The 58778-nt window shown below is 35.7% G+C and overlaps 3 protein-coding genes and 1 pseudogene across 3 annotated transcripts; 1 reads left to right on the forward strand and 3 right to left on the reverse strand.

The window, feature by feature from the left end:
• The first annotated feature begins 2677 nt into the window (after positions 1-2677).
• Positions 2678-7500, forward strand: LOC114398606 (annotated as a pseudogene).
• A 10350-nt stretch (positions 7501-17850) lies between these two features.
• Positions 17851-18207, reverse strand: LOC114398608 (protein TsetseEP-like). Its single transcript, XM_028360785.1, has one exon. It carries the CDS (start codon positions 18205-18207, stop codon positions 17851-17853), a length of 357 nt encoding a protein of 118 aa, XP_028216586.1.
• Positions 18208-20846: 2639 nt separating this feature from the next.
• On the reverse strand, positions 20847-21446 carry LOC114398609. The gene has a single exon (XM_028360786.1). It carries the CDS (start codon positions 21444-21446, stop codon positions 20847-20849), a length of 600 nt encoding a protein of 199 aa, XP_028216587.1.
• A 16816-nt stretch (positions 21447-38262) lies between these two features.
• LOC114400291 (heterogeneous nuclear ribonucleoprotein A3-like) lies at positions 38263-42561 on the reverse strand. Its single transcript, XM_028362665.1, has 6 exons — positions 42295-42561; positions 42126-42166; positions 41862-42025; positions 41634-41739; positions 40913-41082; positions 38263-39121 (listed from the first exon to the last, which is right to left on the reverse strand). The coding sequence occupies exons 1-6, from the start codon at positions 42423-42425 to the stop codon at positions 38609-38611; spliced, it is 1125 nt and encodes a 374-aa protein (XP_028218466.1). The 5' UTR covers positions 42426-42561; the 3' UTR covers positions 38263-38608.
• Between the last annotated feature and the right edge of the window lie 16217 nt (positions 42562-58778).

The raw sequence follows: 58778 nt of genomic DNA on the forward strand, positions 1-58778 counted from the left end.
ATATTGTGTTTTATTTTTATATTCTACTTAATTTATTTTTAATGATTTTGTAGGAAGACCTTCAACATTTGAAGAATCTTGAAATAAATTCTTACAGAATGTCCATTTCATGGAGTAGACTTTACCTATTAAATGAATTTTTGCATTAATATTAATTACAATCATGCTAATATATGTTATTTTTAATTATTTATATTTTTTCTGATGGGATATGAATAAAAAAATATATCAATAATTAAAAATAATATTGAATTCAAGGACGGTGCTTACATAGCAACGTCTTTGAAAGTCAGCATTCAAAGACGGTGCTTACCTCAACAACATCTTTGAAAGTGGACATTCAAAGACGTTGCTATGGTAAGCACCGTCTTTGAATGTCAGCTTACTAAGACGGTGATTACTTATGTCAGCAACGTCTTGGAATACCTACATTCAAAGACGGTGCTGAGATAAACACCGTCTTTGAAAGTTGCTTACTTTTTAAGACGGTGCTTTCAAACACGTCGTTGTAATTTGTAACCTTCAACGACATTACATTCTAAGACGGGCAAAAAAATTCGTTGTATCTCACTTTGGACCGTCGTTGAAGCCCTTTTTTATAGTAGTGAATGTTAAAAAAAATCACAATCCTATAGATAGTGATGACAACTAAGTGGTTGAGGGGATGACTAAATTAGTAGAATGAGACAATCATAGAAGATCGAACACCAAATATTTTATTTTTAAAGTAAAGCATTTTTGTTTAAGTTTCATTTTGAAGATGTGTTCGGAAGATGCTCACAATTACAAAAAAAAAAATTGCATCTACTTTTCATACTTTGAAAGTACTACAAATTAGCCACCCATTTCTTACAATCAAAAGTGAATCTTTTATCTAATCCTAACCAAATATGTTGATTGTAAATTGGATATAGACTCGCTTTGCACTGGTGAAGTTACATATTTTTAGTCCACCCATACTGCACAATACTGAAAGATCAAAGTTCAAGGGGAAAATCAATTAGTCTGAATATGAAAATCAAAGACAAGGAAGTGTATGCAACAGAAATCTCTACTGCTTTCAACCTTGATTATTTTCCTTGATCCTAATGAAAATGAAGGATTAATGATCTTCACAAAACTATTCAAAGGAAAAGCTGTAGGACTAGGAATTTACAGGCTGTGAAAATATGGTTTAGTTCTATAATGCTTTTGAGGATGATTTGTATGAGTACATGGTTATGGAGTTACTTTTGTCTTTTTTTTTTACATTGTTTTGTTGTAATCAAGATTTTGAGCATCACTTTCCTGCAATATACTCTAGAGATATATCTTTTGGGAGCTAATTCATCAAATCATTTGTGTTGTGTTTTTGCTATTATTCCTCTTTTTATAAATATGTTATTATAATATTATCATAGTGAAATACATTACAATTTAACTTATTAGGTTATCTAAGGGTGGATAACTACTAGATCCGATATTGGACAAGTTCCAATTGATCTTGAATGTGAGAACTGCAAATACTGAAAGAGGTCAGTATTGCTATTTTAACATGATTATGGAAGAGGCTCCAAATTTACCTGCATCTGTCAATATTGCTCGTCATATTGTAGAGTGTTCCAATCTGTTTCAAGTAGTATAATGATGCATATGGTTCTTTCTAGCAATTGCTAAGGATGGCAATGGAAACACGGAGCCATCAATTATATCAACAGATATATTTTTTTAAACATGAATGATATTATATTAAATATTTTGGCACACAGTATCTTTAGGACTTGGAACATAAATAACATGTAAATCTATCTCGCTTTGTTTTGAAATTTGTTTCTTTCTTAATTAAAACAATAAAGACAAGAATTTAATACATGCTCCTATAAACTAATTATCTCAAAACATAAATTTAAAACATCGTGAATTGTTTAATTGAAATTACTCACTGTATTTTATTAACTTAATACCCTTTTAGTTTAGTATTAGAGTTGGATTAAAAAAAATAATTAAAAGTAGTTATATGGGTTTCTGATAAAAGTATTAGAGTGGCTCATTTTCCTTTCACCTCACCGTAGTTTCAGCATTTTTTATTTATTTGTGTTACTTGATATTTTTTTTTGTGACTAGTTATGAATTATTATTATTATTATTATTATTATTATTATTATTATTACTATTATTATTATTATTATTATTATTATTATTATTATTATTATTATTATTATTATTATTATTTTTCTGCTTTAAGTAGACCTGGACAGAGGTTGCCATGGAAGAAGAAATTGAATACATTCATCCCATACTAAAGAGAGGTGTTGAAAGGAAGAATCAGCTAGGCAAGGTGTAAAAATACACGTTCTACAAAAATAGAGGAAGTGAAACCAAAAAAGACGTACTAAAAAAATTATTTTTTATGACGCAGCTTCTACAACAGTTCCAATAGACCCGCCTTAGAAAGTATGCCGGTGGCATTTTTTGTAAATATGATTTAAAATAAAGGCAGTTTTTTTAACCCATCCTTGAATGTAGTGTTCTACGACAGGTTCTTTATATAGGCCCGTCTTTGTTTTTTAAAACATTAGGCCAATTATCCACGCGCTCCCCAAACCTCTGAACCCTTTTCTCTATTTCAGTCTCCCTTTCTCTCTCCAAAGCTCTAAACCCTAAGCACCTCCCAACCTCTAGAGCCAGTAAACAAACAATGGCGACGTCGCTCTCTATTTTTTCATCTATCTGTCAACACTCTCTTCATTGCCAAAGCGCTTCCATTATCTTGCCCCTCCTTTTCTCTCTCTCCCTCTCCCCAAATCCCTACTTTCTCTCTCCACGCGCCACTGCACCTTCACCGTCCACGCCGAATCCCAAAATGGGGTCAACCTCGTTTCTACCCACTACGACTTCAACCTCTTCACCATCGGCGCAGACAGCGACGGGGTCCGAGCCGCTCGCTTGGCCACCAACTATGGCGCTTCTGTCGCCATCTGCGAGTTTCCTTTCTCCACTATCTCCTCTGAAACCACTGGAGGTGTCGATGGAACGTGAGTTTCTGATTTCTCCTGTTTTTTCATTTTCGCTTCTATTGAACTAGGGTTTGTCAATGTGGAGGCCAGTGAAAGAGTGTTTCGTGTTTCCGAAGACTAGTTCGTAAGGTTCGGGCTAACCAAGCTTTCTTCAGTTTTCCTTGTCAGTTATAACTTTTTATTTAAAGAAATATTGATTAGGATTTGTGAAATAGGTTCGAGTTGCCGATCCAACTTTTTTAGGTTACTTCATTGGTAAAGGTGTTGCTGCTGCTGCAAAAGTTGTCCTCAAGGTAACAGATCAATTAAGTAATTCATATTGAGGTAATCATTATATATAATTTCTGAATTTGAGAGGTCAAGTTATTTATTGCTTATGTTTACCATCTCTGATGCAATCCTACCCCGCAAGGGCATTGGATAGAAAACCCCAAGTAGAATGGGCCAAAGATGCAAGAGAAGGCCCTAGGGTTCTTATGAGCCTTAGGGTAGATTTCGGGCCCATGGGCTAAGTACGAGCCCACTTATCTTTGTAAATATTAGATTAAGGTTTCATTATTTTTGGGCCTTGTATTTAGGGCTCCATAATGTAGGTAGGGTATCCTAGAAATATAGGATTTTTCAGCCCTTGTATTTTAGGGCACCTAGACTAGTTTTTGTATTAGGGGTAGTTTTGTAATTTCACATGCACTAAGTGGATATTTGATGTGTGTGGTTGGAAATAAATTTAATTGAATTGGTAGAAGCTCAATCCAATTAAATTTTAGAGGGGGAGGTGAGCATTTGCTTACTACACCCCATTGCCACATCATATAGTCACACTTTATGCATGTCCTTCATGCTTTTCATGCCTCATGACACCTAAGCACACTTAGTGGAGAATCTTGGAATTGATCTTGGATTAGTGGGCTGAACCATAACTAAAATTCACTAATCATAATTAGTGAAATTTTGGCTCCAAAGTTTGGCTCCACAAATTCAATTTCAAATTCAAGTGAAATTTGAATTTCCCTCCAATTTTGTGTGACATTTAGGCTATAAATAGAGGTCATGTGTGTGCATTTTTTTTGGAACTTTGATCATTTGAATATTAAACTTCAGATTTCAAAGTTCATTTAGAGCACAAAATTTCGTGCTCTTCTCTCCCTCTCCCTTCATTCATCTCCGTCTTCCTCCAAGCTCTTATCCATGGCCTCATATGGTGGTGAGCTTCTTCTAGACTCATCTTCTCCTTGAAGTGGCGTCTCCTCTCTCTCTTCCTTCTCAATTCTGCTGCCATTTATCTTCCAAGAAGCAAAGGAATCCATTGATGAAGAAGATCCTAGGCCTACAAGCTCCAATGGAGCTTGCATCAATCTCTGTGCGAAGAAATAAAACCAATATGTTTAAGAAATGATAGCCTAGGAAAATAGTGGAGGCATGCATTAAATATATATACCTATGGTATTGTTCAACTCTAATATGTTTAGAGTTCTCTATCTCGTTGTGATGTTGGTAATATTCAGAATCAGTAATTTATGAAAATTGCACGAGACAAATGATAAGTAGTTTTTTTATAAAAATAATATTTCAATTAATTTTGTTTGCATATTAAATTTTGTCATTATATGATAGGCACATCCACAAGAAAAGGTTGGTGTGTTTGTAAGACGAGGTAAAGGTGGTTCTCTTAACGTAGTGGAATATAGTGAGTTGGAGCAGTCACTAGCTTCTGCAGTCAATCAAGCAACTGGCCATCTTCATTTTTTGTTGGAGTAATGTTAGTCTATTCTTATTTGTTTATTGCAGAACTAATTGGCTTCCCATAGAATAGATGTAGGGAATATATCTTCTTGCTCCCTTGTTTCTTTAACTTATAATAATTTATAACATCATAATCCAATGAGAAATAACAACCTTCTGAAACAGAGATTTCCTTCATGTTAATTTGGATAGGAGTAATTATATGTCCTGGTAGAAAAATTACAAGTTTATAACATATGTCAACAAAATTATCAGAAAAATAATATAGTATAGCTATTGTTGTTGCAGAGCTATTAGAATATCACTTTATGCTATGATCTTTGTAATCATTAATAATCCCGAGCATGTCAAGAACTTGTTTCCTATTCTGTAATATAGGGACCGAATCACGCTGCAGTCCCTGCCTGCGCCATTGGTTCACATTCTATTGGTGATGCAGATGTTATGGTAAATGGAGGCACAGGGTCCAACATTGATGCATTATCAATTGCAGGATTCCGCAGGTAAATTATGACCAATGATGCCTTGCATCCTTTTTCCATCTGATATTTTATATATGATACTGGAGAGTTGTAGGTCTTGATCTTTGACCATAAAATATAATTCAAGCCCACAGGAAGCATCACGGCCATTTGATAGTGGTCGAGATGGGTTTGTGTGAGTATAATAACGTTGTAGATTTGTTTCTCATTATAATAATGTGTTTGTTATCTGACCACAAATTATTGGTTTTCATGGTTTGTTTGTCTTGCTGCTTACATCAAAGTTATACTTTTACTCAGGATAGGTGAAGGTTCTAGAGTCTTGGTCTTGGAGGTTGGTTGTTAAGAAATTTATTGTGTATCTATCATCTATCCCTACAATTCCTCTTGACCTACTTTATTTATAATAGTTGATCTTTGTCATTTATTTGTTTCTCCTATCTTTTAGGAATTTGAGCATGCAAAAAACCGAGGAGCCAAAATCTATGCAGAGGTCCGTGGCTATGGGATGCCAGGTAGTTTGTCTAATTGCAGGATATGTAGGGATATGTAGGATTTTCTTCTAGCCTTAGTTTATATTTGGTTGACTTATTTCATGTGGATTTTGACTAGGTGATGCGTATCATATTACTCAACCTCCTAGTGATGGGAGAGGAGCCATTTTGGCCATGACTCGTGCTTTAAGACAGGTGTCCTATATCTTCCTGTATTATTATTTTTGAAGTGGACCTTTGGGCAAGTGAAGTGGACCTTTATTGATTCCAGCAATTTAAGCTTGAATTGGGTGGGGAGAACAGTCATTAACTGTAGCAATTTTTTCAAGGTGCTATTGGTCATCTCCTAGGCGCTGCTGGAGCTGTTGAAGCAATTTTTGCAGTTTTGGCAATACGGCATGTAAGCAGTTTTTATTTATTTATTTTGCCCACTTGCATCAACTTATAGGGAAGCATTTTTGCACATAATACAGTAGCTTTTGTGCTTAATCTAAGAGCCAAGCCCTGTATGCTTAATATAATAAAATGGTTTCTGTGATGCTTGTTGTAACAGGGTATTGCTCCATTAACTCTTAATTTAACTAAGCCAAATCCTATGTTCGGTGATGGTTTCATGCCATTGTCTGCTTTAGAAGAAATGCCAATTAGAGTTGCTATGTCACAAAGTGTGCTTAATGTAATAAGATATTTACCATATTCTCTAAGAAAAGTAAAAAAAAAAATACGTCTTATTATCAAGACTCTTGAGATTAATTATGATATTTATTTTGTACATATTATAAAGATATATTATTTCTAATTGTTTATTAAAACTAATTTCTTTTAGAAAATACAAAAGCATTTAAAGACAAAATTTTCATCTCTACCATTTTTTTCTATTAATGAGAGAGTTAGAATTCAAATATTTAACTTCTTGCTTAAAGGACCTAACTCTAACGTTATTTGAATCAACTAGTTGTTGGGATTAATATTAAGATTATGATTATTTTTTTATTTTTTTATACCTAGAAGGTATCTAAGATTTTTATTTGGCATGTAACCAATTTCTCTCACTCCTGATCATTTTGAAGTAAAATAGCACTACCCTGGAGTTAAATATTAACAAAACTGGTTACTATTATTTAATTTTACTAATCATATTTTAAAAATAATTTTTTTAAAGTGTATTACTTAAGCACATTTTTTTAAGTACTAATGTTAGATGTTAATTTGTACAGGTCACGAAAAATATGTATCCAGTTTAGCTTTTAGCTATGATGGACATTGTTTGGAATCGGGAGGCTTAGATGGAATTATTAAAGTGAAATTTGGAAGGTAAAAAATTTGAAGGACCTGCAGGGGGCATTGAGGTGAGATTGTTAGTGAAAACAAGGTGTTATTTTTGTTGCTTTTAGTAAAAGAAATATCAACTAGAAATGAAAAAAAATAAACAAAACACACCCACCCTTCCTTTTCTTGGTTTTTTCTGTTTTTATTAGTTACTAAGTTAGATGCCATGAAATCTTTCAGTGGCTTAGGTGGCATCCAAGAGGACACATACTTAGTTTTCTTGGTTTCTTTGGTCTATTTTGATGTAAATCCTCCAGTATATTTCTAACTACTAATTTTCTGAAGTTCACTTTTTACGATTCAGATTGAGTTGAATTATTGAAAGTAAAATCGGAAATTGGTTGCTTCTCATGAGACTAAATAATTGTTTTCGTAGTTTAATGCTACTATCTTCTATGCGAGTAATATGAGCGATTTTATTTTCTGCAGGGGAAAATAAAGCAGACAATGGACTAGGCCTTTTGGGATGGTCGTATGTAAAATGAAGCAGGAGAAAAAAGGTCTTGCATCATATTCTTCTAATGACATATATAAGGAATATGTGTTGTACATAACTACATATATGTATACATGTACAAATTGTTATTTAATTATAAGTTTTTTTTGTATCGAACTTCTAGCTACTAAAACAAGGTAGCTTCTTGTACTTATTCATTAACTATTTTGATAGCTGAAATTTGACCCGAGTTTATAAATTAAGTCTCATATGAGACATTAGCTAGGTACATCATATTTGCATTATGTGACTAGCTAAATTTTGCGAAAATAATAAAAAAAAACCACCATTCTACATCAGTTGACTGATAACCGATATAGAAACCCCACATTCTACATCAGTTTTGACTCTAGAAACGATGTAGAAATCCCACATTCTACATTGGTTGCAGCTTCAGAAACGATGTAGAAACTCCACATTCTGCATCGGTTGCGAATTCAAAAATGATGTGTAGAAGCAAGCTTCATGATGAATCGATTACCAGTGATAGTTTCTGAACAAATCAAAAGATGTAACTCTTCAAATAGTTTTGGACTTTTTCAAATTGGTTTTAAGGTTTTCTAAAAGTCATAACTCTTCTAATGGTTCTCTTGACCAGACATGAAGAGTCTATAAAAGCAAGGCTTTGTTTTGCATTTCAATTATCTTGAACAACCTTTACAATACAATCCTTTACAACTTTTGAATTTCTTTGAACTTCTTCTTCTTCCTTGTGTCAAAAGCTTTCCAAAGTTTTCTGGTTTTCCAAACCTTGAAAACTTGTGCTATTCATCCTTTTCATTCTCTTCTCCCTTTGCCAAAAAGAATTTGCCAAGGACTAACCGCCTGAATTCTTTTTGTGTCTCTCTTCTCCCTTTTCCAAAAGAACAAAGGACTAACTGCCAGAATTCTTTTGTGTCACCCTTCTCCCTTGTCAAAGAATTCAAAACGACACAGTCTGAGAATTCTTTTGATTCTTCCCTTTCCCATATACAAAAGATTTCAAAGTACTAACCGCCGGAGAATTCTTTTGTATCCCTATTCACAAAGTTTCAAAGGTTTAACCGCCTGGGATCTTTGTCTTAACACATTGGAGGGTACATCCTTTGTGGTACAAGTAGAGGGTACATCTACTCGGGTTTGACTGAGAACAAGAGAGGGTACATCTCTTGTGGATCAGTTCTAGTGAAGGGTACATCCACTAGGTTGTTCAAAGAGAACAAGGGAGGGTACATCCCTTGTGGATCTTTGCTTGTAAAAGGATTTCTACAAGGTTGAAAAGAAATCTCAAGGACCGCAGGTCGCATGGGGATTGGATGTAGGCACGGGTTGTTGCCGAACTAGTATAAAAACTCTTGTGTGTTTGTCTCCTTCTTCCCTACTCTTTTAATTTCCGTTGTGCATTTTAATTTCCGTTTTTACTTTTGGTTAAGTTTCTCTTCTACTCCTTATTCACATAACAACATAGTAAAAGCCTTAGAAGAGTAAATTTTTTAATTAGTAAAGATTTAGGAATAATTAATTCAACCCCCCCCCCCCTTCTTAATTATTCTGAGACCACTTGATCCAACATGATGTAGAAACCCCACATTCTACATCGGTTGTACCTTTAGAACCGATGTAGAAACCTCATAGTCTAAGACGGGTTTGGCATCATGCTCGTCTTCGTATCCATGCCCTTTTAAGACAGTCATTCAACCGATGTTGTAGGGCCTAAGGTTTTCAAAGACTCCGGCTACAACCATGCGTCGTAACCGATGTAGAAAGCCTCTCAAAACCGATGTAGAAGGCCTATTTTGTAGTAGTGCACGCATAAACCATTTTCTATCTAAAAACCATCTGCATAATTTGCAGCTCATACATCAATCCGATCGTCATACTTCAACTGGCCGACCTAATTGTTCGGTCATCTATAGGCTGGCGAGAGGGTGTTGCTAATAACTAATGGGACTTAATAATATCATTGACAGCTTTCCATTTTTTAGAAAATAAAAATATGTAGCCTAAAGAACTGAATAATCAAACACAACAAACTACAAACTTGCTTTGATGCTAGAAATATTAGTCCTAGACTACAAGTCTTCGGTGACATGCTTCTATCTTCCATAAGGATGATATCGACCAGTTCCTGCACCACCGTATCCCCCTCTAGTCCCATAAAATGAGCCTCCATCAAGGCCTCCATATCAAAGAAAAAGCAAAAGTTCAAAGAAAAAAAATGTACAATCAAAGAAAAAGAAAAAAAATGCAATAAAAGTGTGTTGTGGTTCATTTTCATTCATGCAAGTTCTTTTTGTTTTTGTTGTTCTCCACTTTGTTTCTTTGTTTCTACCCCTCTTTTTTGCTTGTTGGCTTACTCTCCATTACCCCTCTTTTCTCTTAGTTTTAGCCTAAATATCCTTCTCATATCCACCTTTACCTAAGTCATACAATACAAACCAATAAAAGCCCTTTTGATCTTTTGATACATGTGTAGTTCAAGTTGAATGAATTAGAGTCTTGTCAAAATTTGGATGTGCTAGTTACATTTTGTGCTTAAGTGTAAACACAAACCCATACACATTTGGTGAGGTTGAGTTTTGTTCTTTGAGAGATTTCTATCACCATGGTAATTATTGCTTATTTTCGGATTTTGTACTTAATTACTTGACCTATCTGCCTCATGCAGGACTTATAGGATGCTATAGAACTCCAAATAGAGCATATGAGTAATCCCTTGAAAGATAAGTAGAAGAGCTACAATTTTCTCGTAAATAATCTTGGGCCACTTCTATGCTTTTTTAGGGTCAGTTTAGGAGTGGAAGTCAAAGCCTTTGCACTTGGATTTTGGGCTGCGAAATTGGGCATTTGCATTGTGTAATTACCTTGATTAGAGAGATTAGTTGTGCCTAATCAAGGCCCATCCTTTCCTTCTGATTAGTCACAATATATATTGGTGTAGTTAGTTAGTTGGATAGTTAGAATCATTTTGTACAAAGCAAAATTTAGAAACTTCTTGTACAAGTTTTATGATCAAACTCTTCTCTCTTTTTCTCTCAATTGTTCTTCATCTTTCTTTCTTTCTTCAACTTTGTTCTTTCCTTTTCTTGATCAAATTTCATTGTTCTTCAAATGGTGATCAGTATGAAAGGCTAAACAACTAATCAGTCTAAGGATCCAGTCCAAACAATGTGGAATTTGAGTTCTGGTTAAGTATTTCAAATTTTGTGAGAATGTTCATCTTCTTCAATTCTTTTTTCGATTTTCATGCTCTTGAATGTATTTAGGATTGGAAACAAATTAGGTTGTTGATTAATTTCCTAATTTGAATCAAGTCATAGATTGATTGGATGATATTTCAATTTGTTTTGTGATCTCAATGAATTTAGGGATTAATTTGATTGAGTTACCTATAATGACATTGACTACACTTTTACAATATGATCATCATTTGTAGCAAACTGTGATAATTCAAATTGCTTGGATTTGGTGAATTGGATTGATGCTCTTGAATCTATTACGCAATATGATCATCATCTGTAGCAAACTCTGTTAATTTCTGCATTTTTGTTTGTGTTTCTGAATTTTCGTCTATCGTCTTCAAACTGTTTGTTAAAATCTCCTGCTATTTATAAGTGGCTTAAAGTCAGAACCAAAATGAATTGTATCTCTGAGTCAACCTAGGTTATTCTTATACTACAAAATTTATCCTAATTTTATTTGTTTTGAAATGATTCGGCAATCGTTATATCTCAGTACCTCCTTAAGCTGAGGAATAGATGTCTTCCATTCCTAGCTTGTTAAGTACATCATCAAATTTGGAGCTACTCAGTCCCATAGTCAACATATCAACTACTTCCAATTTTTCCTTGATAAGGTGTCTATCAATTTCAATATATATGTTTTCTCTTTCATTCTGTATAGGTTTATGAGCAATATTGATTGTTGACTTGTTGTCACAATAGAGCTTCATGGGACCTTCTAATTCAAATTCAAGTCATTTAGAATAATCTTTAGCCATGGAAGTTCATACGATCCTTAGGAAAATGACAAGAATTATGATTATGTAGATGATCTAGCCACTTTATTTTGTTTATTACTCTTTCATGTGACCAATTTTCTCCTCCTAGAAAATTACAATACCCGAATGTTGACCTCCTAAGTCCTATCAACCAAGTGTCTGCATGTTAGTCGGTCAATACGACTAACTTTTGTGTAAAAACAACTATTGTAAATTGTATATGACTCCTCCCATTTATTGTTCTTTTTGTAATATTGTAATTACTTTTTGATAATTTAGGTAATAGGTACCTTGTATCCTAGTTCTGTGTATTTAATGATCATTCCACTTCAATTTTAGGTAAAATAGGAAAGATTGGTGAAGTGTAGATTTCATGAACTCGATAAGCCACTTATCTTCTGGCTAAGCGCATCATCCACTAAGCGCCTCACCTGATGGCTAAGCGCATGCACAATTCTGGAAGAAGGATGAGTTGTATAGAGGCGCTGAGCGAAGTGTGACTGGTACTAAGCCAGAAGTCACTTACATGCGCTAAGCAAGCTCATCTTCCGCTAAGCGCACGTCCACCAACAAGAGTGCCTATTTAAGCTGAAATCATGATTTCTGAAGGGGTTGTTGAGTTTTTTAGGAGTTTTGGTTGTGGAGCAACTGAGAGAGAGCTGAGCTTGAAGAGGAAGCCGTCTTGTGGAACTTTAGATGAGATTTTGAGAGATTGTGATGTTTCTAGAGGTGGAAGAAACATCCCCACTACTTCTATTTCTTCTATCTTTCATATTCTCTTCTCATTGTTGTAAAGGAAGCTTCCCTGCTATGGAGAGCTAAATCCTCAGTTGGTTCTTCCTATGGGTACTTTCATATCTATCTAATGATGTTTTATGTGTTCACTGTGCTATCAATACTTAATTCTAGTGTGCCTTTGCCCTGATCATGCACTTGCATGCTTAGTTAGGATCACTCAACATTGGGAAATGGTTTGATCCTTAGAACTTGATAGGACGGGGCTAACTTATCATATTTTCATGAGACATCAGGGTACGGTAACTTATTTTTTGTTATGTTATGTCTTAATGCGGTTCTAGTTAAGTTTAGTCCAACAAGAGGAATCTGAGGACGATGCTTGATTAGGATTAGGCTAAACATGCACAAGACATCGGGGTTTAGTAGTCCAGGAGACAACATAGAGCACATGAACATTGTTAGATAGAGAACATCCTTAATAAAATCAGTCATCCAGTAGGAAGACCAATATGTTCTTTATTTGTCTTCACACACCACTACTCATGTGATTTACTTTTGACTAGTTTAGTTGCATACTTGTCCATACCACGCACAAAACTTTCATCCAAAGGCACTTATTTATTGAACCACAGCTTTACCAAGTAAAACAAGTTCTCCGAGAGTTTGATACTCGGTATTCACTTATCGTTTTATACTACTTGCACGATCCGGTGCACTTGCCGACCGTCGAACACTGCACAGGTTGCATTTGTATAGGTTTCAAGACTCAATTATTCGCTCTTCCTAATTACGATTCCCTTTCTAGACTTATGTTTGTTTCTTGTTGTGGTTGAATCTTTATGTCACATTACCTAAAGTTTTGTTTACTTTCTCTTCATTGTATAAATGATTTACTTAGTTTCTAGTTAAAATTTTTAGAAATAATATGAATACATTTTTTCTCTTTATGGCATGGTAAAATTGGTCAGACATCTCATTAAGGACACTTAATGTTACTTACAATTGAAAAGTAGGGAAAACTGAAATGAAGTAACCAGATGTTTCATTTAGACCTTATCAAAATGAGAACATACAATGGGTTCTTATCATATGATTTTGCTAGTTGATGAAGCCTTTACTGAATGATATAACATAATCCACGGAGATAGATGATCTTCGTTAACCATGCATTTTTTCTCTTCAGCTAAACTTCCTACATTGGAAATTGCGGCAATGTAGGAATCAAATTAAATTTAAAATTAAAAGTAAGAAATATATAAACTTAAATACTTAATGCTCATTAAGTATGCATTGGATACACTTAATGTTTCTTTTTTTAATTACATGCACACAGGCATGCATATCTATAAACTTAGATCTCACTGTCCATGATCTTGTGTTACTCATTCACTTTTGTATATCATTGATGCCTGAATGGAATTATGTTACTTTTGGTTTTTTTATTTAGTTATCCTAAAGAAAGGGAACTACTTTTGGATATGGATATAATAGAGTTATGAGCAAACCAAAATCGCAATCGCTAGATTCATCAAATGATACTCAAGTCTCTGAAGGTAACAAATTGACATAATGAAGATTGTCCCTACATATACAAAATGGAAGGTTAAAGAAAATAGAGAAGAGAAAATTGTATAGTAGCACAATCGATGTTCCATCATTGTATACATTGTACATAAATATATTTGCATCAAAATTTTGATTAATCATCGTTGGTGTCCCTGTTGTATGTGCCATTGATTGTGTTCCCTATTCTTTGCATACTAGACTAGACACTGAGTACCTATTTTGTCCCACTAGAGACCAAAGTGACATGTTGAGTAGGTATTAGGTTAGGGTAGCTAAGTACCCATTCGGACCCACACAAGGTAATAATTGCAGTTACTAGTAATCGTGAGGTTAGGCCATTTAATCTTGCTTAGAGGATAAATTACCTAGATGGTAATCAGTACACACAAGCTCAAGGTTTAGGGCCCAATAAGGTTGATATAAAAAGGGTAGGAACCCCCAGATAAAAACCACTATTTATTGAATGAACATTTATTATCAATATTTATTACTCTAGGTCGAATTCTTACTTGAGCATTAGAGTACCTATTGTAGGTACCCCTCCTTTGGATCACACCAGTCAAATGAAGTAAAAAAGAAAGAGGAAAAACAAGGACCCTTAAACACAAAGAGTAATGCTCAATCGGTTATATTGTGACATAAACATTTTTGCCGCCCATTGTGAGGTTGTGTAATATAGTCCCCTGACCCCAAGAATTATGGCAATTACACGATATGGAACAAACACAACAGCAATTGAACAACCAGGGAATCGATAGCATGGAGAAGCACACATGGAGGACTAGACCGACTTATCCTTAATGGTAAAAGGAGTCCATAGGTACAAGTATCAGATATGCACCGACACCACCCCGAAGAAGTCATGGCTCTTCAATAGGGGAATACATAAATACAAGAATGTAATTAGTCCTAGCGACGTAAAAATGAAATGCCCATTGGGGCAACGATAGAGTCAATAGCCTTTGAGATGCGAAAGGCCACCAATGTTAGTGTTCGGTAGAACACATACCCCCAATTCTTTAACACATTAGGGAAGCAGTTGCAGCAGTGCAAGAATCCTTTCATCCCTGGCATCATGGAGGCTACCCTTCTTTCCAATTGGAAGAGTTTGGCTATAAAAAAGTATGATGGTACAAGCGACCCAGATGAGTGTTGACCCTCTTCCACAGTTCCTTTTTCCGAAATTTGTAATTACTCTTTTTACACGGAAGTGGTTTACCGGAAAGTGCACCGGGTCACCAAGTAAATAATTAAAATGGAATGATCTGAGTATCGAACACAGGGAACTTGTTCATTTAGCAAAGTCGTGTTCAATAATCAGCCATTTTGTAAATAGAAATTAATAAGTGTGATTTGAAATAAAAGTGTATTCTATCCTAATGAAAACAATAAACACGAGCAAGTACGTGTGAAAAACAAATTATCTAAAAGCGTTGGGTCTTCCTACTGAACAAGTTGATGCAATTAAAGATGTTTCTCTAATTAAGGATGTTCCTGTGTTCTATGACAAAGGCTCAAGTACTAAACCTTGATGTCTTGCAAGTTTAGACTAATTTAAACTAAACTTTGTTCTCAGATCCCTCCTGTTGAACTCAGCTTATTTAAAAAGCATTATAATAACAACATAATAAAAACTAAAACCCTACACCCTATCCCTAGAAATGCAGTTATCTAGCCCTGCTCTATCAAGTTCTAAGGCAATAGTACATTTTCCAATGCTAAAGTTCCTAACAGCACACACCAATGGGTGATTAGACCAAAAACATGAACAATCAAGCACCGATAGAAGCAATGAACACATAAAATACACTTAATTAGATATGAAAAAGGTTTTACATCAACTTTTCAATAGAAATCCCCAATTGAGGGTTTTAGCTTTCCATGGCAAGGAAGCTCCTTTTACAATAAAGAAAGGGAATCAAGAGAAATTGCTTGCTTACACAGGAGGGGGGATGTCTCCTCCACCTCTTAGCACCTCACAATCACTCAAAAGCTCCCTAATCTCTCTAAAAGTTGCGAACTTGGCTCCTTGCTCTGCTTCTTCGTTCTCTACAGTCCACACTCAGAGGCTCTCTGTGGTCTCTTTCCAAAAGCTCTCTCTAATATGTGCAAATCAGGCTTAAAAAGGGCTCAAAAACCTAGACATTGCGCTTAGCATAAGTAAGTGAATTTGAGCTTAGCGCCAATCTCACGCTGAGCCTGGAAAGCAATAGACGACTTGCTTAGCAAGCTGATATCGCGCTAAGCATGAGCTTGCACTGGAAATGCCCTTCCAGATTCCCTTGACTCGCTAAGTGCTCTTGTGTTGGGCTTAGCCGCTGATACACGCTCAGCGCACAGAGCTCGCTTAGCGTGACATCCACTTTGGCACTACTTCAAATTTGCTCCTTTTTGCCTGAAACCGAAGAGAATTTAACATTAATCCCATATAAAGAGGCTTCTAATGAACATAGATCAAAGTAAAGCAAAATTTATGTACAATCCTAGAAAAGAACTATAAATTGGGGAAAATATACATATTTTGTAAAATTTTTCTGTACAAAAGTTAGTCCTATAAAACGACTAACAAACTCCCCCAAATTTACAGTTTTGATTGTCCTGAAGCAAAGAAAAAACAGTTTACTTGTCTTCAAGTGGCAAAATCTACAGTGGTTATTCAAACACAATGTTTGTTCCAAAGAATTCAATCACATGAAATGAATGTCATTCAATGCTTCAACCAACAGCTTGTCACAAATCATGCAGCTTTTCAAACATATGAACATATTTATTAGGACTCACAACTGAATTAAGCTAGTAAGAATGACAGATATCAAGGAAGGATCATTAACCAAAGCCTCACAGTCATTGTTTCACTCAAGCACAAGTGTTTAGGCTTATTCAACAATCAACAACTAACACAAGTCTCAACCTTTGCACTTCATCTCATACCATATAGTCAAGAACACACAAACTTGAATCCGAAGGACTTTTACTAGGCTTGTAACAAGGTTGGGCTACAAACAAATCATGGCTTTTCTAGGATGCAAAACTTAAGTTCTAGGAAAGCATTTATCTATAGATTAACCTCTTTCTTTTTGTTTCAACCTTATTACTTGCCTTTTTTTCGCACTTAGCTTTCTTTTTCTTGAATAGCAACACACAACTTTTATTTTATAATTACAAATATTTATTTTAATTATTATTATTATTATTATTATTATTATTATTATTATTATTATTATTATTATTATTATTATTATTATTATTATTATTATTATTAAAAACACATTATTGATTGTGTGTGCTTCTCTTTCATACCATTTCAATCTTTCACCCAGTAACTCCCCCAAATTTGGGACAAATTTAACTTGAACCAAGATTCTTTCTATGAATGACGCTCTCTTACAACCTAAGACAAGGTAGCAGGAGATGAATTGTATAGGCTCAAGGTTCAATCAATCAAACAATACTTTCAGCTCAAACTGGGTGCAAAGGATTAATTCATTGTACACATGGTAAGCTTTTTGGCTAAGTGGCTACTTTCAATCAAAACATGGCCTTCATCATCCTCAATTTCATGCATTCATTCCATACTTCAAAGATTCATGCAAAAATCATTACTCAATGTTATTGTTCTCTCACAATTAAAGATCACACTCTCATCGGGTTACGATTAACACATTCCTTCACAATCAATCTGACAAACCGACTAGCATTTTTAGTCATAATCCTAATTTCATGTTCTTTCTCTTCTAATGACTGCATGCTCATTCAAGGCATATGATCTACGCATTCCAATTCACTCACATCATACAATTGATCCATTCAAACCAATCAACAAACACTGATTTCCAAAATCAAACATCAACCACTGAATAAAATAAGTGCAATGTTCAATCAAGCTTTTATACAAGCTACCAAACTATAACTATAAACTGAAATTTAAAAGCTGAATTGAAAATTAAAAACTGAAACATAAACATAAAATATACTAACGACAGAATAATAATAAAACTATTCAAAATGCAAGAAAATAAAGATCCTGTCAATCATCCTGTGAATGATCCTCTGCATGCTTGTTCAAATCCAACACCGGTGCAGATGATGGGTCCTGAGAAGTAGATTGGTTAGGCACTAGTGCTGGTGCAGATGGCTCAGGCTCAGAGGAAGGAGATGGAGATGGCTCTGCTTGAGGGAAGGGCTCTGGTGATGCCACATCCTCCTGAGCAATAATTGTGTCAGCCTCAAAAGTAAATGGCTCAGGTGGAGTGGGCTCTAGAATGATAGTGTCATCCTCCTCCTCTGGTTGCGGCTCCTGGGCTGCATAGGCCTCACCTCCTCCTGAAGGAGAAGGTTGGACTCCTGGCCAAGCCACCGACAAAAGAAACTCCTTAACACTCATCACAGGCCTCTGCTGGACTGAGTTCTACAGACTCTGCATAATCAGGATCTGACCCTAATGCAAACTCTGCAACATGGACAATAAATGCTGTGAGCTAGGAGTGGCAGGCCCTGGGAGAACTGGAGCTGGGGCTGAAGGTGGGAGAGTAGACACAGATGCAGATGGAGCTGATGTGGAAGGAGTTGAAGAGGGAGGAGTAGAAGAAGATGGTACCTCGGATCTCCTAGCCCTGGATTTCTAGGTTCCCCAAAAAGTGACCGAAGGGTCATCTAGGTTCCAACAGTTCTTTTTAACATATGCCAAATTAATGGTTGGGCTCAAGCTCTCGAAAGTCAAAGAGTCAGAGGTGACTCCCCGGGCCTTGCCTAGGGCAGTGATGAGGGCAGGAAAACCTAGCCTCGGGGAGTCATGCTGAGTAATAAGAGAAATCTAACTCGAGATGAGGTACCCGAGGTTCATGTCCATCTTCTAAATAATGCCATAAATTAACCTTGCCCGGTCTAAAGTGATGTCTGAAGTGTGAGAGGTAGGGGCCAAGTTAGAAAAGGAAAGTACACTCCAGGTTTGGGCTAGCGTAGTCAAATTCTTTCTCAAAATCTTCAAAGGCAGCCTGTCTGCATTCAATTCAAATCCCCTTTTAGGGATACATAAGCGGGCTGCCAGCTCTTGCAGATCTGGCCTCAACTGAGCAAACCTGGAGTAGGTTGGCAAGCTCTCCCCTTCCTCTATGACCACCGATGTTCGGAAGAAAGTGTTAAGGGCATCAGAATCAAATTTTATTAGATGCCCCCTAACCCTTACCTGCTTGGGTGATTTGTCTTCGGGGTCATAGAGATTTGCATAGAACTCCTTGACAATTGCTACATCTATGCTCCCATCTGCAAAGTTTATAAGTTCCTTATGCCAGTTTCTCCTTTCTAGCTCCCTTCTGAATTCAACTAACTCAGTGACATACAGCTTTACATTTCTCTCCAGAAGGATCTTCCAGCCGAGTATATTTTCTGTGAAGCGGTCCCAGGCCTCTTGGGATGAAAATTTAGATCTGTCGTATTTGGCCTGGGGTACCAAAGCTTTTGCCTTCCTCTTTCCTGAAGCCATTTGAAAAACAAAAGAGACAAAAGACAAGATTAGACAAGAATTATTCCAAAAGAAAAGCAGAAAATAAAACTAGAAATAAGATTGGGCGCTTAGCGCAGGAGATGTGCTTAGCGTGCCTTAAGAAAATTTACTCATGGGCTAAGCGCGATAGCCACGTGCTTAGCGCAAGAACACAGAAAATCTTTTTTTTTCTGTAGAATAGGCCTAGCGAGCAGGCTCGCTAAGCCCAATTCCACAATTTTTCAAAACAGAGGGATTAGCGCTTAGCACGACAAGCCGGGCTTAGCGCCACCACTCAAAAAGAAAGCACAGGCTTAGCGAGCTTGCTCGCTAAGCCCAATTCTAGAAATTTAAAAACAGAGAAGATGAATGCGCTTAGCGCGACAACTGGGCTTAGCGCATTCATCTGGAAATCACAAATCTTCAACAGGAGCGATGAACTTGCTTAGCGCAGCATGGCGCTTAACTCGTTCATCATGATTTCCAGAAAAACCAGGGGTTCTCACCCCATCTCACAAGCCCCTAGTGGTCAAACCCTAATCAAAACATGCACATTGACTACATTACAAACCTAAAGCTATTCTTACTAACAACTAACCTAACACTAAACATAAACAAAGATTCTACCTAACAATCACTAAGTCCACTATCCTAAAGTTTGAAACTTGAAAAGGAAATAAATCAAGTAAGGCTTACTTGGATTGAGGTACAGATAGCATAAAGAAGCAAAAATGTGGGAATGCAGGGAACTTTATGCACAAAATAGTGCAGAAGCAGGCCACAATGCACAAAAGTGTGTGTGGGAAAATGCTCTTTAGTGTAAAATAGTAACTGCCTAGGCAGTTCCCATTTTATTTTAGTAGTTTCGTGTTGTGCACTTAGCGCATAGCCACGCTTAGTGTAACAATACGACGTTTAGGTTTTAAGGCCTAAGTGCTTAGCATGACTTCTCGCGCTAAACCCAATTCACAAATTTCAAATTCCAGAGAGGTTTTTAGGCTTAGCGCGAGGACACACGCTTAGCGCTTCCTACAGCTTGGATTGTTCCTACAATATGCGCTTAGCCACCAATGGTGGGCTTAGCGCATAAACATGCTTCTTAATCCAAAGATTTCCAAAACAGAGAGGGAATTGCGCTTAGCGCATCACCTCGCTAAGCCTAATTCAAGAAATTCAGATTCCAGAGAGGTAATTGAGCTTAGTGTAGTGAAGCGCACTTAGCGCTACCATCTAGCCACTAGTCAGGGGTCCAAGTGCTTAGTGCAAGCAACAGCTCACTTAGCGTGTGATGACTTGGCACTTAGCGCAAGTGTTGTGCTTAGCAAGTGAACAACTGAAAATTTTTCTAAGTTCTTTTTCTATTCACCTCTTCACCGAAGCTTATGAACTCCCTTTTTCAATACTAAACATGTTGAATATCACCCAATCACAAGCAATCAAACTAGACTAAATGCAAGAAAAAAAAAACAAAATTAAAAAGGGTTGGGTTGCCTCCTAGTAAGCGCTCGTTTAACGTCATTAGCTTGACGAAAAATTCTTTGTTATCCTGGATCAATCTTGGTTCTCTCCTTCAGAACCTTCTCATCAAACTCCTTCACCTGTAAGCAGACATTTTGGTTCGATAAATGTTTTTCTTCATCAAACAAGTCAAAGCTGATTTTCTGATTATCAATGCCTAACTCCAGCTTTTTCTTTCCCATGTCTACTACACAACTTGCAATCAACATGAAGGGGCGCCCTAAGATTAAGGGAATCTCAGAGTCCTCTTCTATGTCCATCACTACAAAGTCAATTGGGAAATTGAAATGTTTGATTCGAACCAAAACATCTTCAATAACACCGTAGGGTCTGGTTATGGAGCGATCAGCTAGCTGTAAAGTCATTCTCGTGGGCATTATTTCCAACTCCCCCAACCTTCTACACATGGAGAGTGGCATCAAGTTGATACTAGCTCCTAGGTCAATGAGAGTTTTTCCCACCGAGACTTCACCAATTGAACAAGGAATAGGGTCTTTATGTTTTGGTGGAAGGATCTTCTGAATGATTGCACTACCGTTACCCTCCACTACTATATTCTCATTGTGAATGTATTTGTTCTTCCTTGTCAACATATCCTTCAGAAATTTAGAGTAGAGCGACATTTGTTGTAGAGCTTCACCAAAAGGCATAGTAATTTCCAGTTTTCTGAAAATATCAAGGAATCTCGCCAGATGGCGTTCCTTGTCTTTCTTGGAAGGTACCAAAGGGTATGGCACCTCTTTTCCCTCATCAGAAGTTGCTTCCTTTCTTTTCTCTCTTGCTAACTCACTCTTACTCTTTTTCTTCTCTTCTTTTCTCTCTTTTTCTTTTTCATTTTTCTCATTTTTTTTCTTTTTCTTTTTCTTTTTCCTTCTCTTCTTTTTCATTTATTTATTTTCCACTCAAAATTATTGGTGTCTCGCTCCTCTATTCATACTCCTCTTCTTCTTCTTCCTCTATAAGTTCACAAAAGGGTTGCACTAGTTCAGGTGCTGGTTCAATTACCAGCTGTTGTTTGTCATCCTCCACCATTGTCTCCTTCTTCTTTTCCTCCTCCATGGTTACCTTCCTTCCTCGGGTCATCACAGCCTTGCATTCTTCTTTTGGATTCTGCTCAGTGTTAGCTCCAAAAGTACTAGAAGATTTTTTTGCAAGCTATTTGCCTAGCTGCCCTACCTGGACCTCTAGATTTTTTATGGCTGACTCTGTGCTCTTATGATTGGTCAATGACACCTGCATAAACTAAGCAAGATTTTCTTCCAGCTTTGTTGTTCTCTCAAATAAGCTAGGCCCTTGTTGTTGTGGCCTGTTAGGTAGCCCACCTTGGTCTTTATTGAACTGATTACCAAGGTGAGTTCTCCATTGATTTTGCTACTGCTAAGGTTGGCCATGTTGAAATCCAGAAAATCCACCTACATTAAAATTTTGTCTAGGCTGGTTTCCCATGTAATTAACTTCATGAGATGTTTCTTCAGTGGGAATACACGAGCCTGACCCATGAGCTCCACCACAAAGTGTGCAACCTATAACCTGCAAAACAGATGAAGGTAAAGGTTGACTAGCATGCAATTGAGTTGGCAACTTACTTAGTGTTTCAGTTAAAGCTTCAAGTTGCTTGGACAACAACTTATTTTGGGCCAGCAAGGCATCTTGAGATGAAATCTCCAATAAACTCTTATTGGTAGGAATATGAACTCTATCATGCAAAATTGTGTGGTCACTGGAAGCCATATTTTCAATTAAGTCCATGGCTTCTTCAGGTGTCTTCAACTTAATTTTTCCTCCTGCAGAAGCATCGAGTAACTACTTTGACTGCGGCCATAACCCATCAATGAAGATGTTCAGCTTTATAGGCTCTGAAAAACCATGAGTGGGAGTTTTCCGCAGCAAGCTACAAAATCTTTCTAATGCCTCACTCAAAGATTCATCGGGAAACTGATGGAATGAAGAAATTATAGCTTTTCGCTATGCAGTTTTAGACTATAGGAAATATTTTTTTAGAAACTTCTCAACAACTTCATCCTAAGTCTTTAAACCGTTGCCCTTGAATGAATGCAACCATCTCTTGGCCTCCCCAAATAAAGAAAATGAAAACAGGCTGAGCCTAATAGCATCTTCAGGTACACCAGCAAGCTTGACAGTATTACAAATCTCAATATACGTTGCCAAGTGTGAGTATGGATCTTCATTTGGTAAACCATGAAACAAATTGCTTTGTATTAGCTGTATCATTGAAGGTGGGTAAGTTAAGTTTTGTGCCTGAACCTCCGGTCGCGCAACACTTGAGAAATATTGCGACACTGAAGTACTTGAGTAATCTTCCAAGGTCACTCGTCGAGGTTGCTTTTCAGCCATGACTTTGGCTTCAAATTCTACTGTTTGAGATTCCTTGGATATAGGTGAATTAGAACATGATGACTTAGAAAAGTGAGTCTCTTCAAAGATTGATGCTACTGTTCTGTCATGCAAAAGCTTTCTTTTCCTTTTTGCGTTGTTTCTTCTAAAGGTGGCTTCAATTTCTAAATCCAATGGAACCAATTCACCTGCAGAAGATCTATGTATGCAAACACTAACAGGAACAACAATTAACCAATTCATGAAGAAAATAAATTCTGAACTAAACAAATATTAAAAAAACAAAAATTAATAAATCAAAGAATAATGAATTAATGCCTTCAAACTAAACTAAACTTTCCAAATGGAAAAAGTTTCCCCAACAACGACGCCAAAATACTTTGTTGACCCTCTTCCATAGTTCCTTTTTCCAAAATTTGTAATTACTCTTTTTTATGTGGAAGTGGTTTACCGGAAAGTGCACCGGGTCGCCAAGTAAATAATTAAAATGGAATGATCCGAGTATCGAATACAGGGAACTTGTTCATTTAGCAAAGTTGTGTTCAATAATCAAGCATTTTGTAAAAAAAAATAATGAGTGTGAATTGAAATAAAAGTGTATTCTATCCTAATGAAAACAATAAACGCGAGCAAGTAAGTGTGAAAAACAGATTATCTAAAAGCGTTGGGTCTTCCTACTGAACAAGTTGATGCAGTTAAAGATGTTTCTCTAATTAAGGATGTTCTTTTGTTCTATGCCGAAGGCTCAATTACTAAACCTCGATGTCTCGCAAGTTTAGACTAATTTAAACTAAACTTCGTTCTCATATCCCTCCTGTTGAACTCAGCTTAATTTAAACAACATTATAATCACAACATAATAAAAACTAAAACTCTGCACCTTATCCCTAGCAATACAGTTATCTAGCCCTGCTCTATCAAGTTCTAAGGAAACAATACATTTCCCGTGCTAAAGTTCCTAACAGCACACACCAATGGGTGATCAGACCAAAAGCATGCAACAATCAAGCACTCATAGAAGCAATGAACGCATAAAACACACTTAATTAGATATGAAAAAAGGTTTTACATCAACTGTTCAATAGAAATCCCCAACTAAGGGTTTTAGCTTTCCATGGCAAGGAAGCTCCTTTTACAATAAAGAAAGGGAATCAAGAGAAATTGCTTGCTTACACAGGAGGGGGGATGTCTCCTCCACCTCTTGGCACCTCATAATCACTCAAAAGCTCCCTAATCTCTCTAAAAGTTGAGAACTTGTCTCCTTGCTATGCTTCTTCGTTCTCTACAGTCCACACTCAGAGGCTCTCTGTGGTCTCTTTCCAAAAGCTCTCTCTAATCAGTGAAAATTAGGCTTAAAAAGGGTTCAAAAACCTAGACATCACGCTTAGCACGAGTAAGTGAATTTGAGCTTAGCGCCAATCTCGCGCTGAGCCTGGAAAGCGACAGACAACTTGCTTAGCGAGCTGATATCATGCTAAGCGCAAGCTTGCGTAGCAAATGCCCTTCCAGATTCCCTTGACTCGCTAAGCGCTCTTGTGCTGGGCTTAGCCGCTGATACGCGCTAAGCACACAGAGCTCGCTCTGCGCAATATCCACTTTGGCATTACTTCAAATTTGCTCCTTTTTGCCTGAAATTGAAGAGAATTTAACATTAATTCCATATAAAGAGGCTTCTAATGAACAAAGATCAAAGCAAAGAAAAATTTTTGTACAATCCTAGAAACGAACTATAAATTGGGGAAAATATACATATTTCGTAAAAGTTTTATGTACAAAAGTTAGTCCTATAAGACGACTAACAATGAGCACCTTCACGTTTACATTACTTAACTCAGACTGTACACTACTAACGATGTTGTTTTATGCTGGGTTTTCCCAACATCCTTGAAAGGTTAAGCCTTACACTGGTTCACCTAATTGCCCCCTAATACTATAGACTCCTTTGATACACTGGCATCTTGGTTTGGAACCCAGTTTGCAACTGACCAGCCCCATCATTTGATGTTGATAACTTTGATCAACATATGACAGGAGAAGAAAGAACCACTTCAGAATTTCATGGAATGTTTCAAAAATATAGCTTTGGATATCCCAAACCTAGACCCAATAGTTGTCATGCACCACTTGATAACGACACAAATAGCCTATGCAAGAAGTCTACTTTTGATATGGAAAAGTTGTAGGACAGAGAACCGAGTACAAGCAGATGGAAGAATTAGCATAATACAGGAACCAAGTTGAGTTGAAGCTATGTTAACCAAGAAGGAGGTCGACAAGCCCAACTTTAACAAGACTAGGGAGGAGGGATGGAGAGATAAATCGCCCTGAGAACCTCAATACACCCCTCTCAGCGCAAGCAAATCAAATATCTTGGATTAAGCCCCGACTACTAAAATCCTAGCCATGCTAAAAAAAGCCAACCTTATTACGCCCCCCTTAGCACAAACAAATCAAATATCTTGGATCAAGCCTTGGCTACTTAAATCCTAACCATGCCAAAAAGAGCCAACACTCCCCCTAAGGCCGATTTTTGCCAATGTTTTCAGTATCACTGCAATCTAGGACATTCAACCAAGGATTGTATCCTTCTGAAGGACAAAATGAAGGATTTCATCAAGCTAGGACACTTGAAGGATTTTATCCAAAAGCCTCAATCTTATTGACTTAACAATAGTTATAGGCAAGACCAAGACAAAGGAAGAGATAGAGATTGCAATCACCAGTCTCAGACTGAGAGTGAAAGAAGTCGAAGCCGGTCTAGGGAGAGGAAGGAACAATCCTTTAATCAACCAAGATGTGTCATCAACACCATTGTAGGAAGATTCGTCGGAGGAAGGGCAATGACCTCGGACTGAAAAAGGCACCTATGGTAGGTTTGGTTACTAAACATGATTTTCCCACACCACCTTTACTTTGGTTGACTTCAAAGCAATAGACCTGGTTGTGATAAGCATAGAAATCACCAATCGTATAGTGAGAAAGACACTTATTGACCAAAGGAGTTCAACTAACATCTTATCCTAAAACACTTTTAAGCAGTTGGGTATATTAGAGTTAGAGCTCATTCCCCATGACGACCCACTATTCGGCTTCGTCGAAGAAAGAGTGGGAACCAAGGGATGTGTATGACTATACAATAGAAAGGTTTGAAAATTTGATATGTGGTAGTGCATGCCCACATCTCCGACAGCATACTTCTTGGTCCCCCGTCTCTAAATGCTCTGGGTGCCATAATGTCCAACCCCCACTTGGCCATGAAGTTCCCTTCAGAGAACATTTAGAAAATTCTATAGCAAGTCTCAAGCTTGGCCCTTAACGAAAGATGAGCCGAATTGAGCCATTCACTATATAGAGATTGGGGCAGAAGCCAAAGGATTCAATGAGTTAGATCTAGACCCGAGAAACAATGACAACAACGGGGTTAAACCAATTCAAGAAATATTTACTTTTCAACTCAACATTAAAACAGGTTACTAAATTTGGCAACCAACTCTTAATGGAAGATAAGAACAACTTACAACAATTTATTTCAGCACATGCCGACCTATTTGCATGGTCCATGACTAACATGCCAGGCATAGATCTAGCTTTCCATTGCCATAAATTATCCATATGCTGAGACACCAAACCCATTGCTCAGAGGAAGAGAAAGATGAGGGAAGAAAGGTGTTAGGCAGTGCAACAAGAGGTTTCCAAACTAATGGTGGGCCAATTTATTAGAAAGGTAGATGATGTGTCATTATTTTCTCCTATTTCTTAACCTTTTTGTCACCAATTTAATTACTAACTAACTCTAATTGTCAAATTTATTATTCAGTTTTATCAATTGGGCCCACTTGACTAATTTGGTGTTTTTAATTCAATTTCAGGATAATTATAAGCAATTGGGCTAAGCCAGATTGGACTTGAAGAGAGCAGACAATTTTATTAGATTTCGTCTAATTTCATTTTATTGCATTCAGTTTTTATTTTGTTTTAGGCCGAAATAATGTAATCAAGCCCAGTGACTTTGAGTGACCCTTATAAATAACACAACCTTGGGATTCATGAGGGACTATTCTATTATTCATGAGAGAATACCTAACCTGAGTGCATGGAGTTTTAGGGTTTTACGTTTTTAGCTTTGTATTACTGTTCACGTGAATGCATTTTAACATTTTTTGCTTCTAATTGCAATTTCGTTTTTGTTCCTTCTTCTGCCTTTTGCTTCATTTACATTTTCTGCCTTTAGTTTCATTTACGTTTTTTGCTTTCGTTGAATTTATGGAAGGCTAAATTTCTAGTGTTGTTTCCTTCTGAGGATGAAGCATAACTCTCTTTGAGGTTTTGTTTTTAATGTTGTTCTCTTATCGGTTTTCCCTTCACCAATTAACCCACATTTGTTGCTGTTAATCTATGCACGCTTTGTGTTCGATTAATTGCCTTTGTGCTTAAGTTACGTTCGTGCTTAATGAACAAGGGATTAATTGGTGTATGTGTTTCTAAGAGTCACATCTTTTCAAATGGTTTTTACATGGCCACCAAAGGTCTATTTATATGTGACTTGCAACACGAATTTTCTTAGAGTTTTTTCATAACAAAAAGTCTTATTCTCTCAAAGAGCAAAAACATTTCATCCTTTTAAGAATTCCTTGGCCAATACACTTGCAATTCAATAAGGAATTAATTGAGTGCTCCGATTGTACAATCTATCTCATTCAAGAGAGATTTATTCTTCTCTTCTTTCTAAATTCTCAAAGGGGATTGAGAGACCGAGGGTCTCTTGTTGTAAAGAAATCTGAACACAAAGGAAGGATTGTCCTTGTGTGTTCAAAACTTGTAAAAGGATTTTACAAGATAGTGGAACTCTCAAGCTGGTTGCTTGGGGACTAGATGTAGGCACAAGGGTGTGGTCGAACCAGTATAAATCTGAGTTTGCACTTTCTCTTCCCTTAAACTCATTTATTTATTATTGCTTTATATTTATATTCAGATTGTTCTATTTGAATCATTATTTAAGAGTTCATTTTTAAGGGAACTTGCAACTTGCATTGAAATTGAAATAGAATTTTAATTGGGGAAATAGTTTGCAATATCTTAATTCAACCCCCCTTCTTAAGATATCTGAGGCCACTTGTCTAACACTTCACACACACACACAAAAAAAGACAAGTTCAAGGGTTGTCATTCCCCCTTTCACCCCCGAGGGGCCTCGTCCACATCCTCCTCAGTCGAATTAGTCATTTGGGTTTCACCAAGAGGGGTAGTTGGCTGCCCCCCATTTGGTCCCGCTTCATCCAAAATGTCATCAATCAAGATCAAGTCTCTATCTTAGACATCTTTGTTTATGTCGAAAATGGATTCATTTGGGACCTCACAGTCAAAGAGTAATTGTTAGAGGCAGTGATTGAACCCACACTCATAAGCTTCATAAACATCGTTATATGCTTTCTGCTCAGCCCCAATCCTCTCCTCCTTTTCAGCATTCCTCTCCCTCTCGGCGGTGGCCAAAGTAGCTTCCAACCATTCCACTTCCTCCTTATTAAGCTTGTTCGAAGCCTCAACATCCAACGCCCTTTTCTCCAACACCTTCATCTCGCCCTCAAGATCCAAATGCACCCCTTCAAGTTTGAATTGTCTTTTACCAAAGTAATATTGGCTTTTAAAGCCGAGTCAAAAGAGCTTCCAGCCTTCTCCAAGTCGGCCTTCAACTTGTCAATATTTAAGGATCCTTAAAAGTGTTAAGCAATCGCCATCGAATAGAAAACCCATAAATTCACCCAGTTGGCCGCATCATCATTCTTGTCAACATGTGGCGGCCATGATCTGAAATGAAGCTCAGGTCAACAAGCCTATTCGAGGCAAACTCATTGACAAAGAATCCTTTATTTGGCAAGGACAAGAGGGATGACAAAAGATTGGCTGATAGGGAAGCACAACCGTCACCAGGAGCCACCGGTCCATAAACCAAATACATAACGAATTGGTTCAGGTGTCGTAAATTCTAACATGAAACCCTTCTTGGTTATCGTAGACTGAAAAAGGCTTGGGAGGCATGTATACTAGACTAGACACCAAGTACCTATTTGGCCCCACTAGAGACCAAAGTGACATGTCGAAAAGGTATTAGGCCAGGGTAGCCGAGTACCCATTCAGACCAACATGAGGCAATAATCGTAGTTACTTAATTGTTAGGTTAGGCCACTTAATCCTACTTAGAGGATGGATTACCTAGATGGTAATCAATAAATACAAGCCGAAGGTCCATAGCCCAATAAGGTTGGTATAAAAAGGGTAGGAACACAAGTCCAAGGTCCAAAGAGAGAATGATTAATAGATGATCATTTAGAGGATGGATTAATAGAATGATTATTTAAAGCTACTAGATGAGAACGCATAAAAAAAAAGCTATTACATGAGAGAGAGAATCAGGTAAAAGAAAAATCAGTTTATCGAGATTATTCAATCTAACATAGATGATCAACATTTTATATATATACTAATAAAATTTATAACATAGATTATCAACATTAAATATCAATACTAATGAAATAGAAATATTCGTTTTCGTTTACACATTTTTTTAACTGTTTAATTTATCCTTTAATTGATTCTGAAAATGATGTATAGATTATAAATAATTATTAAAAGTATTAACTATGCGGTCACGATTGTTATTTATATCTCTTAACATAGGTAGATAAGACACAAATACATGTTTTAGACTAGTAAGTAATAATATATAATAAACTAGACATATACCTAGGTGTTGTGTGGGTTTATAAATAATTAAAGAAATATTTACATGAATTATTTGTTTGATAAACTAAGTTTAAAAATATAATTGTCAATGATATTTTGCATGATTTTCTGTTAAAGGAGATAAAAAAAATTGTATAAATAAAGATATTTTTTATTTATTAATATATTTATAAGGAAATATTCTAAAATTGAAGGTTGATCACTTGACTGAAGTTGGTTAACGTGAAGATAAAAGTAAGCATTATGTATTATAAGAGCAATATAATAATAAAGTGAAATTGACATAATAAAGTAGCCAAAGAATTATATTTAATGAAAGAAAAATAGTTAATCATTATGGTAAAAAAACATAAAAATGATGCAAATAAAACATAAAAAATTGTTCATTTAAATACAATTTTTGTATTTATTTCCTTTCGCTGGTGACCTGTTGTTGAATTTTTGTATTTATTCGCCTTTCTCCTTAATGGACTTTCTGAGATTGAATAAACTTCATTTGATGATAAAGATGCATCTTTTGACTTATTGGATGTTTCTACCTTTGAGCTTTTACTTATGACAGATTGTTTTTTCACATTTTTCTTTAATGGACTTTCTTCTTCTTTTGATGGTGAAGATGTATCTTTTGAGTTCTTGGATAGTTGTAGCTTTGGACTTTGACTTGTAATCGTTTATTTATTTGTCTTTTTCTTAATGTACTTTGTTGGCTTTGACTCATAATTAGTTATTCACCTGACTCATCTTATGATATTTGTTGTGTTGAAGTGGACTCATTTTTTTAATAAAAATATTAATTAGTGGATGAAACTATTAATAATCTTTACCAGAAGTAAAAAATGAAAATAAATTATAAATATGGTTACCTGTTTAATTTCTTTGAGGAGAGGATCATGCTGAATGATATTTTTTGGTATAAAAGTCCTTGTGATGGTATAGGTTTGAAATTCTTCCTTCAAGTTGTCAGCTATGAGCATGATCTCAAAAATAAAAGTGTGTCTCCAAAGGGAATACAATATTGGGGGTTGTCAAGGAGTTCAAATGTTGTTACACTATCATCATAGACTTTCAATTGTATCTTAAACCTAAAAAAGATTTTAAAAATTTTAATATTTATTTGATTATGTTATAAAAAATAATTCATTATATACAAAACATTAAACCTTGTTGTTGGGTATTTGGATGACTGTTTGCATTCTCTATAAGTATATTAATTTTTCTCTTTTGTAACTTTCTTTTAGCATTTCTGACATGCAACATATTCCAACCAAACGTATCGTCAATCTCATTGATTATTGCATGAACTGTGAACACATTATCCTATTATTTAATATATGCCAAAACTAAGAAAAAAAAATAAAGTATTATTGAATATTATGCATATGGAGGTCATGGTAGGTTAGCATACATGTTATTCTCATACCCATTTCATACACAATCTTGCAAAGATCTTCTATTTTTTTACATTTTCTTGTCAATTCAATAGAACTTGGAGAAGATAGTTCTTTTATTTGATGTTGTTCCATTCGTTTCTACAAAATAGTTATTTAGAATAAAATTTAAATTTTTTAACTACATCAATCAAAGAATTAGAATAAACTAACAATTTGGTTTGTTGAATGTTACAAAATGTGTATAATAAAAGAAAAGAAAAGAAAAAGAAGAAAGTTCATTTTATCCTATCTTGAACTTTGCAAAATCAAGATTGTCTAGTTTGATATAGATCCTTGTACTTGAAGTTGAGTTGATTGAAAACTCGTCTGAAAAAAATTATTAAAATATAATCGTTAGTAAATTAAAATTATTATAGTAAATAAAATATAAAAAAATTATTGTAAGCAAAAAGTATGATATAGACTTAATTGAATTAAATTTATTTATTTATTTATTAAATGAATTGAATTGAAAATAATACTTAAGATAGTAAAGAAATATCTCAAATAAATAAATAAATAAATATGCTAATACAAAAATAAAAGGAGGAAATTATGAATGAATTTTTATTTAAATGTTATTTAAAGATTATATATATATATATATATATATATATATATATATATATATATATATATAACTTAATATAAAAATTAAACTTTAAAAAATAATTTCAATTTCCATTGTGGAATGATATATATGACAATCGTGTAATGTAAATATTAAGTACAATTTAACCATCAATTTATCTAGTTATCCACACTTGTACTTGAAGTTAAGTTGATTGAAAACTCATCTGAAAAAAATTATTAAAATATAATTGTTAGTACATTAAAATTATTATAGTAAATAAAATATAAGCAAATTATTGTAAGCAAAAAGTATGATACAGACATAATAGAATTAAAATTATTTATTTATTAAATAAGTTGAATTGAAAACAATACTTAAGATAGTAGAGAAATATCTCAAATAAATAAATAAATATCAAATTAAAAAAACATGCTAATATAAAAATAAAGCGATAGGAAATTATGGATCAATTTTTATTTAAATGTTATTTAGAGATTATATATATATATATATATATATACACTTAATATAAAAATTAAATTTAGAAAAATAATTTCAATTTCCATTGTGAAATGACATATGAGAATCACTTAATGTAAATATTAAGTAGAATTTAATCATCCATTTATCTAGTTATGCTTATATTTTTGGTTGAATTATATATATATATATATATATATATATATATATATATATATATATATATATATATATATATATATATATATAAAGAAAAAAAAAGAGATAGAGTAGTAACATAAAAAAAGTAAATTTTGTTGAGGATTTTAAACGTGTGAAAGTAATCAAACCTCTGAATTTCTTAACCATGGTAGAAGTGATTGTAACTATCTTTGAGCCTTTTTCTTAGACATTGTTGTGAGTAACATTGAAGAAGGAAGAAGAGAAAGAGAAGTGTTAGACACAAAAGGAAAATATTTTCTTTTCTCCAAATCATCATTGTTGATGTGACTGCTTAATAGTGAGGAGCTCGACTTTTATATATTATCCTTTGAATGTTCTTTTGACAGGTTTATATGAATAATTTGTTGAGACAATTCTTAAATTATGTATGGTATATAAGTTTCCCTCTTGTAAAATATTATTAAATTTTGAAATCATGTTCTCCAGTATTGCTACATGAAGTGGAATTTCCTATAGCAATATATTTAAAAGTGCAAATCGAATTAAAATTAAAAATATTAAATAAATTTAATCAATATAAAATCTTCTTAAAGTAATTTAATGTAATTTTTTTGCATTTTATGATATGTAATATTGGAGATAGTAAATAAAATTATATTTGTAATAATTAAAGTTAATGTGAAATATATTTTTTACAAACTAATGTGAAAAATAAATAAATTTCAACTTTGTTTAACCAACATAATTTTTTTAGAGATTAGTTTGAAAACTAATTTTAGATCATGAACTTTGTTGATGGGAAATATTTATTTATATTTATATTTATAGAGTAGAAAATATATTAGAATTTAGAAATTACTAATCTGAAAAAATTGAACGATATATAAAATGTAAAAAAAAATGGTTATAGAATATAATATAGAATATTGAAGAATGAGGATCGTGAACATGAGAAACAGTTGGAGGTTCGTGAGATTAAATTGAAATATTTTGATATAGATTTTGTTATATTGTGAGTAACATTGAAGAAATGAGAAGGAAAAGAAAAGTGATAGACATAAAAGGAGAATGTTCTCTTTTCTCCAAATTATCATCAATTTTGTTGTACAACTTTATAGTAAAGAGCTCAGCTTTTATATATTATAAATAGCTATTAGCTCTTTTTACACCACACCTCATGCATACGCTCACAAACACTTGAGGTTAAATCTACAAAATAGGTATCTAGTAAGAAATGAATTTACCAGAAAAATGTTGACAACCGATCACAATTACTGTTTGTTTTGAGATAACTTTATTTTTTATTTACTTTGAGTGAAATGTAACCCACTACTATCACTTGATTTTGTGATGACTTTGTGTCATAAATTTTTGAACTATCTAACAATTTCTATTTCATTAATATTTGTGTCATAAATATTTGTTACGTAAAGATATTTGTCTTGTGCATTGCAATACTAAAATACTTTCTTTTATGGGAATATGTTTTCTATTTCATTAGGTGGAATAAAAAAAATTCAATTTATAAATGAATGTTTACAATTCTTTATTTTTTGTCTTGTACATATTGCAATACTAAAATACTTTTTTTTATGGGAATATGTTTTCTATTTCATTAGGTAGAATAAAAACATTTTAAATTTATAAATGAATGTTTATAATTCTTTATTTTCTTGATAAAAAAAAGTTGTGAAAATTTATTTCTAGATTAATATAATGATTATTTAAAGCTACTAGATGAGAATGAATCAAAAAAAGCTATTACATGAGAGAGAGAGAGAGAGAGAGAGAGAGAGAGAGAGAGAGAGAGAGAGAGAGAGAGAGAGAGAGAGAGAGAGGATGCAAGAGAAAAATCAGTTTAGGAGATGATCAACATTATACATACATATATATATATATATATATATATATATATATATATATATATATATATATATATATATATATATATATATATACCAATAAAAAATCATTTTCATTTACACATTTTTAAACTGTTTAATTTATCCTTTAATTGATTTTGAAAATGATGTCTAGATTATAATTAATTATTAAAAGTATTAACTCTACAATTATGATTGTTATTTATATATCTTAACATAGATAGATAAGACACAAATACATGTTTTAAACTATTAAGTAATAATATATAATAAATACCGGTTCTTTTTACACCACATCTCATACATACGCTCACAAACACTTGAGATTAAATCTACAAAATAGTTATCTAGTAGGAAATGAATTTACCAAAACAATGTTGACGACTGATCACAATTACTATTTTTTTTGAGATAATTTTATTTTTTATTTATTTTGAGTAAAATGTAACCCACTACTATCACTTGATTTTGTGATGAGTTTGTGTCATAAATTTTTGAACTATCTAACAATTTCTTGAATTCAATATATAATCCTATACCTATTTTAATTTATGAAAAATACAATAGTTATTAATTTATTCTTAAGCATAAGTTTGGTTTGCAATATTAGAAAAATAATAAATCAAGAAACTAAAGGTGTAATGTTGCCCATCTTTAAGTTGTTGACATAAATAAATGAATAAATGCAACAGAAGGTGAAACTTAATTTTTTGAAGTTAATATAAGTTATACTTTTTTTTTTGAGTAATATAGACCTATAGAAGAAGTATATCATTTTCATATAATATTTTTCAATTTACAAATTTATATTAAAAGTTAACTTAATTTTGTATAAAAAGCAATTCAATAAATCATCAATGGTTAAATTATTTCAGTTTAATTAGAATACACCATACAACTTTGTTATCTAATTAAAAATATCATCATATCTAGTAATTTTAGTTGATTTTTATAATAATTAGCTTATAGTCATATTAATTGTGAATAATTTAATTAATTGTTAGGGGGAAAAATCATCCTACTAATACATGAAAACTAAACTAACCATTTTACCGTCAAATATATACAGAACTATTTTAATAAATAAAATATATTTTTATTTTAAAAATATTTAATAGAACTAAATTGATAATTAGTAAACGATAAAGTTAAAATAATATATATATATATCTAATTTCAACACATTTAAGTAATAGATCATATTTTACATCATCTTCTTCTCCCAAATTGAGTATTCGATTTTTATGTTAATATATCTATATCGATTGTTTTTATTCAATAACATAATCTTTCCTTTTTCAAATTTCTAACTAAATTGCTCGGTGAAGATCTTCTTTTCTTCGTAATCAGTTCGTGTGGCGCCATATTTGATTGGTTAAACCCAAAAGGGCCGTTAGACAAAGGAGGAAAATAGCTTACGCGCCAAATCCAATTTCCTGAAATAATCAGGATCAGAGATCAGAGCAGAGTGAAGTACCTTTATAAACGAAACAAGAGAGACCCTGAATGGTGGAAAGAAACTAAGAAAGAATCAGAGTTCCATTAAAGAAAGAAGAGAAAGGACTTTGTGAGTATTAAGTTGAAAGAAAGAATGGGAGAGAACAACAACAACGAGTTTCACGGTTTCGGTGGCAACACTACCTCTCAAGGTGGTTATGATGGCTTCGACGAGCCACTGTATTGGAAGTACCCAGCGCTACAAGATCTGGAGTGGGAAGGCACCCTCATTTGCCTTCCTCCCAAGTTAACGTCTCTGTCAAATAACTTTGCCCCTAAGGTTCTTCCCCTATCGATGTTTCCGCCATCGGAGACCACCACCACTCCGGTTCCTCATATGTTGCCGCCGATGGAGGACACCACCTACGTTCAACCGAACCTCCAAGATCAATTGTCAGCGTTACAGAACATCAATAGTGGGAACAACACTCTTGATTACCGTCAGACACAGTTTCTTAATAGGGCACCGAACCAGGTTGCTCCCATGTGGTCAGGCTCATAAAGCAATCACTCGTTGTCACTGAAGGGCAGTTCTTCGAAGTCCAATGAGTGCAGGAGATGGAGTGAAGAAGAACACAGGTACTGTCTGTGTCTCTTAAAATTATTTTGTTTCTTGAATATTTCACTTTTCTCAAATATTTATACCAATTAGTTTTCTTATGACAGGTTGTTTCTGCTTGGGCTTCAGAAATATGGAAAGGGAGATTGGAAAAACATTTCAAGAATCATCAAAACAAGAAACCCAACTCAAGTTGCTTCTCATGCCCAAAAGTATTTCCTTCGTCAGGCCTCAAGTAATAAAGGCAAAAGAAGAAGCATTCATGGCATGGTCCTACCAGATAATGGTCCTGTCCCTCACAACATTTACCAGCAGAATGGAGTTTCTTTTCCAAATCTTGACGGCCCTATCACTCACCACATTGATCATCAGAATGGAATTCCTTTTCAAAATCTTACAATGCAGGAATTATATTAAATTCATCTGGCAGTCCCTCACTACATTAATCAGCAAAATTGGGTTCTTAGACCAATGCGATAAATATATCAAAAGTACCGCAAGAGATCACATTGATGATCGTTCATTGACAACGTTGGAAGCCCGTCTTAGAAACTTTTTTGTCTTTGAAGGTTGTATAGCATGCTTAGTTTACTCTAGGAAATTGTCAAATTGTTAAAAAGATTATGTATGAACTTTTGTTTTCTATTTGGATAGATAGAAGAATATTGTTATCAGCTTATAATTCGTGGAGTATCTCCTTTTGGTTAAGAAATAATTAAGACTTTCGTTTTAATTGCTCGTGTGTGCTTGAAATACGATGTGTCTAGTGAAAGTTGTTATATTCTATAGATGTGATAAATAATGTATGATTAATAGTATATATATATATATATATGAAATATTTAAGAGAAAAGTGTTAAAAAAAATCATAATCCTGTAGATAGTGATGGCAACTAAGTGGCTGAAAGGATGACTAAATTGGTAGAATGAGACAATCATAGAAGATCCTTAGGTCAGCTGGCTTGCTTATGTTAGACTAATATACTGAAACCAATTCAGTGGGTTCTCTGAACCCATGGCATTTCCTTAAGTGATTATGTTGTTGTAAATATTTTGTATTTGATTTCTTTAGTACTCTACCTTTGTCCAAGCGCTTTTAATTTCTGATTAGAGTGTCTTTATGAATTGAAACATAAATGACTTGAAACATAAATAACATGAATGATATTATATTAAATATTTTGGCACACAGTATCTTTAGGACTTGAAACATAAATGACTTGAAACATAAATAACATGTAAATCTATCTCGCTTTGTTTTGAAATTTGTTTGTTTCTTAATTGAAACAACAAAGACAAGAATTTAACACATGCTCTTATAAACTAATTATCTCAAAAACACAAATTTAAAACTTCATGAATTGTTTAATTGAAATTACTCACTGTATTTAATTAATTTAATACCCTCTTAGTTTAGTATTAGAGTTGGATAAAAAAAATAATTAAAAGTAGTTATCTGGGTTTCTGACATGAGTGGCTCATTTTCCTTCCACCTCATCGTAGTTTCAGCATTTTTTTATATATGTGTTACTTGATATTTTTTTTTTGTGACTAGTTATGAATTATTATTTTTATTTTTTTTTATTTTTCTGCTTTTGGTAGACCTGGACAGAGGTTGCCATGGAAGAGGAAATTGAATACATTCATCCCATACTAAAGAGAGGTGTTTAAAGGAAGAATCGGCTAGGCAAGGTGTAAAAATACACGTTCTACAAAAACAGAGGAAGTGAAACCAAAAAAGACGCATAAACCATTTTCTATCTAAAAAGTCTGAAGTGTATCAGAATTAAATAAACAAAGAGCAGTAGTGACAAAGGTAGCCATTAACAAAACTAAGAATACAACCATCTGCACAATTTGCAGCTCATACATCAATCCGATAGTCATACTTCAACTGGCCGAGCTAAAAAATTGTTCGGTCATCTATAGGCTGGCGAGAGGGTGCTGCTAATAACTAATGGGACTTAACAATATCATTAACAGTTTTCCATTTTTTAGAAAATAAAAATATGTAGCCTAAAGAACTGAATAACCAAACAAACTACAAACTTGCTTTGATGCTAGAAATATTAGTCCTAGACTATAAGTCTTCGATGACATGCTTCTATCTTCCATAAGGATGGTATCGACCAGTTCCTGCACCTGCGTATCCCCCTCTAGTCCCATAAAATGAGCCTCCAGCAGGCCCCCCATATCCACCGCCTAAGCTGGCATCATAGCTGCTTCCATAGGCACTACCAGAGGAACCACCACCAACACCACCATATGCCCCATAACCGTCACTAGGTCCACCATACCCACCAAGATCATAGCCTCTGCCATAGCCTCCACCATATCGACCAGCATACCCAAGTGAAGGATCACCTCTATATGGCCCCATGGCACTGGCATATCCTCCATACCCACCAAATTCACTTCCAAAGCCACCATAAGCACCTGCACTTCCCCTACCACCATAGGCACCACCTGACCTATAGCCACCCATACCAAAATTACCACCAAACCCATCATAACCATCTCCATATCCGCCACCATATGAAGACCGGGAGTCATTATAGCGCTTGGATGATGGAGCTGGTGGATTTGGCTTCTTTGGTTCTGCCTTCTTGATTTCCACCTACAAAGGAAAGATAACCACACTCCTTAAACGGTAAGTCATTTAATGAAAATAAATAAATAAATGAATGAAAGTGAAACAATTCAAGTGTCTTGAATCTTTCACATGATAGAAAATTGGAAATATATTCTGTTTAATGTTAAAATGATTGTGAATTTATGATTCATAACAAGCATATACTTTATATCATACACAACTGTAGATCAAACAGTAAGACCTAAAAACATGCCTCCTTGATGTTGTAACTTGTAAGATGAAGCTATGTGCATCAAGAACCTCCTAGATGTTCTAAGATCAAGCTACAAGACTAATTGAATTAACACAAGCAACAAGGGTGTCAAGTCTGGAAAAATCAACACAATGCCCTCATACCCTTCTTTCTGAAGTAGTTTACTACATAACTTGGAAGAAACAAATTACGGTAGCCTTAAGAACAAAAGGCAATTCTCACTCGTTCAATCCAAACAATAAATGCTGGGTCTAACTACTAAGCAATGTTTTCAATCTCAAATAGCGGCGTGTAGCAGCGGGAACCAAAAACATTATAACAGGATAGGCACTATTTTGAAATTTTACTTAAATGCAAGTTTACTAGATAGGAATTATCAACTATCAACTATCATCTTCTAAATCCAAGTCTTCCTTTTCATTTTCACTACTATTACAGTTGTAGATTTCATTTTTTGAAATCAAAATCTCAAACATATAATTTTTAGAAATCAAAACCTTAAAACATAACAACCCAAAAAAGCTCTAATGTCTCCTATCTCTATTCAGGATTTCACAACTACAGTTGCTCCCCTAGGGCAGCCAGATAGTGGGCAGGGGTCACTCTGCACCGCTACTCCACTATAGCGGCACTATAGCCTGCTATATAAAACCCTGCTCCTAAGTATTGAAAATCATTCCAGATAGGAAATGCATTAGACCAAGAAATAATGGATACTTAAATTTGACCCAGCAGGTTCCGGATTTGGTATTTTCCGAGGACCCAGCAGATTTTAGCTGTGATATAACCTAACTTGGTCTAAACTCATTAGTTACATCAACACATGAATTCTAGGACATGTTGCAAATCTCTTGCATTATAAAAATGTAATTTTTCTCATCAAGCAAAAGTCCATGTTACATTTGAAACCCTTTGAAGTTTCACTTTTTTTATTTTTTGGATTTCACCAAGGGCATCCCCAACTGATAGTCACAGACTAATTTCTTTCAAGGCATAAGGATCACCAATGTGGGTTTTGAATCCCTAAAAAAGTCTTCTCCGTACACAAAGGCTAGGAATTGAACCCCTAACAACATGCTTAAGAAATCCAGCTATCTACCAAGTACCAACTACGTTGGACCTAGTTGGCACTTTTTAGTTTTAGTGTTTTACTTTTATATAAATAAGAACAAGGCAAATAAGTCATCATCCATGGACTTGAGCATTAAAGTTATTGCCTAGCCCATGCTCATCCCGACACAGACAATATTCACCACCAAAACATTGCAGCCAGTGGATTGTTTTCAATAGAAAAATCAGATATCACAACAATTTGACTTGTAACAGTTACATAGCTTAAGTTAATGATGGTTCATAAGCTTAAGCAAGCACAAATTTTAAGAAGGGAAATTCAGGGTGTCCATAAAACAATAAATCACTCCAACTGATAGCTTGTCCTTTTAACCTGAACTTAAACCCCAAGATTTAGAAATTAGCTATAACATCAAATTGTATTTGTTCCCCTCTACCCTAATCCTTTATCTGCTAGAGGTAGTTTAATTTTTGGATAAATAATGACTCACCTGAGCTCCAGCAAACTCAATTTTGTTCCCCACAGATAAGAGATCATCAACAGCTTCTTCAGAGTCATAAGTGATAAAGCCAAATCCACGTGAACGATTAGTAGAGTGGTCCCGCATTATTTGGTGATCTTTGACTTCTCCATAGCGTGTAAAGAAGTCCCTAAATTCATCTGCACAAGTGAATCTCCAATTAAAATAGTAAAATCTGCAAAGGATCTATTTTCTGTAACTCTTTTATGGTTAGCTAGTTACTTTCCAAGTCAATAATTGCTTTTCTAGAAAGCAACCATGTAAGTCCATCATTCAAACCAGGTTAGTTAACTACACAACCAGCTCACACATGACATACCATAAACATCCATGCAAAAAGGCACAGAAACCTCATAAAGGATTTCCTTGTGTACAATGTAAGAACAAAACCTCCAACAAAAAGTTAAAACAATACACATAAAAATGAACTTTAGAATTTGAAACATAGATACATTCTAAAAAGAATTTCAACAAACTAGACATGTTTTCAAGGCATCTATTTATTGATGTATAAAGAATTATATGATAACACCACTTCTCAATATTTAACATATTTATTATTTTTATTAATATATATATATATATATGCCCATTGTTCACGCTCAAATTTTAAATTTTATAACACTAAGGTGTCTACAACATCAACACCTCACAGTCAACAGGTGAAAAATTAGCTCAATTGAAACACTACCTTCAGTAACAGTCGAAGGAATTCCACCCACAAAAATCTTCTTCGTTCGGAAGTCCTTTGAGTTCGAGCCAGCAGCCCCCCTCGGTATCGTCCGCTTAATCTCCACCTACAAACAAAACCATTCAATGCATCAGATTTCATTTCCCTTTCGTTCTGTTCCCTCCTTTAAGTCTTTAACAATCAATACTCAAAAAGATTCAAAATTCAAACGCAAGTGTCAATTATCACCTGCTTGCCATTGATAATGTGAGTGTCCTCAATCACTGTATCAACCACGGAGGGATCAGCGTAAGTTATGAAGCCGAAACCACGCGGCTGGCCGGTCTTCCGGTCCTTCATGATGACGGAATCCGTTATCTCACCGTATTTACCAAAGTGCTTGATGAATTGCGCTACACAAAATTATAAAAAAAAAATAGTTAATTACACGAATGCTCATTGGTAAACCCGAAAAGAAAACAAACCAACGCAATACAAATAGAAAACACTCACCAATCGTCGTTTCTCTCGCTAAACCCCCTATGAATATCTTTCTGCAATCAATGGGTCCAGGGTAATTAGATAGAACCAAATCTAAGAAATTTCGAGGATACAATCAAGAAAAAGTACAAGAAAAAGAAAAGGATAAAGTTGAATGGTTTGTACGGAGCTAGTTACCGACCCAGGACTGGCGCCGTCCCCGGTGAGGGGTTGGGGCTTGCCGTCTTCATCGTCGTCGCGGTGGGAAAAGGATCTAACGACGTCGTTGGCGTCTCCGTCGACCGCGTGGTGATTGCTGGGCGGTGAGTCCATCACTCTTTAGCAACAACTCGAAAAGCAGATAGGGGAACGGATTTCGCAAGATACAGAGAGAGAGAGAGAACGCGGACAGGTTAGTAATGTATGTAACCCTAGAGTTTTATTTTACTTAGGGTTTTTAGGTTCTTATCTGTAAAATAAAAAAAAGGTTCTTATATATAAATCATGTTTTTATCAGTATATGTACATCAAATTAAACTAGTAGATAAACGTTTGAGTCCGTGTAAGATTATTATACGCGATAAAGTTCTCCTTTTAAGTACAGTTTGCATGTCTAATACTCAAACTTGAAACCTCTGGTTGAATTAAAAATAATTTTATGTCGATGAATTCACATGTTTGATGGTCAAATTCATCATTTACGTAGTAAATTAATTTTTTTGAAAAAAAGTATTAGTAATACATTTAATTTAATACTGCTAATTTAATATTTATATAAATAATTTGACTCCACAATACATGGCAATTTTCTAATTTAACTGGAAATGTATTAAATTATAATTAATAAAATATATCCTAAAAATAAAATTTTAAATAAATATTAATATTAATAATATTTAAGAAATAATATATATATATATATATATATATATATATATATATATATATATATATAAAACTAGTATGTTGACCTGTCACTTGTATAAATTAATAATTACTTATATTTTATCTGAACATATAAAATAAATATTAAAAAATTGTAATCTTTCTGAGTTTTTTTTATGTAATATAATTTCTATATTAAAATAGATATCAATGTATAGAAGAAAAAATAATAATAATTATGTATAAAAAAGTGATTTTAAACATTTTCTTTATTAATTTTTAAATTTTATATAAAAAGTCACATGAGTAAATTACACAGATATCCCTAAAGGTTTATTTTAATTACACCTAATCTCTTCATTTTTCAACATTGCTTTTAGCCCTTTCTTAGAAACGACATTATATTTTTGTTTAAAAAAATGTACAACAACAACAACAACAACACCTTATCCCACTAGGTGGGGTCGGCTACATGGATCAACTTCCGCCATAATGTTCTATCAAGTACCATACTTCTATCCAAATCATTAAGTTCGAGATCATTTTTGATAACCTCTCTTATAGTCTTTTTGGGTCTTCCTCTGCCTCGAATTGTTTGTCTTCTCTCCATCTGGTCTACTCTCCTCACTACAGAGTCTACCGGTCTTCTCTCTACATGCCCAAACCACCTAAGTCTATTTTCCACCATCTTCTCTACAATAGGCGCTACTCCAACCCTCTCTCTAATAGCTTCGTTTCTAATTTTATCCTGTTGAGTCTTACCACACATCCACCGCAACATCCTCATCTCCGCTACACCTACTTTATTCTCATGTTGGCTCTTGACCGCCCAACATTCTGTTCCGTACAAAATCGCCGGTCTTACCGCAGTCCGATAAAACTTTTCCTTTAGCTTGATCGGTACCTTTGCATCACATAACACCCCCGATGCTTTTCTCCATTTCATCCATCCTGCTTGAATGCGATGATTCACATCCCCTTCAATTTCCCCATCATCCTGTATTACAGACCCAAGATATTTAAACCGTGTGACTTGAGGGATAATATGGTCTCCTATTTTCACCTCTGAGTTAGAAACCCTCCTTCTTTTGTTGAACTTACATTCCATATACTCCGATTTGCTTCTGCTTAGGCGAAAGCCATGTGTTTCTAGAGTTCGTCTCCAAGTTTCCAACCTCTCATTCAACTCCTCCCTCGACTCTCCAAGGAGGACTATGTCATCTGCAAAAAGCATGCATCTCGGCGCTATCTCTTGGATTTGTTCCGTGAGGACATCCAGAATTAAGGTAAAAAGGTAGGGGCTAAGGGTTGACCCTTGATGTAAACCAATTGTGATGGGAAAATCGTCTGACTCTCCACCCTGTGTCCTAACACTAGTCGATACCCTATCATACATATCTTGGATAGCTCGAATATATGCAACCCTAACCCCTTTCTTCTCTAGAGCTTTCCACAAAATCTCTCTAGGCACTCTATCATACGCTTTCTCCAAGTCAATAAAAATCAAGTGCAAGTCTTGTTGGGCCATGCGATATTGTTCTCCCTTTTGCCTTTTATTCTTTATTCCTTGTACGAGAAACTTCCCTTGATACCTTCCTTCATTTCTCCATCCTTCTTTTCATTCTTTAACCCTCACACTTTGCAAAGTGCATCCACCTCCTCGGTACCACTCAAACATCGTCATTTTCTTCCCCACTGGCATTATAAGAGGCAAACAACCAACAACCAAAACCAACTATACTACTCAGACTCGACAAGCCTTCGTATTTGATGGTCGGATGAGTAGTCTACTCGAAATCTAGAGAATCTAGTATATGTAATTAAGGAAAGAGAAAAACTTTATCTTCTACTAGAAAGATAGAGATATCCCCTCTGAAAGTTATCTATTATTAGAGGAAACATAAGATAAAATCATGTATTTCCTTATTTACATTATCTTACAAAGGAAATTGATATTTTATCATCTAATTTAACCTCTATAAAAGGGGATCATCAAGGTTCAGGTGAACCGACTCTTAATCCAACCTATATTTTGATACCTGCTCTTACCTCTGCTCCACTAACTTGAGCGTCAAGTGCCTTTGTAGTTACACCCCACCATTATTTGTGGAGAAGCTCACGAAGGAGCATCACCGTGACGAGGTTTACCAAATTTGATAAGAACATTTGGTGTCCACCATGGTGCCAAAGGAAAACTTCCCCTTTGACCACTACATAATCAATGACAATGAATAGCGACAAAATCAATGTCGTCAACCAATCAAAATGACCATAGGGACAAACCCTCATTGAATTAGAGATGCCTGCCACGAGTGACCTTGAAAATGGGAACTCGGTGAATGTGGCAAATCTCTTGTGTCAAGAGCCTGATAAGCATACATTGATAATCACCCTGGAAAGAGAGATGAAAATCCTAAAGCAAAGTAATGCTCAAGAGATGGACAAACTCAAAAAGGAGAACACCACTCTTTGGGAACAATACTTGAAACTTCAAGAAGACCAAAGCGCGAATTCGGTCTCAACAATTGTAACCCACCAGACTCATCCAACCAAGATTGATGAGGCTAATATGACGTGGCAAGAAGGAAAGCCCTCTATCACGCAGTTCAGAGAGCTACAAATGCTGACACTTGGCTATATTCCATTGTTGATGGGATTATGGAGGCATAGCTCTTGCCTGGATAGAAGACATTGACCATCGATTGTTAGGATGGGCTCTCAAGCCCGAACGAGCATGTGAACGCATTCGTCATGCAGATAAGCCTGTTTACAAATGACAACAAGATTATGTGTCGAGTATTGCCAATCACATGGAAAGGTGTAGTGCTTCATTGGTATACTGGCTTGCCAAGAAACTCTATTGACTCATTCACGACTCTCAAGCATGTTTTGGAGCACAATACGTGACAAATAAACCACACCACTTAACAATGGTGTCACTTGCTAACATTTGACAAGACGAGGATGAATCTTTAAGAGACTTCATGGAAAGGTTCTCATTGATCTCAGTCTGAATTCAAGACTAGTGGCTTTGAAGTAGCACTCACCTCAATGATAATGGCTTTGAAGTCTAGTCCTTTCTCGGATAGCCTGTGCAAGCAATCACCTACAACACTGGACAAGCTGAGAGCAAGGATTGTTGGGTTCATCCATATGGAAGAGATGACCAAATTCAAAGAGAAAGTGCATGGAGAATCATCAAGGAAACCAACAAAACGAGAGGCTAAGACCAAGAGCAGTCATAACAAAGGAAAGTCAAGAGTAGATAGACCACCTCAATCCAAGTTTAGCCAGTACACTACACTAATGGAGAGTTGAAGTCGATTGCTAGAGCAACCTCACAGTGTAGAGATAATTCAGTTGTCGTCTAAAAAGTGACCTCCACTAGGAGTAGCCAAGTCCAAATATTGTCGTTATCACTGAGTCATTGATCAAAACACTAAAGAATGCATTAACCTCAAGGAAAAAATAGAAAAATTGATTTAGAAGGGGTAGCTGCAGAGATTCATTAAGGATAAGGAACCTTCATGAGAGCAAGAAAGGGAATGCAATAGAGCCGAGAGTGCAACTAGACTCAAGAGACAACAAAATCATTGTGCTAGAGTGAGACTTTCCCACTCAAAACTTGGCTACGAGGTGTGATTAACATAATGGAAGGAGGGTTTGCAGGAGGTGGAAGCCCAAACTTAACATGAAAGTGTTATATTTGTAGCCTTAAGCTTATGAACTCGATCGGGACAAAAAAAAACCATCATAAAGAGCCTATCCCTATCACTTGCACAAATAAGAATTTTGAGGGGATAGAGTTGTTTCACAATGATCCTATGGTGGTCAAACTAGAGCTTGCTAAGTTTTAGTGTGCAAAGTTTTGATTGTCTAAGGAAGCTTGACTGATATTATCTATTGATCCACCTTCAAACAATTGAACATTCTAGAAAGCCAAATTCAGCCATTCTTGGAACAACTCAGAGGCTTTTTGTGAGAGACAACTAACACAATGGGACACATAAACTTGCTAACCACTTTTGGAGACAAGAAGGGGTAAAAATCCATCAATGTTAGGTACCTCCTAGTCAATGCTCTTACTTCTTACAATATTTTGATTGGTCTACCTGCACTTAATGAATTGGGGTTTGTTATTTTAACTCTCCATCTAGGAATGAAATTCCAAAGTACGAGTGGCAAGATCATCATTGTAAAAGTCGACCAGGAGATGACACGAGAATGCTATGCCAATAGTCTTAAGATATCCAAGGGAAAGAAGGTTACAAAGCCTAAGATACACCTAATAGCATGCACTTCTCTCACCAACAATCTAGGAGAAGTAGAGCTTAACCCTAGAGAAGCAAAATCGAGAGTAGAGCCCACTGAAGAGGTGAAACCTTTCTAGCTCAGTAAAGAACCATCTTAGTGCACCAAGCTAGGATGTCAGATAAGTAAAGAAGTAGAAGAATCCACAACCCAAATGCTAACCAAGAATGTCGACCTCTTTGCATGGTCAACATCAAACATGCGTAGAATCAACCCCAAGTTTCATTGCCATAGGCTAGCCATCTGTCCTGGGGCTAGACCGATTTCTCATAGAAAGAGAAAACTTGACCCTAAAAAAGGAAAACAAATGATGAAGAAACAAAGAAACTCCTAAATGAGGGATTCATCAGAGAAGTGCAATACACCACATGGCTAGTCAATGTGGTAATGGTAAAGAAGCCTAATAGGAAATGAAGGATGTACACCGACTACACAAATCTAAACAAAGCCTATCTTAAAGACTTGTACCTGCTTCTAAGTATTGACTGCCTAGTTGATGGAGCATTCGGATTTCCTATCCTCAACTTTTTGGATGCATATTTTGGGTATAACCAGATCCTGATGTTCAGGCAGGATGAGGAGAAGGCTGGATTCATGATGGATACGATAAACTATTGTTACTCGATTATGTCATTCGGTCTCAAGTATGTCAGAGTAAAATATCAAAGATTGATGGATAAGATATTTGCAATACCCTAAATTCTTACCGAGTTGAAATTTTTAGGGTGTTACAATATTCATTGAGCAACTTGGATGAAACTTAGAAGTCAATGTTGATGATATGGTGGTCAAAAGCATAAGCACCAACTCTCATGCAACATAGTTAGTAGAGATCTTTGCTGAAATAAGAAAGCACAACATGAGGCTAAACCCTAAGAAATGCATATTCGCCAAATAGGAAGGAAAATTCCTTGGATTCATGCTTTCCCATGGAGGAATTTTGGCCAACCCCAAGAAGTGTGCGACAGATGAGAAGCCCGAACACTTTGAAAGAGGTCTAAAGACTCAAAGGCCGATTAGTAGCATTATCCAATTTTTTTGTCGAGAGAAGTTGACATGGCCAAGCAAACCTTTTCTTCAAGCTGTTAAAGAAACAAGAGGGAACAAAGTGGAATGAAGAATGTGAGGCTAACTTTTAAAAGCTTAAAGAGTTTCTTGCTTCACCACCTATCCTCACAAGACCACAACTTGGAAAGGATCTAATTCTATACTTGGCGATATCAGAACACACCTTAAGTTCAATAATCATGGTAGAGGAAGGCAAGAATCAAACACATGGTTACTACGTCAGTTGAGTCCTAAAGGATGCAGAGACTCAATATTAAATGATTGAGAAGTTAGCCTTAACTCTAGTGACTTCTACTAGAAGACTAAGGTTGTATTTCCAAAGTCATCAGGTAGTGGTTTTAACTGATCATCCTATTTGAACAATAGTGAAGAAAACAAAACTCACAGTTGAATGATAGCTTGGTCAATCGGCTAGGAAGGCTCAATGCATGGCACATTTCATAGCCAAAAATTAACAACCACTACAGAGGTAGAATCGCTATGGTGGAAGTTGTATTTAGATGGATCGTCAAACACAAAAGGCAGTGGCACAAAAGTCTCGTAGGAAGCCCGAATGGAGTAATCCTAGAGCAATCCCATAGGTTCGAGTTTGAAACAACAAACAATCAGGTCGAGTATGAAGTCTTCCTAGTTGAGATGAGGTTAGCAAAAGAAGTGGGGGCTAAACACTTGAAGTGTTGGAGTGACTCCAACTCGTCATTGGATAACTGAATGGAGACTTTTAGACTAAGAACCCCTATATAACAAGGTACTTTCATTTAGATACCCAACTTAAAGATACATTCACCAAGTTTAAGCTCAGGCATGTTGTAAGAGAAAAAAAAAAGAGAATCGACTTGCTATCAAAACTTGCCAACACAAAGAAGAAATGGCAACTAATTTTTTTTGGAGATATAAAGTGAGTTGGATGGTTAAGGGAGAAAGAAAGGGGGGGGGGAGTCACAGGTTTGATCCCCTTTACTAACAAAACTGACATTATACCAACTAACATTTGTCAATAAAAAAAGAATAAAGGGCAACACAAAATGGCCATCTAGGAAATGATCTCAGAGCCAAGTCTTGACAAGATGGTGCTAAGTGTGACTTCCATCAATCGAGAATAGATGACTGGGATTTAGGAATTCCTAGAGAAAGGCTCACTTCCAAAAGACACATTAGCAACAAGAAGCTCAAAATAAATTTTTGTTACTATGTTATTGAGGAAGGAGAATTATAGAATAGGCTTTACAACCCCTCTATTGAAGTGTTTAACTCTAGAGCAGGTCGAGTACGTGTTGAATGAGATGCATAGAGGAATATGCAGAATGCACTTAGGATCACAATCCATGGCTTCCTGAGTACAATGAGTCGGATACTACTTGTCAACTATCAAAAGAGATTGCGAGAAATATGTGAAGAAATGTCAAGAATGCCAAAAATTTGGCAACATATCTCACTTACCAGCTGAGGAGTTGCTCATCATAGTGGCTCCATTGCCCTTTGCCACTTGGGAATAGACATACTTGGACCTTTATGTAAGACCTATAATTTTTCTAATTTGTGAAAAAGTGATTGAATAATTAAAAAGATCAAATTTAATTTAATTTCAATGCTAAAATTTTAATTAAGAATTTATGCTTATGTTTTGTGTATATTCTATGAAAATTTTTGTAGAAATTTGACCTATCTGCTACTCGCTATGTACTAGTACACTATGAAGTAGCTTACATATAAAGTTGAAGAATGAAAACTTGCTTATAATTAGTTAAATTTAATTATAATTAGATTTAAGTGATGTTAAAGTGATTTTCTCACCTTGTATTTCAAAGTGAAGTATTGAAGGTCATTTGATTGAGTTTGAGAACCTAGACTATTGACTATGTGACACTTAACTGAGACTTTTTGATCATCCACAAAGACACATGAGAGGATTAATATTCATTCTAAGACTTATTTCAAGTAAGGTAATTCCATCTGAATAAGAAATAGCTAAACCTAAGATTTTTGACAAAACTTGACGAGATTTCTTAGTGTATTCTTTACTAGTATACAAAACTTTTTATTTTCCCTAGATAGGATGGGTTGACAAAATTCTTTCTTTTCCATGTTGGGAAAGATTTGAGAAATTCTATTCAGATAGGGAAGTTTAGATGATAGAAGGAGAAGAAATATCTCACAAATTGTTAATTTTATTGCGAATAACAAAATTTACAATGAAGGGGTTCAAAGCACTCTCAAGCTCATTGTTCTAGAAGACAAAGCTCCTTATAAAGGAGACAACAACTAACTATCTAATAGAAAAAGGATACAACAGAAAACCAAAAAATAGTTACAATTTCAACACAACCTATGTTAATGAACCACCATACTAGGCACTCCCTTCTACGTGATTGGACGCTCCACCTGATTATAGAAGATTGGAGGACCAATACAAAAGATAGGAGTAATGGACCAGACGACCAACACTTTCGTCTACCCTATCTCTATATCCATTGTCCAATAATTAATAATCTCTACATTGGTTCAATAAAATTTCCGAATTACATGTAACTCAATTTATTTCCAGCAATCTATGTTAAGTAGATGTAGACTATGCATGAACTTGCTTCATGGAATAGGCTTCATGAACATATCATCTGAATTCTCCCTCATATCAAATTTAAGGACTTTAAACCTCTTCTCAAAATGAATGAACTGGTATATGATGTCATTGTGCTTAATCCTCTCATGATAGACTTGAACCTTGGCTAAATAAACTGTACTCAAATTGTCACAAAAAAATGATAGCCTTTTCTTATTGAAACCCAAGTTGCTAATCATACCCTTCAACCAAATTCCTTCCTTTGTTGTTTATGCTAGAGTCATGTACTCTTCCTCTGTAGTGGATAAAGCAACTATGGGCTGAAGTGTTGCCTTCCAACTAACTAGAGAGTTACCAATCATGAATGCGTACCTAGTCACAAATCTCCTTGCTTTTAAATCTGTAACATAGTTAGAATCTGAGTAACTAGGAAAAGCATAAGATGTGTCTCTATGGTAGATGTCACATGTACCCTTAAGGTACTTGAATATACATTGCACAACATGCCGATGTTACTTTCCAGAATTACCCATATACCTACTCACAACAATGACTGCTTGTGCTAGGTCCGGTCTAGTGCATGTAACACCCTGAAATTTCAATAACCAAAAATAGATGTTTAATGTAATTCTTGCATTGTTTGAATAATTTAAATGAATTGAGGTGTTGTGTGAATTATCTATGTGTGATTGTTTGGTGTGAATGTTAGGTTATGTGGAGTTTCTTTTACCTGTGTTAGATGTGAGAGGTAAAGTTTGACCCAAAAACCGGTTTTGGTAAAACCATGATCCCAGACTCGTTAACCGTTGGATCGCCTTCAAACTTGAACTGTAGGTTTGTGACTCAGCTATGCATACTTTGACTGTTGGGATTTGCTAAATGACAACTTTGGACAACTCGCTTAGTGAGACAAGCCCACTAAGTGCAATTCCCAACCCGAGAGGAAAATTCGCTTAGCGAGACAAGCACACTAAGTGCAATTCCAACCCGAGGAGGTAATTCACTCTGTGTGAGAGGTCACACTCAGTGTAAAAAGTGTAATTTCGCTTAGCGGGACAAGCTCACTAAGCGAGATCTGTAAATTATAAATACATCCATCAATGTAAAATACGCATTTTCACCTTTCTCTCTTTAAACTTCCGCCCAAAAACCCTAACATCTCCTCCTCCAACACCTATGACCATTGGTGGCCGCGACGAGCCACCATTGCTTGGAACTGAACCACTGCATGAAGAGGAATGCTTTAATCTGAGTGGAATCTTCAAAATTCACCTTAAGGATTTGGTAAAGAATGAAGCTCTGAACCCTTTCTTTCATAGTTTCTTCAAGGTAACCTTGATTTCTATACCATCTCCTAGTTAGTTTGAGCATCTCTTAGTATCTCTTGTGATTTGGGCACCGCAATAGGATGTTTTTACACTTCCTTTGAAAAACCTTTGAAAATGAAACATTGTAAAAGTTTCCTTTTTATAAAATTAATGTTGTTATCACATCCTTCGCTGAACCCCGATCACCTTGGCTTGATCAGAATTTCAAAATGACATCTCTTTGATGTAGAAACCAAAAACACCATTTTAGTCCCTTTTAAAACTGAATGAATATTTGACCCCTTAATGTTGATATTAACCTTGTCCTTGAAACCTATAATAAATTGTCTTTGATTTGGTATATAGAGTTCTGCGTTTGGAGAGATATTGATAGGTAATGGGAGTTTATTTTTAGTTTATAGCTTTTGATACCGTAGTTGGGGTCAGGGAACCCAACTAAGGAGATGTATGTCTGTCCCTGTGCATGCTGGTTTTAAAGAAAAATTGAGTTTTTGACTAATGGGATATGATATATAGTTATTAATGAATGTTGAGTGTAAGAGTTAATGACTAATTTGTTGAGTGTATGTTGAACTGATGGATTATTGAGAATGATTATGGTTATTTTTATTGTTTTCTACTAATTATTGCATCTTTTGCTTGTTGATTTTTTTATATAATTAACTCACCCTTGCAATTTTGTACTGTATGGTTGGACCTGTGATGATCGTGAACATTCGTTTGTGGGAGCAGATAAATAGTAGTAGATGATGTGGAGGAAGATTCTTTTGTTGGAGTTGCTAGCCGACGTGATGATATTGGAATTATTTTAGGAGAGAGTTATGTTTTGTTATCAACTCCTCTGTAGTTGGTTCGATAATTCTTTTTGATTTGGGCATGTAAATCTCAGGCTTAGATACATGTATAAACTAAATTACTTTCTATCATGTGGATGATGTATAATGGTTTAATACATATATATGTATTTATTTAAGTATTTGTGCGGTGTTGGTGAATGTATATCGCAAAAAAAAAAAAATTTAATCCCATTTTTCATAATCAAATTAATGGAGTTTCCACTTAAAAACTCAAATGCTGGGTTTTAGAGTTAGCGATATCATAGTGACAAGCTCCTCAAAGTTAATTTTATCAGAAAAGTCAGGTACTCTACTTGGCTCGCAAACGTTGTCATGGTAAAAAAAACCAACGACAAATGACAAATCTACATCAATTACCCTGATCTCAATAGGGCGTGTCCCAAGGATGCATATCCTTAACCCAACAATGACAGGCTAGTCGATGGAGCGTCCGAGTTCCAAGTAATAAGCTTCCTGGAGGCCTATTTAGGATATAATCAGATTCGGATGCACACCCCAAATAAAGAGAAAATGACATTCATTACTAAAGATGCCAACTTTTACTATAGGGTCATGCCCTTTGGCCTAAAAAATGCAAGTGCCACATATCAGAGACTGATGGATCGAATCTTCAAATAGCAGATCAGACGAAATGTTGAGGTCTACGTTGATGACATGGTCATCAAATCCTATAGCATAGCCTAGTATGTGGCAGACTTGGAAGAAGTATTCAAAGAAATTTGCATATTCGATATGCTACTCAATCCAGAAAAATGCACTTTCGGGGTCGACAGAGGCAAGTTCCTAGGCTTCATGATCACACATCGAGGAATAAAAGCCAACCCCGATAAATGTAGAGCCATATTGGAGATGCACAGTCCTACCAACATTCAAGAAGTCCAAAAGCTAAATAATAGATTAGAGTCCTTGTCCAGGTTCCTCCCAAAGTCGTTGAAAAGGCGAAGCCATTCTACAAGATGCCCAAGAAAACTGAGTCATCCCTATGGGGCAAGGCCTGTGAAAAAGCCTTCTTGGCCTTCAAGAAGACCATCACCGCATCAGCAGTCCTAAGTTGGCCCAGACCAGGAGTTCCCTTACTCCTATATCTCTCAGTAGCTAACAAAGTCATTAGCTTAGCCCTTGTACAAGAGAAATAGAAGCATCAACTTCCCATCTACTTCATCAGCTACATACTTCATGATGTTGAGAAGCACTATCAAATGATAGAAAAGGTGGCACTAGCACTTAGTACCTCGACCCGACATCTCGGGCCATACTTTCAGAGTCACCAAGTTGTAGTCAAGACGAACTACCCCATCAAACGGGTTTTGCAAAAGCCTAAACTGGCAAGGAGGATGGTAGCATGATACATGGAACTTTTAGAGTTCAATCTCCAGTACAAACCTCGTGGCCCCATGAAGACACAATTCATGGCAGACTTTCTAGCATAATTTGCAAGAAACGACCAAACCACCCTAGACTAGGGAGCCTCTATGTTGACGTGCATCCAACGTGAAGACAAGCGGGGCAGGAGTCATCCTCGAAGGCCCTGACAATGTTACCTTAGTGCAAGCCCTCAAGCTCAACTTCAAAGCCTCAAACAATCAAGATGAGTATGAGACACTTATAGCAGTGCTAAAACTAGCAAGAGAAGTTGGGGCCAAGAAGCTACGATGCTACATTGACTTGCAGCTTATCCAGGGGAAATTCACCAACATATATCTAACCAAGGAAACAATGCTACTCAAGTACTACCACATCGCTAAAACTATCATCAACAACTTCAAATGCTTTGAGATGTACTACATACCCAAGGATAACAATACTAGAGCAGACCTACTCTCCAAGTTAGTCAGCACCAAAAAGACCGAGCCCCTCAAGACTATCATCCAGGAAACGCTCTAAACTCCCTCCATAGACACGGAGGAGATTATGGCTAGAGAAGAGGTGGAGCTAGGCTGGATGACCCTCTATAAGAATTTCCTAATTTGGGGGGTGTTGCCACCAGACAAGAACGAAGCCCAATGCTTGAAATGGAAGGCCAACTACTATGTCATCCTTGATGGTGAGCTATTCAAAAGAGTGTTGACAACACCTTTACTCAAATGCCTAAACAACCAATAGGCAGATTATGTCATGAGAGAGCTTCATGATGGGATCTGTGGTCTTTATACCGGAGAAAGCTTCCTTGTAACCAAAGTGGTGTGTGCCAGCTACTATTGGCCGACACTCAGGATGGACACCCTTGATTTCACAAAGAAATGCAGACGATGCTAAGAGTTTACAAGCATTCCACGCACCCTTCCTGACAATCTCCACAGCTTAAGCTCCCCTTGGCTCTTTGCCATGTGTGGAATGGACATAATGGGACTATAGCCAAAAGCCCTAGGAGCAATCAAATATTTACTAGTCGCTATCAACTACTTCACCAAGTAGATTGAGGTAAGACCACTATGAGAAATCATAGCCAACGAGGTGGCGAAGTTTACCTCGTAACACCTCATATGAAGGTATGGCCTCCCTGATGCAATTGTCACCAAGAACGACACCCAAGTGAAAGCTCGGGCTTATGAAGACTTCCTAACGAGGCTAGGAGTCAAGCACCTCATAAGCTAAACCAAACATCCCCAGACCAATGGTCATGCAAAGGCAGCCAACAAATTCATCCTTAGGGCCTTGCACATTAGACTCAACAAATTCATCCTCATTGTTCACCCCAGACAACGACCAATGAAATGCCTTTCTGAATCACGTATGGTACAGGCACCATGATCCCCATCAATGTTGGGGAATTATCGCCAAAGAGGCTTTTTTTCCAAGAACAACAAAATGAGGAGAACAAAGGCTTGTCAAACCCAAGGTCCGCCCTTGGTGAGCCTCGACAAAACCCAAGTCGAGCATTCCCTAGTCTAAGACTCATCACCCAATGCCTGCTCTTAGTGAGTCTTGCCTCTCCAAAGGCTCGTTAAACCCAAGGTTTGCCCTTGGTGAGTCTCGCTTCTCCAAAGGCTCATCAAACCCAAGGTCCGTCCTTGGTGAGTCTTGTGTTTCCAAAGGCTCATCAAACCCAAGGTTTGTCCTTGGTGAGACTTATAGGTTTTTGAAACCCAAAGTCTACCCTTGGTGAATCTCACTTCTCCAAAGGCTCGTCAAACCCAAGGTCTGTCCTAGTTGAGTCTCACTTCTCCAGAGGCTCGTCAAACCCAAGATCCACCCTTAGTGAGTCTTGCTTCTCCAAAGGCTCATCAAACCCAAGGTTTGCCCTTGGAGAGCCTCGAAGCATCTACAAGCTTGTCAAACCCAAGGTTTGCCCTTGTTGAGCCTCTTCATTGCCAAATTTTGCATTCATAAAAATCTAAGGTATGCAAGCTTCACCCTTGCAAGTTTTCCTATTATTCACTTTTATCTATGTAGGATTACAAGTCTGCAAGAACAAAAAAAACTGCCTTTGGTTGAGCAACCCAAGGTTTGTCCTTGGTTCCGAAATCCAAGGTCCATCCTTAGCATAAAAACCCAAGGTCTACCCTTGGAATGCACTCCTACAAACCCAAGGCATGCCCTTGGTCACCATAGTCAAAAGTCCAGATTCTATAAGGCAAAACAAACTACCACCAAACTGGTCAGTAAAACCTTCAACCAAGTGGAAGTCACACTAACTCCTCACAACCATCAGAGGAGAAGTTCCATAAAGCAAAATAAAGCCTCACCAAATGAGTGACAAGACCTTTAACCGGGTTAAAATCAAATCTGAGATGATTTTGTGTCATCTAGCTCTCTATTTCATACAAAGCTGACAATGTCTCGCTTCCTATATTGTCAAAACTTTCACTCTTGTCAAGGCAACCTATCTTTACTACCACAAGTAACGAAGCATCACATAGACGAAAAGCAACATACAAGACATACAAACGGTGCAAAATTCATCAACAAAGGAAAGATAATTCATCATCAAAAGAAGAATAATTGTAATAGTTACACAGCCATTGCGGCCAAAATCCAACAAAGAAAAAATAAAGAAATAACAGCCTAAACACTAGCCCTAACATCCTGCTCCTCACTGTAATGACCCACCTTGTTGCTATGATATCACTACTATAATTATATTGTGATATATACTCAATTCAAAAGAACTATAGAACCGGGTACGGAGGAGTTGATTAACAAAACACAACTTTCTCCCAAAATAATCCCAACGTCATCATGTTGGCTTGGAGACTCCAACAAAAGAATCTCACTCTATGTAATCTACTATTGTCCATCTACTCCCACGAACAAAGATTCATGATCATCATAGGTACCAATCGCACGGTACAAAAATTGCAAGGGTGAGTTTATGACAAAAGAAAACAACAATTATCAAATAACCATAATTAGCAAGAGATGTGAATGCATATCATGTAGGTTTTGATGATGCCAAAGTATTTACTTGATGAGAACATATTGAATTAATTAGAAGAAACACTGGGTCCAACCAAATAGAGGAAAACCGCATAAAGGTGTATAAAGCTCTACACATGCAAGTGTTTCGTCTTAATTCCAAATTACAGATATGTCATAAATTGATTTTGCAAGTCATTTCCCATCAAATCAAAGATAATATGCATAATCATTATGGGTCAATAGGACTTTCCGAGGTCATACTTTGTAGGAAATTGGTTTTGGTTGTTCTGGCCTTTCTCCTTTCTCTTCCCTTTTCTTTTGTGTGGAACAGGAGAGCAGGCCCAAAGATTTGGTTAGTAACTTAAACGAGCGATCACTTCCTATCTCCTCAGGTCTTAATCAAGTTACTATTGTTCCCCCTCCTTTTACTCTTTACAACAAATTTGTACATGATCCAGACATTGTTTGCTCCAAAGAACTTGTTTTCCTTCTGCCCTTTTCTATTTTGATTGATTGATTTTTTTTGTTCCTTTCTTTTTTCTCCTTTTTTTCTTTGTGGCTTTTGTTCTTTGTATGTTTTTTCTTTTTGTTTTGATGAACATCACTAACCAAAAGATGATAGAAATCCTCTTTGGAAGAAGCCCCTTCTTTCTTATCCCAGGGTAAGGTTGGAAAATTCCATCCTAGGTCAGGGTTTTGGTAAAAATCAATGTTTGGCTCAAAAGGCTTCCAAATGGAAAAAAAGAATGTATATTGGGATAGGTGTTTGGCCAATGGCTTAGAAAGAAAGGAATGCCTAGATCATCCCCATGAATTGCATATTATGATAATTAGAAATTCATGCAAAATCAATCGCAAAATATACCCATGCGAACACTCAATATAAAATTTGTGTTCACGCGATCACTAAGGCTTAAGGTCCATTTCCACATTTGGGCCAAATCAGTGTTTCAACGATTGCTCTTTTATCAAGTCATACAAAACATTAGAGTCCATTTTGGCAGTCGGGAAAGTCTTTCATCGTTTTCACCCTCTAGGTGCACATTTTTTTTTTCAAAAAAACCTTTTTTGTTTTGATCCACCAAATTTTTGAAGAAAATCGATGATTGTTTCTTTTAAAAAGCATGTTAGTTTTTAGGAAAAAATTGAAATACAGGCAAAGTTGTAATCCGAGACTACACTTATCAAAGGAACAAAGGGCGCGTGAAGAAAAGAAACCATGCATAATTTTTCTGTTTCAAACAAAACATCATAACGAAATAACACAACAAAAATACTAAAAGCGATAAATAACATAAAGACAAGTTCACAAATTTAG

Source organism: Glycine soja, chromosome 19, assembly GCF_004193775.1.
Source record: "Glycine soja cultivar W05 chromosome 19, ASM419377v2, whole genome shotgun sequence".
NCBI classification, from domain to species: domain Eukaryota; kingdom Viridiplantae; phylum Streptophyta; class Magnoliopsida; order Fabales; family Fabaceae; genus Glycine; species Glycine soja.

Coding starts and splice junctions, on each gene's coding strand:
- LOC114400291 (XM_028362665.1), bottom strand. CDS start 42,425: ATGGACTCACCGCCCAGCAATCACCACGCGGTCGACGGAGACGCCAAC. Junction 41,740..41,861: donor ACATTATCAATGGCAAGCAG/GTGATAATTGAC, acceptor TTTTGTTTGTAG/GTGGAGATTAAGCGGACGAT. Junction 41,083..41,633: donor TCCTTCGACTGTTACTGAAG/GTAGTGTTTCAA, acceptor TCACTTGTGCAG/ATGAATTTAGGGACTTCTTT.
- LOC114398608 (XM_028360785.1), bottom strand. CDS start 18,207: ATGAGTGTTAAGGAGTTTCTTTTGTCGGTGGCTTGGCCAGGAGTCCAA.
- LOC114398609 (XM_028360786.1), bottom strand. CDS start 21,446: ATGTCGCTCTACTCTAAATTTCTGAAGGATATGTTGACAAGGAAGAAC.